General features: G+C 39.4%; 1 protein-coding gene across 2 annotated transcripts; it reads right to left on the bottom strand.

The window, feature by feature from the left end:
- Positions 1-15720: 15720 nt before the first annotated feature.
- lhx1a (LIM homeobox 1a) lies at positions 15721-23983 on the bottom strand. 2 transcript variants are annotated; one of them, XM_079824628.1, is made up of 5 exons: positions 23088-23983; positions 21597-21820; positions 20522-20799; positions 18594-18759; positions 15721-17541 (listed from the first exon to the last, which is right to left on the bottom strand). In XM_079824628.1, the coding sequence occupies exons 1-5, from the start codon at positions 23255-23257 to the stop codon at positions 17162-17164; spliced, it is 1218 nt and encodes a 405-aa protein (XP_079680754.1). In that variant the 5' UTR covers positions 23258-23983; the 3' UTR covers positions 15721-17161. The 2 variants fall into 2 exon arrangements, with proteins under 2 accessions (XP_079680754.1, XP_079680755.1); XM_079824629.1 differs by having other exon boundaries at positions 16173-17541; positions 20522-20766; positions 23088-23977.
- Between the last annotated feature and the right edge of the window lie 48106 nt (positions 23984-72089).

Genomic DNA, 72089 nt, shown 5'->3' with positions numbered 1-72089 from the left:
TACTTCCATTCTAAAACGCATCGGCAGCTTATACGCCGAGCTGATACATTTAGCGGGAACAAATTATAGTTGGGATTAGGATTGGAACGAATAACCCAGTGTTTTATCAGCGGGCCCATGTTCCAGTGCCGAGCTGCTTATATTTCAGGTAAACATAATCCAGATGCTGTGCAGCAGGGATAGATTCAATTAAGATACCGGACAACTTTGTTAATACAGCCATATCTTAATACCCCTGCTGCAAGTGGTAATGAATCTGGCTCAGAGAGCAGACTGAAACAGGACCCGGGACAGCAGCCACAGCTTGCTGAACAGTGAGGCTGCTCTGTCTCAGGTGTGCCTCGGTTGAGAGGCATGCTAACTGGCCACTTGCTTACTGGCTAGCGGCTGATTCTCCATGTAATGTGTCACCTGTGCCTGCTCTGTGTGTTTTGCATTATCACTGATGCTTTTATTTGTCCTACACTGCCTGTGTGTATTTTTTTATACGTTTTGGGCACCATTCCAGCTAGTTGTCTCTGGGGAAAATATATATGTGTTAACTTCCATTTATCCATAATCCCTAGCCCCATAATCAGTATCAGCATCAAAACCATCATCTAAATGGGTGCATTGTATAGCCTTTTTGAGCAATGCGATTTCTCAATGGTGAAGGAAAATTATGATTGGTTCTTATTCTGATTTGAGTCAATTATGATTTGTTTTTAAATTGGACTAAATCAAACTCTCGAGTTTTTGGGTCAAATTTAATCTGAATCAGTTCAACCAGTTAAATAACTCTGGCCAATGACATGGAGTTAATCATTGGCTGAATCAAGGTAATCATTTTATTCATGTACTTCTTGAAAAAAAAACCAAAAAAAAAAAACATTTCCTGTTTTTTAAGCAAGCATATCAAAAGATTGTGAATTAAAATAGTACATAATCATAGTAGGAAATCATTAAATACAAATAATGCACTCGGGCTGGGTGTACACGCGGCGCGTGTAACACTGATATAAATGAACTGAAAACATTATGATAAATATAAAAATTTGCTCTTTTGGTCCCACTTTATATCTACTATGTACACTAAACAAAATTATAAATGCAACACTTTTGTTTTTGCCCCATTTTTCATGAGCTGAACACAAAGATCTAAGACTTTTTCTATGTACACAAAAGGCCTATTTCCCACAAATCTGTCTAAATCGGTGTTAGTGAGCACTTCTCCTTTGCCGAGGTAATCCATCCACCTCACAGGTGTGGCATATCAAGATGCTTATTAGACAGCATGATTATTGCACAGGTGTGGCCACAATAAAAGGCCACTCTAAAATGTGCCGTTTTAATTTTGTTCAGTGTACTTACATCAAAAAAAATAAGTACAATGTACTTATTCTGTTCATATTGTATTGCAAAACACTTTTGCTGATATTGAGGTGGGATATGGTTAGAGTTAGGGAGTGGTGGGATGGGTAAGTTTAAGGGTAGGGTTAGGTGTAAGGGAAGTGTAATTATAAATGTAATTATAGAAATTAATTACAGATGTAATTACATGCAGGTATTTTTTTAAATATAAGTACAATGTAAAAACATGTATGCACACAATAAGTGCATTGTATCAAATGATTAATTTACATGTTAGTAAGTAGTAGTTAAGGCCACCTAATATAAAGTGGAACCGAACTTTTTAATTAAAAAGGTAGAAATGTAAAATGTTTCTAGCAACAACAAACAAGTCTAGTAACATTTTTCAGTGACTCTTCACTCGTTTTCTGACTATTTGAAACAAACAATTTGCAAGAACTGATTTAGCAAAATGAGCCAGACTTTCCAATGCTACAAACAATGCTGTATTTTTGCATTGTATTGTTTCTAATGATGGCATTTTAATGTTGTCAGCTATTTGCATGTCTAAATGCAGAGAATGTTGCTGTCACTGCCACAAAATGACATTGCCATGCCACTGCCTTTTCCCATAGTCACAGCGAGAAAGGAGCTCAATGGATGTGGCTGCAGGACTGGATGTACTTGATTCCAATATTAATATTTATTGACAAAAGTAGCCTGGTGTTAAAACAGGCCTCAGGGGCATTTGGCTGGACTTAAGCCCCAGGAGGGCATGCTGACTCAAAGTCTTATTCAGATGATGTGCAGTAGATGCTTGTCCTTGAAGAAAAGGCATTAAAGCTCGCTGGAGTCAAAGAGCGAGAAAGTGAGAGGCAGAAAAGCGAGTGAAAGAGAGCAGCAGAGGGAGGAAAGAGAGTGACTAAAAAGAGGCAAAGCCTGGGATTCTTCATAGGGTGAATGATGTAAAGCACACTGACTCACACAAAAGTGTTTCCACACAGTAGAGCAGACAATCCCCTCTTCAGGAAACGGAGATCAAAGCAGAATTAAGTAGTCAGAGATGTTCCATGCAAATTTGCACTGGCCTCCAGCCGTATATCTTGCCGTGTTGATTTGGGCGTCAAGCAGCGGGGTGTCAAATGCTTGGGCAGTGGAGTTCCACAGCGTTGCTTGGCGGAGAAGAAAATGGGTATATTTTGTCTAAGACTGGAGCCCATTGTGGCTTTTTTAATCCAGAAGGAGTCTAGGTGTTTTTGATGTTTTTGATGTTGGAATCAGAGCCTACGCATAAAGCAACATAGATTCCAAAATTATCCCAAGGAAAAATGAACTGTGCAAATTCCTCCGAGGGTTTTTCTTTCTTTCTTTTTTCTCCAGTAGTCCTTCTAATAATAAAGGTGTGGTCACACGGGGGATTGGAGCATGTGAAATAAACCCACAAAGAATATTGTACACAGGATATGATGTCATACTTTTATGCGGTTTTAAATGCATAATACATAAATTACTTTTAATAATGTTCAAAATATGATTTATAAAAATTTTTTGAAAGGGGTCCTATTATGCCCTTTTACAAAGTCTTGATTTTGTTTTTGGGATGTCCTGCATGTTAATTTCACATCTTTTTTTACAGCACCTCTCTCCCCAGTCTGAATCAAACGTGCCATGTATAGTTCCTGTTTTGATGAAACCGGAAATACGAACGGCTGTGATTGGTTAGCTGGCCCAGTGTGTTGTGATTAGCACCACTTAGCACATGTTCAGGAAATGTCACTCCCTTTACCATAACTGCTCAGGTGTAAATATTAAGGATGGCATAAATTGCAAACCAATTCAAGCCTGATTTAGACTTAAGAATGTTAACAAACAAGTGGATCATGCAAAAAGGATTTTATGTGAAATCGGTATGTTTTTTGTTGTTGTTGTTGTAATTTTCTCATACATTTTTGATTCAATGTTATACACCATTTAATCAAGATATTTGTCTGAAAGCTATGGTAATACAAACAATAACTTTCCTAAGGGACTGTGAACAATCTTACAAAAGCGAGAGTTTACAGTAAACACTATATCAACACTGATGTATAGCAGACTAGCGGAGGCAAAGCTTTGTCCTTTGTTTACATCATAGCAACAACATAAAACTTATAATTGGAACTGTTCATAGAAAATACAACTGCAAATAAGACATATTTACAAGTTGTGATCACAAAATAACAGATATCCCGACAAAGTGGGAACTGCACCATTTCAGGAGAACTTCATTGTACTAGTTTCTGGAAGCTTTTCTCCGTAAAATGTGCAGCAGACAGATAAACGTTGGGATTATAATGTTCAGGAACAGTGTTAAAATAAATTTAACCACTCTAAGTTCATCAGTTTTGGAAAAGGGGTGGAAAAAATAGCAGCAGCTCAACCGGGCCTCGTTTCCATTTTTTGCGTATTGCGTGGGTGGGGATTATTTAAATGGTTAAAATTGTGACTTCATAAATCCTGGAAAAAATGCGTTGTAGTCCAAACGAGTCGTATGTTGTAGTTCTTAAAAAGTGGATTCTTTCAAATAAAATATCTCCCTTTGGAGTAGACTTTGAGCTTTGTAACCTTTCAGATCTTTTTATGCTCATACTGCAACATTACACACTAACTAAAGTTGAAAAAGTGAATGTCATGCCGTATGACATGGTTAACATAACATAATTAAAAAATTAAAAAAAAATAGAAATGAATAAAATAGTTTATTATTTATATAATTTTTTAAAATTATTTTTCATGTTAATATCATATTAATCTTGAATTAATATTAAGTTAATATTATTTCATATTTATCATATCAAATCGTCTCATATCAATCATATTATATCATATCGTATTATATCAATCATATCAAATCATATCATTCATGTTTCATATCTATCAATCAAATCAAATTATATCATATCTATCGGATCATGAATCATATAGTATCGTATCATATCGTATTATATCAATCATATCATATAATATCATATGATATCATACATGTATTATATCAATCAACAAATTAAATTAAATTAAAATCAAATCTATCATGTCAATCATATTGTATCATATCGTTTTGTATTATATCTATCATATATCATATCATATCAGACATGCATCATATCAATCATATCATATCATCTTATATCAATCAATCAATCAATCAATCAAATATCATATATCAAATCATATATCATATAATATATCATTATACAGTTTTCACCAGTTTCCTGCAACACTGCAAAATAATTTTTTTTAAATCTGTTTTTTTTTTTTTTTGTATTGAGTGAAGAGTTCAATCTTTCATGTTGACATCCATCTTTTTCTATACAAATTTGTAGATATATGCAGCATGTGCGCTTGTGTTTCCTTAAAGTCTAGTGTGACTGCACTTTAATATGCTGTTTGGGATTCAGTAGATCCATTTCTTGTTACTAATGTGTGAACAAAAACCCAGTGTTGGGCTCGAAGAAAATGAGAATTTGGTAACAGCACATTCTAATGAATGATTCAACCACAAACAGCAAGATAGGCCACTATTCCCACATACGCATCTCTCAGGCTTGTGCCTAATTCATTTTGGCCATACAGTGACAGACCAGGACAGCAGTTAGGGAAAGGGAGGAGGGATGGGGCAGGGCAGGCTTGCAGCACAGATAGCGGCAGACAGCGACAGAGACTACAGCAAACTGACAGTGTGCAGATAGAGAGGCACAGTATGGGGAGAGAGATAGAGAGATACTTAGATGGATGGAGAAAGCAAGGAGGCAACAAACAGAAATGGAGTGCAGATATGCACAGGCGCATCTGAAGGGAAGGGGGTGAAGAGTCCGCTGTAACAATAATTCATTATTTGTCTTGTTTTACAAATGCTGCTCCTCGAGACATTCAATTTATTGTGGCGCGGAGGATTGTCGTCTATGTGTGAGGAGGTGTCAGCACCATGGAGTGCTTCGCCTTCTCCCTGCGTGACAGCACTCCAGATGCTGAGAGGGGGCCGACAGTGGGGGGCACTCAAACAGATGCAGGCGGACACATGTGTGAGCACACTCACACATATACGCATGTGATGGGGGGGTTGTGGAAGGATGGGGAGCCAACCTGTGTCCAACCGGGGCCCCCTTACCTCTCAAACTCCACCCCCTCTAGTTAAGCTAGGAAAGGAATTCATTAAAATATAAGTCCTTCTGAACTGCACCCATAATCCGACAGATTAATGGCAGAGCATGAAATCTGCAGTTTACGTTGACAAAAGTTACAAGTTGGGGGAGGGGCGGCAGGGCCCTGCAGTGGATTACGGCGAGCGGGTCTTAATGCGGGAATAATTTGATGTAGCTGCCAATTTGCTGCGCACGCACTCACCGGCACAAATCCGACTTTGCTGCACACTTCTGAGGAAGTTTTATGGGTGAAGAGAGCTCCTCCAGCACGTGGCCAGCAGACCTGATTCTCTGAACACACACAATAGACTTCATCAAGTTTCCACACAAATGTGACGTACGAGTCGTTTGGGGGAAAACGCTGATTACAGGCAAAAAAAAAAAAACGGACTGTTTTGTGTTTTATGTGTTATTATTAAGCGATCATAGTCCAAATTAAGAAAGAATGTTGTTTTGGTGTTCTTTTAAGTGGTGTGACAGATAGCTATAGTCGCCTCAGTAAATCTAGCGGCACATGAACTGATCATCTGTTCTGCTTTACTACTGTTTATAAGGAATAATTGACAATGGGCCATCGAATTATTAGAAAAATAATGCTCCTCGAGTGTGCATTATTTTTCAATAATTCAATGGCCCGGCGTCAATTATTCCTTATAAACAGTAGTAAAACGGTTACCACACCTCAAAACATTGATATATTTCAAACATTTCAAATATTTTCTTACACATCTAATCCCAAACCTCTGTTGCTAATTTCAAAACGTCATTTTAGAGCTAGTAATGGAGGCTTCAGTCACTGATAGCAGACTAATGCAGTTAATAATGACAAAGAGAGAGAGATTAAGCGTATGTGAATTACTTGAGTGAGTCTGTGCTTCTCTCAGTGTTCAGCAGCAGCAGCATCTCTACTAATAGCGAAACTGTAAGTTTATCTGCTCCAATTACCTCGCCAGTGAGAAATGCCATGTAGCTTTTAAGATGTTAAACTATTCTACCGATAAAATTGTCAGAGCAATGCTGATAACACGTTTCTGTGTGTGTCTGTGTTTGTACTGTGTGTGTGCGTTTGAGTGGGAGAAAGAGAGTATTTGCTTTCCGTACATAATAAAACGTAATTTTGTGGCAAAAAAAAAAACTATGTCTAACTCTGCCTGGAAAGAGGCTACCTTTTCTGTGCGTTTCTCTGAAAATAATTGCACACCTTAGAACGTTCGTCAACCAATCAGATTCAAGGATTCAACTTCCCCGTAGTATAAAGCATAAAATAAACACGAATGAACATCAGAAGGGATGTTGAAAGATTGGTTAGTTTGCTAGAAATAAGTACTTTGGAGAAGGAAACTTCAATGTATTGTTATTTAGAGGCCATTTTCAATTTACAGGCTGTGATTTATCTTGACAATGGAGTTGAAGCATAATGATTGATCATTAGAAAGAAGAGATGAGACTTTCATTCATTGCAGAAAACTCTAAATGTATTTGTGAGTCAAAACGACCCAAAATGACGGAGCAGGTCACAAATTATCATATCCAAAGAAACCTTTTACAACAGCCCTGGATGTATGAATTCATTTAGATATAGTGGTCCAATTAGAATAGTAAGGGTCTGTTTTACCTCTAGTTACCATTCACCTCCACACAAACAGAACTATATGAATAGGATGGAGATGAGAAGGGGGTGGTGCGACGAAGGGGTTTAGCTCTTTAGCTACAATCATAGGACATTTCCAAATTATCACTCAAAATGACACGAGGAAATCGGCGCAGGTGACCCCAGAAACAATCAACCTCATTCAAGCCCAACACAGAGCCCACCATCTTCCGCCTCCACCCACAATTAATCCCGGCAAACATGTTTGATTGAATCTTTTCAAGCAAATCCTTTGCTTGGGCTTTTGTTAGTTCACTTCTTGTCAACATCCATTAAAATATGCTTTTAATTCTTACGCCCGCCATCTCCGAAGATATGAAGAAACGCGAGGGGAAACAAAAAGGAAGGGAAAAAAAGTAGCGGCAAGCGATCCCACCGTCTTCAACTTTAATCAACTGTACGCTGGCATTCCCCCCCTCCCCATAATAATATGCTGTTTGGGATTCAGTAGGCAGGCTCCACATCAATCATTCCCCCGGAATTTTTTTCCGCGCTGCAATAAATATGCAAATGAGGAGAAGCCAGTCACTGGTAATTTCAAGCTCAGCTCACTAGTGTTAAAAAAGGACACAAATTTATTAATTGCCATCGGCCAAAGGAATCCTATTTCTGTGGGCATTGATTACAAAGAGGCATGAGTGATTATCGGGAATGCTGCGGGCTCCGTGCCGCACCACAAGGGGGACGCTTTGGAGAAAAAAGAGCAGATTATCACATCCACCGCCACAATAGAAATCCTGACATTACGCTCCTCGGCATGAGACGAAAGGCCCGCGTGAATGCTACGGTTAGGGTAGAGATTTAATTGTAAACTAGTCTTGTGATAAATGACATAAAGATGTGGAAATGTGGGTATACATGCGCTATGCCCATTGACTCTTTTGCCCATTGCCTGACTGTCATTCAAAGTTACGGGCTCAGTGAATCCACAACTGGCTCAACTAATGTAAGATTACGCCATCTGGAAATGAAATATTTCCTATTGATGCCTACCATTGCGGAATATTGCTAAATGTGATAAAAAATTTAATAAAAAAGTGTGAAGTTTACATATGACACACAAAGTTAATGTGCTTCAAACGGATTTTGGATTTTGATAAAAGAAATAGGTGGGAAATGAAACAGCATGTAGAGCAGAGTGAAATTCTCTCACATTATTCAATGCGAGTCCAGCTGAACGGGCTGCCGCTTGTGTGTTTACAGCATACGGCATTGTGTCAGTATTTTAAGTCACCGTGCAGCAGTAATCACTGAGTCACTTTTATGGACACACCAGCATGAACCTGTCAGGGAAAACCTACAGCTGACAAAATCTAAATTGATGTTGTGAGACAAAAGTTTAAAAACAACCACAACGCAGGGGGAGGGGGGAAATAGAGGGCCAGAGAGAGGCTTCTGTCCAAGACATTTCATCTCCCATAAATAATGGCCGTAAACTTTTCCGGCAGCACCAGCTAATTAATTCCTGTGCTATACACAAAAGGAAATGCTGGGTGACAAATGGGAGCAGGGCTTGAAAGCTGCCAGGTCTGCAAAACAGTTTCTTCTTCAATTTACAAGCAATTTTGCTGTAAATCATCAACCAGAACTGGCTGCTTTAGGACACAGCCTCTGCTGCCACAACATACTAAAACAGTGTTTTATTAATGCAAACGTGAGAGAGAGACTATATGGTAAAATCTGCTAGAATCCAGATCCTAATCAATCATGATTTATCTTATAGAAGAGGCGAAAGAGACCCTGTGCTGTCCATAGACATGTCCTATGTAAAGGTGTATTGCATTTACTTCCACTTTTACTTTTACTTCTATACACTGTAAAATCCAACTTTTTAGTAAACTTTAATTAATGTCCAATCATTTGTTGAATTTACTTAAAACAATTTAGTTATCTGAACTATTTTCATGCTATGCCTTCATTACTTAGAAAACCCAAGAAAACATTGCTTGACTGGTTTGAGAACCATTTTGGCAAAGAAAAAAAAAAACAGGCAGGCAAAAGGTTTTTGGGGTGGGGTAATTTTTTATTTGAACTTTTCACTCATTTCTTCCACTTCCGGTCGCCATTATGGAGATCAGTGTTTCCTTTGGTTCGGCACTTGGAACTTCATTCATATTATTATGATTATCTTCCTGCAGCGATGCAACAAGAAATCCCAGTTACCTGATTTCAAAGGAAGGGAAGTAATACATATATATTTATGATATATGGCATAACTATATTTCATGTCAAATAATGATCATTTAACATTTTTTGCTAACACTTATGACATAAACTTTTAATTGGGTTGATATAATCCCTCTATATTTGTGACAATATCTTGCAATTGACCAATGACCATGCTTGAGTCACACACAGACTTCAACATTCAGCATCAAAACACAACAATGGTAACAAGGTTTTTTCTTATTATTTATTTTATTTATTTTTATTAATAATACCTTTACAATTTTATTTGCTGTCGTTATTGGGGTTATATTGACAAAAGAAAAATGGTAAAATAAAGCCAAAACTATAAAACAAAGCAAATAATTGATTCATGCCGCAATGCACGCTGGGAGTACACTTCCTCAGATCACAGATAGAATTAAGTTGACAAAAGTTAAACTAAAACAACTTGAGGCAACGAGTTTGCACAATTGAATGAAGTAAACTGAACAAATTTGTTTTTACGGTGTACTTTTAAAAATTACATTGTGATAGCCTTTTTTTTGTTTGTTTACAAAATGCTTTTTTGTATACACTCAACATATAAGGAACCATTCATGATATATATTTTACCACAACTAATGCTACCTCAAATCTTGACCCTGACCCCTAACTAATTATCTGTCCATTTTTAATGTATAGTTAGTATAGAACAGAAACTCATATAAGGAAAAGTGTAAGGAAATGTTTTTGAAATAATTATCGTATACTCACCAAGGCTACATTTATTTGATCAAAATACAATAAAACAATAATGTTGTGAAAATGTATTGCACTTTTTAATTTTTTTTACAATGTAATTTATTCCTGTGTTGTCAAAGCTGAATTTTCAGCATCATTACTCCAGTCTTCAGTGTCACATGATCCTTCAGAAATCATTCTAATGTGCTGATTTGCAGCTCAAGAAACATTTCTTATTATTATCAATGTTGAAAACAGTTGTGCTTCTTAGAATGGGTTGGCTTCTTAATATTTCTGTGGAATGCATTTTTATTTTCATGATCTTTGAAGAATGGCAAGTTCAAAAGAACAGCATTTATTTGAAATACAAATCTTTTGTCTCCTGCCTTTACTGCCACTTTCGATCAATTGAATGCATCCATGTATAAAAGTATTAATTTCTTTCACATAAATGAATATGCGCCTTTCTATAACAAGGTTGATGACAAACCGTTGAGCTGCACTTTGATTAATGCTTTGTTCAGTTTAAAATAAAGCGCTTTGTTGCTCCACACCAAAAACATCTTGTATAAATATTACATTACATTAGACAATACACAAATTACAGTCCCCACACTCATTGCCATAAAAGCCCATTACTGTTATCATAGTTACCGTTCAAATGTGTTTGTCAGATGTGTTTGTATCAGTCTTCGCTGTGGTTTCTGAGCTCGCCATTTGCTTTGCATGACAGTTCATTTTTCCTCTATTTGCCATATTGATTAAGTAAAGACATGAAGAATGTCTGACTGAGGACTATAATGCAACAAAAGTAGCATTTAAACCACTAACGCAATGTTGCTCTCGTGTCAAGGTCTGGATCTAACACAAGGCAAAAAATGAATGGCTGTGTGATGGCACCACATCATGTTTGTTTGTGACAAAGAGGTGAAAAGGCGGTAAAATGAAAGCCTGCCTGACATTATCCTTTTAAACGCAGCCCTTTCCCCTGCTCGACACACAAATCAAGAACATGTTGTCCCCCTACAGACCAATAGAAGCATCCAAGTGCTTCTCACAGAGCTCTCCTCGGCCACTTGGAGCTAATCAGAGCACAAATAACGGCACATGAGTCTATATGATGGCAGGCTGGAGTGGCCCATCTCTCGCCTAATGTCTGTAATTGAAATAAACAAACACAGGTATTCAAAACAACACTATTTTAGTGCAAACTAAGGGGGATATTTGATATTATATTATCACAAATACAGTAGAAAACATGTTGCAGTTTTACTCCATCTTTCCTAGATTCAGTCGCTGAGATTTGAAAGTGTTCTTTATGTTTACAAGCAGTGTATTGTTCTCCGAACAGAGGTGTGGACAGTGCCATTGTGTGGTGACCTTGGGTAGCACACGCAGACAGAAGAGCTTGTGGCATGAATAGCTCAGCAATGGCTGCCGAATCTTTTGCTTTGGGAGTTTTCCTTCTCGGTAGCTCTGCAAAAAAACAGGGATCGTTTGAGTAAAACTTCTGCAGCCTCAGTGTTCATAAATTACATTTCATAGATCTCTCTTATCCAGTCATCCTCATAATAAGGTCTATAAAGAAGAGGGGATTCCAAGCTGATTAATTGTTTCCAGCTTTTGTTTTTAATTAATTGCATGGCTACTCAGTCTACTGGAAGTTCAGTCAGAGCCGTGGTGAAGCGCGTGGATGGCTTTTTAGTCTGTACGTTGCGACATATCCTGTGCTTGGACATGCATCTAAATATTTTCACTGTGCTTTAATTCCTTCAGCATTGTTAAATATCTGTGTTTTACTTCTTTCAATAAACTAAATGTCAATAAACGTGTTCTACCTTCACATATAATATATTAACAGCCACTTGTCTATGAGGCGCAATAGGACTGGTCTGAGCGGATGTTGATGTGCATGCATGCACATTTCCTAGCACACACAGGTAAAATACAACAACAAAGACGCACACGTTCAGCGTACACCACTCAATTTCCTCTGTAATCTGTCATCTTGCCTGTAGTTTTAATTCCTGTTAACTGCATGGTTGCATGCCACTGCTTCATTCATTTTAATGGAATTGAATAACAGCGCCGCATGGCTGCACTCGCACAAGGCCGCTTTAATTGGAATGAATGTTTAAAAATGTGAAAAATATTCATGCTGGTGGTTTTCCAAGGAAAAGGCCACATTTGTTTTGGGTGACTTCTGCCCATTTCTAAGACCCTTTCAAGAACTTTTGCACACATCTGACTAATTCTTCTTAAAGAAATTTAGAAATGCAGCACTCGGGCATGTCCCTTGAATTTGGCGCGTTATTGTGATCATCCATCAAACAAGTAATCATTAACATTTATCAAACTATCAATTTGCTGATCAACAATTAGCTGAGCAATTTCTCATTATCGAGAATAGAACTCATCATGTTTGACGAGTAATACAAATACAGTTCAAAATAATAGAAAAATACAGCAACTCTGTCATTGTTGAGTAAGGTTTGGCGATTCTGTCTTTCCATATCATCAGGATTAGAGTTTATAATATATTAGACCCAATGGGTTGCACACTGAAATCAAAATATTTATTTTGAAACTTGATTTATAGCTAGATTTAATGAAATCTCGATTGTAAGGCCCGACCAATTACGCTGTAAATGTGACGGTTTGCTTTATTCAATGTACAAACTTTCCTCATGAAAAAAGATTTTGGATTATATAGAAAATATCATTAATTATGTGTGCAGTTTAACTTAACAGGACCAGCCTAACAAATATGATTTGCCACACTACGACACACTGAAATTATAAAATCTTTGTAATCTCATTAGTGTTTATCTTTCCTCACTCATTTGATGTGGAAAAATCATATCGCAAAAGGGCACAAAGATGCCTGATTTATTCTGCATTTTGATTATTATCTTTTAAAATCTGTCTTGTTTTTGTCTGATAAGCAATTATAAACTCTTTAAATGAATCAGTTTACACATTGTCATTATGTTTGTTTGATTTTAGAATAATGACATCTGCATTCTTTCTAATTTCTTTGTTGTGCTCTTGCAAACTCATATATCCATATAACGTTTAAAATATTCACAAATTATTACTTAATAACAAAAGTTCTTAAACTGACCAGATTTGGAAATCTAGCATTTGAATTCTGGACATATTACATATTTCTTTATCCTGTCCTCAATAACATGATCTTTCTGATACAAAGGCCAGTCATTAAATCAATCAATATATTGAAAGTATATCCATATATCTAAAAATGGACTCACCCAAAGAAACCCCCAAACATACCTTTACTCTCTTGAATCGATTCACTGTACTGAGAAGTTATTTGACAATCTGCACTGTAATTTTTGTGAAAAGGAATAAAAAGGGTTGGTTCTTTACTGTCATTAGTGTTCATTTCAAATTGAAACTGCTGTGAATTGCATGTAAAGGTACGCTTTTGCAAAAAAAAAATTAAATGAGCATATGTTGGTAAAAGAAAAGATCCTGGATATACTGTAGATGAATGGTCACACTATACTTGATTCTGTTGTTTCTCCAGATGCCTTTTTCAGAACTGTTCATTGTATGATGATTGATAGTGAGAGCTGAATGATTGAAATAGTTGTTTTTTTTAAACATCTCACCTTTTTACAAGACATACTTAAAATGCAATGTATGTGTTGATAAGCTTTGGAATCAATAACAACAACAGAGAGAGAAATCCCTCAGTTAATAAACTATGCATGAAATACACATCCTGTGTGTATTAAGTTACATAAACCCCACCACATCAAAACTTTGACATAAGTGGGATGCATGTCTGTATTCAAATCCTGCTCTCTAGATAAAAAAAAAAAGCATTTAAAAACGCTCCAAACATTTATATTTAATGTGTCGACAAGGTCAGGCCGAACCAATAGTCGATGTTCAATCAATATAAGATTTGAATTTAAAGAGCTTTGGCCTCCCGGGTGACAGAGCATGGAGTCAGCGGTGTGGTTAAGCCCCGGGCTCAGGAGGGCCCGCAGGCCTGTTTAACTCTCAGGACCATGATTAATTCATAGTGGATTATGTGCTGGGTGCAGCAGGGGCACCGCTGGGCTCCTTCACACTAAAACCACACACTGCAATGAGATAAAGGCTTTTCCCCCAGATAGCAAGCTCAATTTGATGCCGTCTTCCTGGCCTCCGTACCTGTGAAGGATTCCTCCCACATACGCTCCCCACAGAGAGTCAAATCAACTGAATCTCATCTGACTCTTTTGTTTTCCACTATCTATGAACTGAGATATGAAATGAGATGAGTTCAGTGATGAGGTTGTCTCTTCTGAACTTGTTTCTCCATATATCTATTGTCTCGGATGCCAAGGTGTTGCTATGCATGTCTGATGCCATCTTTTACTATTTTCACAACGCTTTAGAAGAGAAAGAGTGACTCCGAGGCGCTTCTAATGCGCTGTGAAAGGACTGTTCTTGAAAAGTTATGATTCTTTGTCATCTGGTCCTCATTGAATATGGTCACGCTTTAGATTATGGTACAATTCTCACTATTATCTAACTACAACTTTTGCCTCAAATTCCTAATTACTGCTTATTAACAGTTAAAAAGTAAGGTTTGTTAAGTTTACACTGTAAAAAAAATTGTTGTTTCAACTTAAAAAAGTAAGTGTTCGTGCTGCCTTAAAATGTTAAGCTTAGGTAACTCAAATATCCAAGTTGTCACTTTGTACAACTTTAAGTTGACTAAACTTAAAATGTTAAGGCAGTATGAACACACTATTTTTTAATTTTTAATTTTTTTATTTTCTATGTTTTTTTTTTCTTTACAGTTTGGTATAGGATTTAGGGATGTAGAATATGGTCATACAGAATAAGGCATTAATATGTGCTTTATAAGTAATGAACATCCAATATCCGTAATATGCATGCTGTAATAAGCAACTAGTTAACAGTGAGAATTGGACCCTAAACTAAAGTGTTACCCATAATATGTTTAAAATATGGAAACAAACTTGTCAGGTACTCTGGCACAGCCAAGATCAAAATTAAAGAAATTGTGAATTATTTTATATATTGTATAAAAATTTCAGTTGTATGGCATTAAAATATGGTCAAAGTGTGAATTAGGTACAACACAGTTTTGGCTTAAATTATTAAAAAATAAAAGTTTTAAAATAATTAAATATAAATATTGGTAATTTAAAAAAATACTGGAGTAAATGTTCTCATCATCCTTTAACCTTGCTTGCGATAAAAGAAAACCTCACTCTCACCTGCAGGGACGTGGCAAATGCTTTTCCATTCACAGTATAGCTCAAAGTGAAAAAGGTGAGAACACCCATAATCACAGGACATCATTTTAAAACATTTGATTTAGCTGATTTGATCGCTGAGTAAATTCTGCTTTGTTAATATAGTGAAATGCTGTATCACGAAAGGACATCTTTACAAGAGTATTTCACATATGGCAGGCAAGTCAACCTTGTGAGGGTTATGTGATGTCCTCCACCATGTCATGTTCATCCTGAGATGCTAATGTCTTACAGTTCTATTCTCAGCTAGACTGGCACACTGGGGAATATTCTTCAGAAGCCATATTTCTCAGAAACCAGAAAGTGCCTGCATTTAGATGCCTGTAGTCTCAGCTAGTCGAAGGAAAAGCACCTATCATCCGAATTTCATATTTTCTAATTTTATTAAAAACTCACAAATTTGTTCAACATGTCGTATTTATACAGTGAATGGTCTAATATGCACTGGAGGTCACGTAAGCTTAGGTTTATTAGAACAATAAAAGACATACCATGAGAATTTGATATTTAAAGAAAGTAGCAGCTGCTTGCTGCACATTTGACCATCAATTTCAATAGTTTGGATTTTCCTTTAAAGACACAAAAATAAAACTTGTAGGTCTAAGTATGTAATATTAACAATTTATGAATGTTTTTTTCAGCAGACTAAAAAAATTAAGAAGTCAATACTTCTTATTGTTTTTTAAACACTTACACTTTGTTTCAACACGTTCTGCAGATAATGGTGCAAAGCACTTTTACAGTATTTGTGCTATGTTTTTATTTGGCAACTGTCTACTTGGTTTTTTTTTTCAGGTTTTTTTTTGTGGTTTTTTTTTTGTAAACAACATTTTGTACAAACTAGCACAGTGAACCACAACCCCAGCAAACTTTCATCATACAATATAAATAAAATCAATACAAAAGTTTGGTTGGTTGCTTGGAACATTTTTTTCTGGATCAAGAGGTTCTAAATCATGGTTGATACTTTTAACTCCTGAATTAAATATATTACGTAAACAGTTGACTGTTCTATGTCCCTTTCAGACCCTTGTTAAAATAATTTTAGAAGGTAGACTTCATTTATCAACATTTCAAGTTCTCTTCCATTAAATAAAGGGTTCACCATCCATACACATTTGAACATTTTGCCTTTTGAAGGCTAACTTCTTCAGATTTGGTGGAATTCTTGGGGGGGGGAAAACAGGATATGCCCAGAAAGAGAAAAAAAAGCTTTTTCTCCCTGGCCTTCAGAAATATATTTAGTGTCGAAAAGGTTGTTTAAGTGTCAGTATGGCAGAGCCTTGAAAGGCAAGGAGGTCTGAGGAGTTTTCAAATAAATAAATTAGTCTGACGGCTTAGATCTTTCCTGGAGTCAACATTGCAGGTTAGTGTTAGATCAGCCGCCTTGGGTGTTTCTCTGTAAAGCTGACAAGTCTTTGACTGTAGCTGACGCTGTTAATGTGTTGCTATCGCTGTTTTAGAGCGCCGATTTAACTGGTGGTACATATTGAGCTTCTGGAGGGACGCTGCTGTGCTGGGCCTCGCAGGGAAGTTCATACAGTGACCGGGCCAACGGTAGCCATTCTTCCTCTTCTTGAGTTCGGACTTGGGATGAAGAAAGAAGGAAACGGAACATCAACACAATGAGTTCAAGAAGGTAAATGTCAATGCCCATGCTGCCCTCTGCTGCTCTCTCTGTGAGCTGTCCCACTACATTTATGACATGGAAAAAGGGGGGGAAAGACAAAAATGATAACCAGAATGTGCGGCCAGTGTCCCTGTTCCCTCCCCTTCTCTCTGTTGAAATGTCCGTTCGTTCACAGAAGCTACCAGACCGTGCCCTCGTTCATTTCTGATGTAGGGTGGGAGAGGTGGTTGCTGTATCCGCTGCCGTTGAGGGAGAGGGAGGTAAAGGACGGACTGGGTCCAAAAACATCTGAGGACATACTGTGCAGAGGCCCAGGTATCCCTGGTTCTGGACTGGGCGAGTCTCCTGGGTGGTGAGACATGATATCTGAAAAGCGCTGTACTTCACTGGACGGATGGTGCCCGGGGATAGGATGGTCCATGCCCCCTAGAGGGGTACCGGTGGGTCCTGACGATGGAACAAAGGGGAGGTCTACAGGAGTCTGGGCCTGCGAAGATGGAGGACCTTGGGGAAAGAAGTCGTAATTCCCTCCCGGACCGTAGTACTCGCTCTGATAATCTGTAGATACACAAAGAATGAAATAAGTTGGGTTTAGATTTGGAAACAAAGAGCAGGAGAAAACCCCTTGTTTAAAAAATTCTGAGAATATGTAGTGTGTCGTTCTTTGGAACAAATCTCAATACGCCACATTAGTCACAGAACATGTTGCACTGAAATCACAAATGTAGCTGGGTGGGGAGAACAAAGCTTTGCTAATTACAGCGAGGAAGGCTTCGCCTTTCTGAACAGCTGAAACGTATAAAACAAGCTGTTGTTGATATGATAGAGTATATATAACAATAACTGCCTTGTTGTATAAATAAATTATAAAAAATATAGGAGGAAACTGGGACTAGTTACCACAGTTTCTACTTCAGTTCACATTTCTCAAGTTTATTTCTGACAGTCATTTTCTTTATGTATCTGTCATTGAGTATGTGCCTTTAAAGAAACTGGCTGTCATAAATTTTGGTTTTATTTGTTTACCCAACAGCTACAGCAGAAATGATATTAGGATTTTAGTTGGAATAACACAATTCACAATTGAATTGTATCCTTATTTTAAACTAAAAAAACAGCATTCAAAATCATTGATAGTGAAAATACAGATTTGTGTAATATAACTATAAATATAGCCAAATATAAAATGAAATAAAAAAACTAGACTGAATAAAAACGACACACATATACTGTTGGTGCATTAAAAAAATTAAGTAAATCAACGAAACGATAAGCAGTAAAAGGTGCTTAAAAGAGCAACACAACAAATATCAAACAATTGTTTTCACAATATCAAAGCATTTAAGTATCAAACTTTTAAAAATTAGCCAGTAGCTACTTTCATTTCCCATGTTCAGGAAGCCCAGTATAATTACAAAACTCACACATCTATGTTTTCAGACCATTTAAAACTGAAAACACAAACTAATAGACATTAAAAACGTCATTGCTGGGCAGCTCTTCACTTTTCACTTCTGAGGTGTAACAAATGAAACCAGCGCGAGAAAGAAATACATATTTCAGACAAAGGTTTGATATAGATAAATCTATAATAAGCCATTATATCTTACCTCCATAGTATGAAAACGGGCCGTTTGGAATTAATTCTCCAGGCTCGAGTCTGTCCACGAGCGTTCGCATTCTTCTCGGACTCCGGAAGAACGCGTGTCTCCGCGCGCCGAGCGCGCTCAGCTGTTTCATGCGCCGCTCTTTGGATCGCCGGTTCTGAAACCATACCTAGTGAACAAGGGAAAACAGCAATAGAAATCTTTTTAAAATGTTGAGCTAAAATCGGTCAATTGCAGTGGTAAAAACAACAGTGTGCATTGTGTGTGCAGCTTCACAAAATAATAACAGACGTATTATGGTTGTGCATTACGTTCAGTACGCCTAGTTATATAAATGCACAGTCACATTGGCAAACGTAAATTATGAAGAAAAAACAAATTTCACATCAACTATTAAAATAAAAACATTATAGGTTAAGCATACTAACAAATTTGCGTACATTTTGTTACTGATACGTTTTATGATCTGCTCTGTTTAAATTCTGTCAGCATTATAACAACATTTTTTTGCCATTTCTTCTTCATTTTTACGTTTTTTCAGAGAGTCAGTTCGATTTTATTTATTAGTAATGTATTAATAAGTAATTCTAAGTGGTCCTGCAGGCTGAACATTTGGCATCGTTTTGACAAACATTTTAAAAATATGTAACTTGCATTTGTATTATTATTTTGTATTATTACTGTGAGTGCAATGCAAACTAAGAGTGGTGCATTAAAATAAGAGACCCTACTAGATGTGCAAACCTAACAGTCTGACACTATGGCCTAATGTTTACATGTCACGTTTGGTATTTTTATTGCTTCAGAGCAGCGTCTTCACAGTCCACCGAGATAGGCCTGTGAAGTGACGGAATACATTCGTATTGTAATGACAAGATTACTCGTAATTATCGTCACCGTTAGAGAGTCGGATCTAACCTCACTTTAATGATCTTTTAACCCTCCATTTACTCCGACTGAGGGGGCAGCAGCGGGGACTTCAAATCTCTAATTAATACTTAATAGGAGGGTGGTTACCGATATATTAACCGGCTCTATGCAGTTATTATTTCGTAATCTATATATCCACCCTTGAATTCCTTTTGCTAATTATAGTTTACTCTGACGGTCTTAAATATCCAACCTCGCCACTCTATTAATCTCAACCCCTTCCCTGCACTTGATCTTACGTCCAGTCTCATTTTAAGGCATTATCCCCGCAGCACCAATCTATTACGGGGCTTTTAACGATGATGATGATGATGATGCTTTTTCTGTGTTCTCATCGGATCTCTCACGCTGAACAAAATAACCAAGATGAGGATCTTTAAAACGATGCTGACAAATCCTATATAGCGTGCGTAAATGAGGGCGTACATTCGCCAATGTACTGCGCGCCTCGGCTGGACTCTTATTGTTCCGCCGTTCACTCGACAAAAAAAAAAAGCAAGGATCGATTCTCAATTTCTCACAGAAAACCACCTAGTATGAGGTACTTTGACAGACACAGGGACAGATTTCTGCGTTTCCACTTGACTGAGAACCGTCACAGCATGTCTAAATGTGGTCGCAAAACGTGATGGCGCTGCATTGCCAAGACTCCCATCGTTCTCACCAGTCTGATGCCAGCTGGCGTGCCTCTCTATCTCTCGAGTCAAGTATAAAAAGGCTAACCATATAAATGTTACTTCCAAATATTTACAGGTGCCAGCAAAAAGTGTCCTCATTTAAATTCAAATGGTTTTGCCTCAAGGATTGGAAAGGATGCACAGTGAAGGCTCGCATGTGCTTTTCTCTGTTTCATCCAGGAAGAGAAATTTGTACCACAAGATGCCCAAGAATCACACACTATATATATATTCTCGTCAAAAATCAGTAGCAAAATCGTAGCAATTATATGCTGCCAGTAAATACAGTTTGTTAGTGTATGGTTTATATATGTTAAAGTTTACCTGAATAACTCGCATGTTGAGCCCCGTCTCCTGCGCCAGTTGCTCCCTGATGTGTCTGGTTGGTTTGGGGGTCGCCGCGAATGCCGCTTTCAGTGTCTCCAATTGCTTTGCTTTAATAGTGGTACGCGGTCCTCTCCGTTTGCCTCCGAGGTTCTGGTCATCGTTTTCATTGTTACCCGTTTCTTTGTCCGATAAGTTTGCGATTTCCGCATCCTTGACATCGTCCTGTAGCTGGTCTTGCGAATCTGGCGATAAACTAGGATCACTGCAAGCTGTAACTGAATGTGGAAAAAAGGGCCGTCGGAGATAAGGAGTCGAAATAAAAACCTCAGAATTAGACATGGGGCCCAGAGAAGTGTTCGACACTAAACAATGGAATGTAAAATAAAAAATAAACAAATAAACACAAAGGATAAAAATAAAAATAAACGCAAAATTCAATAAACCAAAAGAGGAAACGAATAAACAAAGAAAGAACAAAGAAATACTGACATTTAGAGCTGACAGAAGTGTCACAATGCACTAGTTTACAGTAAAATATTATTAGAAAATAAACTGGCCAGCAGTTCCTCTGCAATATAGGCCACAAAATTAATGCAGCAAAATCTCTACTTCATTTCGCATGGAAATTAAGAATAAAATGAGATGCTTTTAAAAATGACACCGTCTGAAGATTTATTTTACTATTTAAGAATAGATAAAAAACTACTATAATTCGCTTTTGCGAGACATTGAACGAACTTCAAGACAAGAGATCTCAGTCTATATGTGTTAACAATGACCATGTGTTCATCAAAAGATACATTATTAATTTAAATGTTTTAGCATTATTGATATAGAGAGATAATATGAGACAAAAACATGGGCCCGTACAGTGTTCTATCTATCTATCTATCTATCTATCTATCTATCTATCTATCTATCTATCTATCTATCTATCTATCTATCTATCTATCTATCTATCTATCTATCTATCTATCTATCTATCTATCTATCTATCTATCTATCTATCTATCTATCTATCTATCTATCTATCCATTCCCAGTTATAAATTCTCTTTAATAATTGTACTCACCTGAAAGGAGACTGCCGTCTTTTCCGTTCGTGTTGTTTAAATAATCTTCTTTACAGACAAATTTATTTTCGTCTATGATATACAATTCCTCCCCCGTGGATAGCTGCTTGTTACACATCATGCACGTGAAGCAGTTCAGATGAAACACTTTGCTCCGTGCCCTCCGGACCAAGTCATTCGGCGAGATCCCCTGAGCACAACCCGCGCATTTTGTTCCAAAGCGCCTGCAATTGGACAGAGCAAGAAAAAAGGTCACTATACCACGATAAAATAGCAGATAAATATGAAATTATACCATGTTATTATAAGCTCAGAGCAAGGTAATACATTTGAGTGCGTATACAATTTGTGTTCGTAAATGTTGAATATTATCATCACTGTTATTTTGGGAATAATATAAATTTCACAATTATTATTGTTCAGTTGTTATTGTTTATGCAATGCCAACGCAAATAAAATAAATTGATATATGCATTAGTACACCTACAAAATATACTTTGGATTTAGATGAATTATGCATGTGTTTTAAAGTGCATTAAAGCATAATTAATAATCACCCTCAACAAAGGGCATGTGCATTCTACCAACACAAACACCATTGCAGTAAATACTCACCACTTCATTGTGACCAATAATGTGTATTGTGGTTCTCTGTACAGATTGTTGATTCTGAGTCTGTGATTACATTGTCTGAGGGTTTCCATCTCAAAGTCGTTTATTATTCAAATCCACTTATCACATCTTAACTCGAACCACTGCAACCACACGCGGGGCTGTGCAGACAGCCTGCCACTGGGCCGCGTTACACTTTCAACTACCCTGGCAAAGCATTGATCCCTGCGGCTTCCCTGGCTGCCATTCGTTGTAAACAAAGTGTGATTTCCTTAAAACCCTTGCTGCGGACGAGTACACAGACTATTAGTGTATCTGCTCGCCATTTTGCATAACAATTCAAATTAACAAGCATTTAATTAATGGGCGTCCTAATCAAAGAATCAAACAAGTCGGGCTTGTTGACAGTACTTAGGGTCACACTTCATGTTAGTGTGAATGTAAGTCCTAAATTCTAACGAAATCAGGCCAAATGTATAGATGCACGCACAATGCAAAGCTTTAACAGCATTTTGAATTTAAGTTAAATACAGAGCGCCGAATTGAAGTGCACTGTAAATGTTTGGGTGATTGAGAAATGTTGATATTTTAAGATAATTCCCAAATATGTGCGATCTCTTTTTTCATTGTCATTTTAAAATTATATTTTTGGTTTTCTTTTGGCTTCATATATGTAGGCTATAACCCATGAATGGTCTGGAAATAAATAAAATGATTGCAAACCAACCGTTCTGCATGTTGGTGTTAAACAATATCACCAACTTATTTTGTTTTTGCTCACAGTATTAAATAAACTATTATATTTCCATGTATCACAGACAGATCCACAGCAGGGGGAAAAAAGATGTTGATGAGGTCGAACTCAGGCAAGGAACTTACCTAAAGAAGTCGTTTTTGCAATAGAGTTTTCCTTCTCGTGAGAAGCATTTCTCTGTTAGGTTACATTTGCACTCGCAGCATTGTACGCACTTGATGTGCCATGCTCTGTCCAGAACATTAAGGAGAAACCTGTCCAATATAGGCCTCTCGCAGCCCGCACAGTGGACCATCGTCTTTGGATGTGCTCCCACAGTTACTGCCGTGGTGTCCACAACCTGAACCAAGTCTGCTCCGGTTTTCTCTCTTTCAAAAGAGAGCAGGGAAAGGGTTGCCACGCGGAAGGATGCTCCAAATCAGTCTAGGCGAACAGGTTTGAAAGGAAAAGATCAAGAAGTTTTAAATATTCACCACTTTTGTGTGTGTGGATGGACCTGTAGCGGTCCAAAATCAAGATGATGAAAGAAGATCTTCTCATGAGGTAGCGCTTCAGTTGTCAGTCATTATTTCTCATCCTCTTCCTTCCCAAATTCTGAGATGCATAAATGAAGCCAGCATAGAGAAATCTTTCAAAACACCAACTGTTCGTTGGCTACAAAGACATGGACATCATTGCGGGAAAAAAAGCAAGTCGCCGTTGTCAACAAGATGAAGCATCGGTGTTGATGCTGTTCATTAAAGTCTTTCATAAGCAAGCATCTAATGCAACCGAACTAGCACACGAGACATGCGAGCCCAGAGACACTAGAGTGCACTTTACCATGTCCACGTATCCACTGTGTACGTCCCTCTGAAAGATGCAATGACCAAACGCGTTTGAAAAGTGCGTCTCCCTTTGTAACGTGTGCTGTTTCCTCGGTAAGACAGAAGAGGTGAAAGATGCTAGTGGGAACAGAATGCGCGTGACATCTCGTTGCAGGACTGATGACGATCCTCGAACAGCCTCCGGTGTTCTGCATGTTCCTGAAAGCACACGAGCCAGCCTTATTCACAGCCTCCTGACGTCACTCCGGGCCGAGGCCAATCAGCGGCTTGCCGTTCAAGTAACCATTAGCTATCCCCTCACCGCTTTACCGGCACACTCTGCGCTATTTATAGGGAACAGAAGACACCAATTGTCAAAAATCCCAGAAACTGTCATATCTTAGTTAATGTGGGGAGTCAGAAAACAGACCTAGCTATTTGAAAGTCTTTTTATTTACACTTTTTTCTCGTCTTTTTCCAATAATCGTCCATTCCGGTGGAGCCGAGGGACAAGAGAAGCATTTGATGAGGTACACATCTGATCATTTACGCAATGTTTATGTATAGCTATGTAGATGTGGCAGTACTTTAAGATATTAGACATGTTATGTCATGCTGCGAAAACAGTCGTGTAACTGAATGTGACTGCGTTGTTTATTTATTAAAAACAAATGTCGCGCAAGGATGCTTATTCTGGAATATGCATTGCTTTTTTTCTTCTTTATTCATTTTGCGCAAGCATGAAATGATTTATATGGATTTTTAAATGCATCCGTTATGTAAATATTGAGACGACAGAATGTTTCCTAAAACCTTCATGAAGTAGGTATGCCATAAAATAGTTAGCCTACGAAAAGCACACATTTGTAGCCTGTGTCTTGGGCGAGAACTTAATGTGAAAATGTCAAAAATAGTTATTTTCCCCATTCGCTGACACTAAATCTAATTTATAACCATACAATATTCTAAAATAATTTTAGACAGCTTTAAAAACAGTTTTCCTTATGCTCCGTTTAAGGAATTTTACGCAGACAATTTGACAACGTCATTCAATCAACGAAAAGACACTTAATCCTCCTTTGGTCCTTTGTTAAAAGAGAGAAAGTGAAAGACATGAGGGCTCTAAACTTTACAGGATGTTAGATCACCTTAGCAGCCTCTAATGGCCCAAACACCTTATGGTGTTTTGTCAGATCTGTTAAGTCCGTTCTTCTGATTTTAAGCAATATACACCGTGTTCTTCAAGTAGCCTACTATATGTAGCTAATAGTTAGATTTAATTGCAAATAAAAAAATAGGGGAGGGCTTATGAACTTAGAACCATGTATGGGTTCCAGCTTGTTTCCTTGTATGGATGGACAATAATTTTCTCGATAACCCTTGAATCTTATTTTAAATGTTTTATAATAATTAAAATATGCTCAGTGTGTAATTTATTTTCTGTACAAGTGTTATTTTCTAAAATGAAATGTTTTTGCTGTATGCACATTCACTTTACCTGAAATTTTCACAGCAAATATTTGTATCAATGTAATAATAATTCAAGACCATTAAAGCACACGTTCCGAATCCTAATCTTATTTCGAACCTCTGGTATCTTTGCCTTCATGTGTGACACTGACACCATTCACCACCATATACAGACTCTGCCATTCCAGCTTACGCACACACACACATCACGCCCCTCAGCCTCACAATCTCAGCTATTTACATTCTCTCAGCGTATATTGTGCAAACGTTCCAGTCTGGAATCTGGAACCAGGAACCAATGCCACGCAACTTTGTGCATATGGGCCATTTCTCATGTAAAACGGCAAAGTGGGGCTGGTCCACGCAATGGCAGCAAAAGGCCTTACACAACACACAAAAACAGCTGCCGATGAGCGTCTAGGGAGTGCTCCTCTTTGACTGTGGGACCCTTGGATGACATGTGTTGTTTCACGAAGAATAACAGATAAAAGATGAACACACTCCATCTTTTGCAGTCGCCTATGCGGCCACCACTCCTCCCCTTTCTCTCATTTGAACTAGTATTTTCTCACTGTTTGGAAGTCATTCAAATCCACTGGATAGGCTATTTCGTCTGCAATAATAGCGAGAATGGAATATAGAAAGAAACGGAATAAAACAGTCTATAATAATCTTTTACTATGTTTGCAACAACATTTAAACTATGTCGTGTAGTGCTATATTATTTTTTACACTGTCACATTTCTGTTTATTTTGGCCATATTTTAGTGTGTAATACATTATCACACTATAGGCTAAATTGTTATTAGGCCTACTGCATTAATAATACTAAAAATAATGATAATAATAATAATACTTTTCTCGCACTGATTATCATTATAACATACATGTTAATTGTTAATAATTTGACTTCTGAACCTGAATTCGTATAGGCCTGATTTAAAATAAACTAAACATTTACACTCATTCGTTTTGACCTAGCTAATTGTACCCGTTCATCGAGAGGAATTTGGAAAAATCTTATATTCAGATTATATGAGCAAAATCTGGTTTCCACTTTGAGTAGAACTTCGGAAACATTTATATTTCATTTCTATCCTACAAGTGAAGTTTCGTCAATAATAAGAGAAAAAAACCCTCATGATTACAAACGTATCCATTTCGATAGCAGACTGATAATTGGACATGCTGACTCATGATGGGAATAAAGCTTTCAATTAGTGGCATCGTCAGGTGGACTACTGACCGAACTGAAAAAAACGGCCAGTCTGGAGATGGGGCAGTGCTAGAGGGAGCTATCGATCGAAAAATTCTCACCGCTGAGAGACCAATGCCTGTCAAACCACACTGGCTGCTTTACGCATGCTCTTAGCGCGGAGTCTTTTTCGAATAAGCTAAACGTAAAAAGCAAGAGAGTGAATCAACCCGTTCGTGCTACCTTAGTGGTTTGTAGATACTGTAGAAATTCTCCGAAATGTATTATCACATAAACTGCAACCTATTAAATCTCAGCCAAGTGCATATAGAGATTTACGCATATGTAATTTGTTTTAAGGCAAAGATTCCTGTTGTTCACGTTATGATCAGTGCATTTTGCTCAAGCGCAGAGTTCAAGTTCATAGCATGAGATTCACGTGATATGTAGGCTAAATAAATATATAAATTAATAAATAAAGTATTTTTTTAATCTTGAACGAGCCGCAACAATTATAGAATCCAAACGTTTGGAATATATCTAAATTAAATATTATTTTACATATATTATTATTTTTTTCAGTTGTTATGTATTGGCATATAAAGGTTCCAAGTCATTAAATAATTCGTTTAAAAAAAAAAAAATTCCGCGCATAGAACAAAACGTAAATGCAATTCTTAAATCAAATGCCATTATTTTTTAAGAGAGTGGGTATTTTAGCTTTTTAGTGTATTTTTTCCCCGCATGTGTAGTCATCCTATATAGCTACGATACATTAACTGAGCCAATGTGGGTAGAGCAGTGTGTGATCGCTGGCCTTACAGACACGCTGTGACTCCGGTAATAAAGTGAGAAATATTACCCCTTGCTCGGGCTTTGATCAGCTGGTGCACCGGGAGCGCCAGGAGCCCGAGCAAAGGGGGGCTCTGTGCCTCGGGCCCCTCTCCATATCGCTCTGCACCGCTGCCTGTTTGTTTACGCGTTTTATTCATGATATGTGGAATGACTGCTAGTAACATGCTCTGTAGCAAGAAAAAAAAAAGCTGGCAGAGTAGGTTTACATAGGATAGCGACATATATTATGTTATAGATTATCTGTTGTAGATTTATGTAGCATCTTTTTATTTCCAATCCAATGAACATGTTTTTTTTCCCCCCGAAAATAAAATGTAGTTTATTGTTAATTTCTTCTAAAGTCTTCACTAGGCTACTTTTAGAATTACTCTTAGAATGGCTTCATTAAAGTTAGCCTAAATCAGTTTTTTAAAAAGACCAATCAGCAAAAGAACAGATCAAAAGGCCCGACATGGCTGCAAACTACCCTACTGAGCACTCAGGACAGTACCTTTGCCCCCACCAAGCGGTATGCGCACGCGTGAGGGGGGCGCGCGCGTGTGTGTGTTTGGGGTGGGGGTGCAATTTAAATATGACTGCAATGAAGCATGTGTCTTGCTTTACTTTCAAGAGAATGTCTTTATTTTCGCAGTGTGGACAATAGGCGTGTGGCGCTCCAGGACCGCGTTGTGTCAATCTTTTCGGCTCTGCGGTGCAGTGAGGAGATGTGCAGCGACCAAACCCGGACCCACAGCATGTCCAAACCGATTAGGGGGCAGGGACGACTGAAGCAAGACCTCTGCAATTATATTCCTTACAGCAGTCTTCAACCCAAAATATGAACTCTAAATCCCAGACTAACTCAACGAATCTAAAACTGATGACTTGTGGGTAAATAAAGTGTTCAGGAATAATTATCAGTCCATCAGTGAAACCGTGACCACGTCAAATGAGATGCTTACGTGAGCATAAAAAAGCAAACATAATCCAACAGCTTCAGTATTGACCAGTAACTAAACATTTTTCCTGACTTTCCAACTCGGCCAAAGACTGGCAAGAGAAATTCGATTTGGGTTATAGATCTCGTAGTCACTGGAACAGCTGTTATTTCTCCCCTAAACCCGATAATCAAACACAGACACGACGACCGCTTAGGCCTTGCATCCTAGACAAGGATTATCAGTCTTTTATATTCACATGTTAACTAGTATGCCAGACGACTAAATAGGCTACGAATAATCACATGCAATTATAAAATAGCTTCCAAAAATGTATATATTTTGACACAATAAATCTTAATATTTTGTTAGTATTCGAGATGGATGAAAAATCATTGAGCAACGAAGGCTCAGCGTGAGAAGGAAATCAACGTGATGATGACTCACCACCACGAGGCAATTTATTTCTCCCCAATGGAAAGCGATATGCTTATTAGGAGCAACATCAAACGTATATAATGTCTTAAATAAAATGTAACAGTCGTTCTTGGTGCACCTAAACATCAACAAAAACTATAAGAAAATCTACGTCATTATCTCATTAGAGACAGACAACCAGAGAGCAGTGACAAGAAATTATTATATTATTCCCCGCTGGGCACGAATAGAAACGAGCAGTCTTTGAGAGTGGTCGCTCTAGTTTAGATTAATGGTTCCCAGCGCTTATTCTGCAGTGCGGGTGAAAGGGCCAGGATCACTAATGATTATAATATAATGTGTGGTGATAACCACTCCCTTTGAGATATTATCGCGCAGTGGGCAATGCTCGGGGGACGGGCTGCGGGGCTGAAAATCAGCAGATAGCTACTAAACAGGAGCACATTTCTGCACTGAAGCTCCAACAGCCTGCACGAGCACAGTCCTGTCTGCTGCTGATATCAACAAGGGCTGAATTAAAGAACTATTTTTATTTTTAAGAAACTAGAATGATTTGGTTTTGGTATTTTTTTTGTGTGTAAAAATATCCCATGACTAATCTGTGTATAGGCCTGCCATCTGAAATACTGATCAACTTGGAAGTACAGTTTTTTCCCTTGTGGTGATGATGATTTAAGATTTACGTTACTTTGGGATGTCCTTTTTCACACCAGAGAGCTCGTGCTAGTAGAACCAGTGCATCATTACTGGAGCTGTCAGACACAAGGTGCTGAAAGCGAAATAAGAGATTCAAAACATGAAAATTGCACGCCATCTTTGAGCCACTGAAAGTTATTTTTAAACATTTTTCAATTGAATAAAACGTGTATGACTTGGATAAGACAAAAAAATTGCAATCAAAGATCTTAAATTAGGCCTATGGATGTGTAAGTGGCGCTAGTTAATCTGCGAACGTTTATCAAGAACGTTAATCGAGAACTTAGCCTCAGCATGTTATAACGTTCTAGAGCTTCGGGAAACCCAGCCAACAACTAGACTAGGCTAGTTTTTTTTAAAAGTAAGTAACTAAATAATAACCTGAACATTTCACGAACCACATAAAACACAAGGAATAGGTGGCCTTCAAATTGACAAAAATGTAAACGGGTCCAAGTTTAGAAACAGAAAATATGAACAGGCCGGACACATCCCTTCTCATGGCAATCGACTTCCTCGGATCAATAACAAAGCTGCCTGACTAACTTCTCCGAGAGTCTGGAGTGAACGCAGGAAAAGGGGGGTGATCCTAAAGGACCACGGGAGACAAGGCCCCGGCAATCCCTCCTCATTCATCTTCATTGCCTTTGTGTGCACAAAAAGCAAGCCCTGCATAAGGTAAAGCCACCATCAAAGCCATGGCTTTATTTTATATCCTATAGATCAGGAGGGAGACAAAGCTTTATTTTCGCCAGGAGAGAGATATTTTACCTCCGCCGTACGGTTTTATGTTGGAGAGGTGTCAGACAGACGAAATGAATGGCTAATGCATAGGCAAAACGCACTCACCCCAGCATGCCTCACGTCAGCAAGCGCTGTCGGGATTTAGGGCCGGTGAGAGCAGAGCGCGCGACTGAGCACGAGCATATAAATACGTGATGTTCTCGACTGGTCCAGATACATGTGTGCATACAGTGCCATTTTTAAACCCACACGCCCAGCGATAGTTATGGTAATCGTTAAGGAGATTTATAAAGGGATTCCTTGCGACACCCCAAATTTCCTCACTCTTAGTCATTACCACCACAGCAACGCTGTTTTAAATAGAAATATAAGCTAGCAATTTATGGTCGGACTTGCTTATAAATAATTTGTTTAAAATATTTGTTTAGGATGCTTGGTCTTGTTGTGAATAAATTATAATGCACTGCCAATAATCTTATTTTGCACTAGTCTTTTATCCTACTTGGGATCCCCTCCAAATTATGCATTTCCAAACAAGCGTTTCAATCCGTTATATGGGCAACATTTTACTTTAACGGGACAGTATATTCCAGGGAGTGGCTTATCAGCATTGGCTGTGGCTATATCAGTCACAAACATTGAGCTCATAGTGTTTTCTGTGTCCATTCATTCGTGTTCTGTCAGTCCAGTACAAATATTTTTAATGTTGATCTCAACAAGGCACAGCCAGGATTATAGCCATGCTTGGCTCATCTCAGCTCTGATACTGTATAAAGCAAACTACTGTGGCTGCTCTACTCGCGATAAAGAGAAACTGATTGTTAGATGATGACATGAGTCCTACCCAAGACTCCCAAAACCATTCCCGTTTGAAATGGACAAAAGTTGAACTATAAGGAAGACAACTGCTCACACAGAGGGGGAAAACACTGCATGATTCACTCATTTTCAGCAGACAAAAGCCAAGAAACTGGTTAGAATGCCAAATGCCAGACAAACTCATTTTTGCTGTTGGCCCTCCTGTTGTTCCAGGGCCATTAGCTGAATGAGGTGCTGTTCCACTGTACTCCAGCGGTTCCTCACTGCACGTGTGTCGAGGTATCTCGGCTGCTTTACTCACAGACTACAGACTTTCATATTCCCCCTGCTGCGTCTCGAGAGCTGAAACAGAGGGTGGGCATGCAAATAGTTTTCTCTGTACGGTGGGCTCAGATGAGACCGTTACCTTGTTCGGAGCCGTTTTGCTCTTGTGTGTTTGTGCCTGAGTGGGCCATCAGGTAGGCATGGCGGGAGGTATAGGGCTGTGTGACTTGGAGTGATGGGTTGAAAAGGTGAAGAGGTCATGACCTCTGTGTGTTTTATGAGAGACGGAGACTGATTTGTCTTCAGTGGTGCATGTTGTTGGCATCTTCACACCCTTGAGTTGCTGGCTGGCAAGGGATAAGGGGGGGGGGGGGGTTCTGGCTGTAAATTAGCACACTGGCATAGTGACAGGCAGTCAGGGCCATGGGAATGGCACCCACCTTGACCTGTTTGCGGGTCTGCCGGGTCCAGATGGCAGAGACCGCTGGAGCAGACCTTAGTTTGAAAATACCAACTAAAAGAGCACATACCCTTAAGGCATCCTAATCACAGTGTGTCTGAACAGACTGTAATGCAAGTCTCCCCACTGATGAAGTTGTATCTAAATTTCATCTATAGCCTACGTAACATGATAAATTAGATTACACATAAAATTACAGTCCTCTGGAAACAAATAGTTATATACAAAGGGAAGCATTATATATATATATATATATATATATGGACAAAAGTTATATATATGCTTCTCATTTTTTATTTGTGCCTCCTCGTTTCCTTTCCTCGCATCTCAGCACCACCCTGTAGGATGTGAGGGAAGGCTGCGACGAAATAAATTGATGATGGAGGAATTGAAGGAAAGATTCTTTGTATATTGGAATATTCTTGGGGATCACTCAAGTGTCACTTCAAAGCATCATTAGCTGCGCTCAGGGGATCCTCCCTTATGTTGCTGAAGTTTGGTTATTTAAGAAATGAACAAATGATAATTATAAAGCAAGATGCCCTGTTGAAATATGTGAGATATATGGTTTATTTAAACTGCAAATGTAAAGCATAAACTAAAATGATGGTGACAGATGTGAAGGGGGAGGAGAATTTATACGTGCGCCAGGTTTCTCAACAAGAAAGACTTCTGCATAGGATACACCTGTGCATCCTCGCTCATAGCTCCTCTGGAAGCTTCCTCATTCCTCGTTCCTCACAGTGCAGTTACAGAATTGAGATGTCCTCCAAGATGGCTAACTTTGATTGGTTTCCAGGTCACAGGCTGGAGGCGGGAGGACGGAGGATCGAGGAAACAAGGAAGCATCAATTTGAGTATTGAGAAAGCACCCAGAGAGTTTATTAATATACTGGTTTTGAAAGAAGTCTCTTCTGCTCACCAAGGCTGCATTTATTTGATGATTGGATGAGTCTGGGTATGGTAGTTGCCTGGAGAACGGTTCTTGTCTGACTGGATTGTGCCAAGTTTGATGGAGGGGGATTATGGTGTGGGGGTTGTTTTTCAGGGGTTAGTCTTGGCCCCTTTATTTCAGTGAAAGGAACACTTAATGGGTCATACCAAGACATTTTGGAAAATTTCATGCTCCCAACTTTGTGGGAACAGTTAGGGAATGGTCCCTTCCTGTTCCAACATGACTGCGCACCAGTTAACAAAGCAAGGTCCATAAAGACATGGATGAGCGAGTTTGGTGTGGAGGAACTTGACTGGCCTGCACAGAGTCCTGACCTCAAACCGATAGAACACCTTTGGGATGAATTAGAGCGGAGACTGCGAGGCAGGCCTTTTCATTCAACATCAGTGCCTGACCTCACAAATGCGCTTCTAGAAGAATGGTCAAAAATTCCCATAAACACACTCCTAAACCTTGTGGAAAGCCTTCCCAGAAGAGTTGAAGCTGTCATAGCTGTAAGGGGGGGCCAACTCCGTATTAAACCCTACAGATTAAGAATGGGATGTCATTAACGTTATAAATACACTAAAAAAAAATGGTGCTATATAGCACTAAAAGTGGTTCTTTGGCTCGTAATCATAGGGGAACCACTTTAAGTGCTGTATAGCACCAAATCTTGGTGCTTCATTTGTTCTTCAGTGGTTCTTTAAATGACTGAGGTGCTAGAGCACCTCTACTATATACAGAACCTGTTAAGATATGGCAATTTTTTTTACTCGAAAGTCTCGAAAGTCAAACAGGTCGAAAGTCAAACTTTCAGTCTTTCAGGAAAAATCTAAAATACTTTATTATTACACTTTTGAATAGGGGAAAATAATATCTGCCTATCTCAGCATTTCCCCATTCGCCTTCTAGAGATCTATGCATCACTTCATCACAGTATATGGTGTCTTATTGACTGCTCTTGTGGTGTGAAAGATCCCAGCTCTTTAATATGTATTCCCTGCTTTCTCCTCGGGGTGTGGGTGGGAATTAATACTCAAATGCTGCTGGAAGCTAGCCCTGTTACAAATCAAGTAACTCCTGTTACTGGAAGACAAACATGCCCTAGATCTTATCAGGCCTGCAGGAATCCCCTATAAGAGCATCACAGGTTCACCGTCTCTCCCGCTTCCCGACCAGCCTCACGAAATGACGATTAGGCCGACCAGCAAGTGCATGCATTAGTCTGAACATAAATCTCACACTCCATTTCTAGATAACTATATATCTGTTAAAGATAGGTAGACAGACGATGGCAGAGTTTTAAGGATGTTGCAACAAAAGGAAGAGGCTCAATTAATCAAGCTCTATCCAATACACAGGGGCACATATCAGTAACATATATGGATACTTTATTGTACAACATACATGCATTGCATGCATAAAAATGCATTTGTGTTGAATGAATATTACCCGTTTAATCAACTGCGGCTCAGTATATTAAAGGATTAGTTCACTTTAAAATGAAAATTACGACACGATTTACTCTCAAGCCACCCTAGGTGTATATGACTTTCTTCTTTCTGATGAACACAATAGGAGTTATTTTAGTAAATATCCTGGCTCTTCCAAGCTTTATAATGGCAGTGAATGGGGCCCACGAGTTTGAAGCTCAAAAAAGTGCATCCATCCATTATAAAAGTAGTCCACACGGCTCTGGGGGGTTGATAACAGCCTTCTGAAGCAAATCGATGGGATTATGTGAGAAAAATATCCATATTTAAAACTTTATAAAGTAAAATATCTTGCTTCCGGCAGACCGCCTTCCGTATTCAACTTACGAAGAAAGTGCAACGCCTCTCGCAGTTCAAAGCGATTATGCTACCACCTATTTGTTTTGCTATCTAAGTGAGGACATTCCAGGCATAATGGTTTTTACACTGTACAAATTGTACATTCTATCCCCCTACACTACCCCTACCCCTAAACCTACCCATCACAGGAAACATTCTTTACATTTTTAATGAATGTTTTGTATGTTTTTAAAGCTATTTTAAATATGAGGATATATGAAATATCCTCATATTTAATGTTTACATCGTAATACCAGTGTAATACCTGTGTCATTATACCAATTTGTGTCCTCATAAATCACAAAAACACACACACGCACACGCACACACACACACACACACACACACACACACACACACACACACACACACACACACACGTTTCACCTTTAACATTTTAAAATTTAGATTTTTAATCTGATTTCAAGAACATGTAGCTTTCCTATATTAGCAGCAGTTCAGTGTTCTACTCTTGTCCATGAACAGAAACAGATAGAGGATTGGGTGTGGCATTCTGCACTGTCAGAGATTTCAGACCCGAGAAAGAACATCAAGATACACACTGAAAGATTGATTGATTGATTGCCAACAGAATGCCCTGGAACTTCCTTTAGCACAAGATAATGTAATTGAGCTAGCTTCACTGCGAGGAGAGAGCCAGACAAATACCGCTCTCCTGTAGCATCGCACAGACAAAAGCCCGCTTGATAGGATATTTCTTTTCATTGGTCATGTTCACAATGGGATGAAGTGGTCTTCCCGAGTCCCACAGGTGTGCTGTATGGTCCTGTCTGTTTGTCAGCCTACAGAGAAGTCCCATGCTATTCACCTGAGCCCAATCCTCTGTGTAAAAGCTGATTGTGGTGGTGTTATCGACTTCTTCTTGTAATTCTCTACTGAAAAAAAGGGAAGTGGAAAGTTTTATCTCTGTGCAGCAGCAGTGGGGAGGGGTGAGAGTTCACTCTCTGTAAGCTTGAGACACTGAAAATATTAATGCCGGGACGGCTTTGCACACACAGAAAAGCCCCCGTAGACCTTCGCTGTTCTGAGTAAGAGATGGAGAGCAGAATTAACGTAGCACAAAAAAACATGCGAGCATCAATCTGATTTTGTACAGTGTTTCCAAGATTTTCCTCATTTAAACAGCTTATATATACTTCTCTTTGGATCTTGCGTGGATCAGTGACAGAAATGGATTTGACTGTAAATAAACAGTGTGAGCGGATTGACTTGGCATGGTTTTAATGATTATCAGAGAGCTGCATGGTGAAACATTATGGCAGAATTGAACAATATAAAGAGAGAACTATATATGGATGTATGGTTCTGTGTGCCCAGGTGCTGTAACAAAGTAAAAACTGATGGCAAAAACTGATTACATTTCAATTTTAATTTTGAGCCTGAAAATTTCAATAAATGTAAAATTTTCACAAATAATTGATTTAAGTGTGTTTTTTGTCCAATGTTGTGAGAACTCTCACTCATAGGTGGTTGTTTAAAAAAAAGTAATTAATACAATTTTGCGTGTCTAAAGAAAATGTATATTCTAAATATTTTATGAATTCCTATGCAAACTGAGTTCTATCAAGCCACACCAGACAGTCCTGTGTGTGAACGCTGCCTATAGAACAGAGAATGAAGGTCAAGAGGACAGTGTAAAGGTATGGTTAAACCCCTAGGCTGTTTCATTTGCATGTACATAAATTGAGAATTACATTGGGACATTTTCCCCTCTTATCCTTTGATTCTTGCTTTACCCCTTTGGTTTGTTTGCCCGTCTTTCAACAAGACACACCCCCTGATCCCCCCACCCTTGATGCCCTTCCACCCTTTGTGCTCCTCTTCAAATACAGCACATCCCCAAAATAAGAAACAGCAAATCTGCTCCCTCTTAGCCATAGATGTGTTTACCATCCCATAATACTGCTCCCAGATTTGTTCAGCCCTTTGGATTGCCTTTTCTGCTCACATTTCCCCTCTGCTCTTATCATCGAACAAAGCGGCTTCTTCCCCCCATCGCAAAGCTCAGAAACCCCCGATTGTTACAATGGTAAGTATCGGAGGCGTTCTCCATTTCCACTGTAAAACCTGGAGACTAATGCAACGCAACCACACCGCGCTGGGGGAGATTGCTGTCAACACTCTCCAAAAACTGCAAACTCAGATTAGACTCTGCTCTCGACGTCGATTTCAAAAGGCTCGCGCGCTTATTCAAGCCCAACGTGAAATAATCTGCATCTATTCAGATATAGAGAGGGTGTATGGAAGTTATTGATGTCAACTTTGCATGCTGATTGCTACCTTGGTTCTGCTGCTGGTATAATTGAACTGAAAAGGGGTATGAAAAATGGCTTCCCTTGAGTCTTAATACCCAGGTAAAGAATTCAGTGTTTGGTTTTTGAAAATATGTAATTTTCTAAAGTAAATGGTATTGCTGGCTAAAAGAGCCCAGTCTGGAATACGCACGGCACATTTATTTTACCATAACAGAAGTTTTTTTTTATGTAGAAGAGGTGGGATATTTTCACAATACATAGCTACACAACTGCTGCTCAGTATTATGTTCACTTGACTATTGCTGCCTGTTTACACAGCATTAAAATACTAATATATTTCACACACTATTTTCTCTTGTTCAGTCAATAGCTGGTTAAAAATAACCTTTTTTTACACAATAATTTCTTATAATAACAAAAGCTTTGGAAACAGTTCTTCTAACCCTTATTGATGGAGTGTGTAGCTTTTCATTTCTTAACAGCCGTCTTGGAAAAAAATTGATGCACCTCCTGATGGAAATAACATCACAACATTTGGTCAAGAGGTTCATCAATGTTTTATCAAGTTCTTGTATTTACAATGCACGAATCGAGGACTCTGCAAAGTCTACTCCAGCACATCCCAAAGGCTTTAAATGAATTTAAGGTCTGGACTCAGAGGTGTCATGTGAAAATGATTCTTCATGCTTCCTCCCAACCATTCTTTCACAATTTGAGCCTGATGATTCTTGTCATCCTGGAATATGGCCATGATGTGTCTTCCTACATGGTTGTTTTAAGAAATGAAAAGCTACACACTCCATCAATAAGGGTTAGAAGAACTGTTGCCAAACATATAACATGCTAGAAACTAGGGCTGTCAAAATTAACGCGTTAATAACGCATTAACGCAAATTCATTTTATTGGCACCAATTTTATTAACGCGCGTTTAACGCAGTGCACATTTTCTGTTTGATCTGTGGCCTAGCCCGTAGTTGGAAACAGAAATAGGGAAAGAAAGGGGCTAACATTAACATTACTATTCTGAAACAAGTGACGTTATATAGCCTACATAAGCTACCCTTTTTTCTGTTTAACTTTTCTCCAGGTCGAAATAAAAGAAAAGGGCGTTTTTACACTGAGCACGTTTGCTGCAGTCCAAGTCCGAGCATGATAGTTCCCGGTTTCCGCCGCAGCATTGGTCAACTTGATTCTATTGAGTGCATTTGCGTGCCTCTTACATGGTCACAAACATCCACAGGGCATGACAGAAAACAGAACGAGGGTCAATATATTGGATGAAGGGGGCTTTCTGTTGCATGCTTGCAAAGGGACTCTGAGGAGATTGCATGCGCGATGCGCGAATACACTGCAAGCTGGCTCTCGCTCATATCCGAGGTAAATCATTAACCCCATCACCACTTATGTGTTTTATTGAACTATACATTACAATCGGTGCAACCGAACTCAGAGCACCTCCTCCAGCCCAGGTAGTCTCAGGTGTGGTACCCTGGTGCGCTCCGCATGACAGCTTTCACATTACCGATTTTTCATGCGAACCGTGCCCCGTTCTGAACTAAACTCATTTCTTCTATTTTTAAAATGAGAGAAATCACTGCTTATTCTGAATTTTTAAGCTTAGGCTTAAGAGACATGAACAAGTTCTTTGAAACACATCTATGACCTTTGATGCATGTCTAGTCTTCATGCTCTGTTGAGTATGGTTTCAATAATAATAAACAGACATTTGCATAAAGCATGCATATTTGTCCATACCCATGTTGATTAGAGTATTAAAAACTTGAAAAATATTAATTTATGGTACATTTAGAACTAATAAAAATGTGCGATTAAGTTGTGATTAATCGCGAGTCAACTCATGACAATCATGCGATTAATCGTAATTAAATATTTTAATCGATTGACAGCCCTACTAGAAACATAATAATCACTGAAATAATTATCCAATCATAGACTCTTAAGCATTTGCCTATTTAAATCCAATCAGCAATTTTTTTTGGCCGGGCAGTTTACTGTATATATGTGTATATAAAGAACCTTAGAAGCACTATAGCAAGTAAAACATAGGTCAAACATAGCAGATAGCAGCAGCTATGTCAAATAACAGCACCTCACATAACATGCATATAAATGCAGTCAGCTTAGAAGTGTCAGATGGCTAAGCTTGGAATTCTGGCCATGGACCTGCCAAATTGCCCAACAGAGCTTGTATATGTATGTGTTCAACAGAGTTTGTGTGTGTGAGTCTGTGATGAGAGACACACACACAGCTCAGGTTAAACTGCATGGGAATCGCACAGGCTACACACTGTTTGTTTTGGACTCAATAGCATCTCATTTACACGTGTTAATTGCAGCTAATTGGTTCTAATTGGATGAACAGGAAACCCTCTGGGACCATTCATACCTTTAATTTGAGGTAAATATCATTAATTAACATATGTTAATTGGAGCCAATTAACATTGATTAAGAGATGCCAGCCACAAGAAAAAGTACAACTATCAAAATTCGATTGAGTCAGATACGTGCTTGCAGGACGAGACGCGCGTGGATGAAGCAGCATCTGGACCGACGCTGTTTGGGTGGCTTTGGGTGACGAATTGGGACGTTCAGCCTGGCACGGCTGCGTTTTGTCTTGTGCTGCCCCTGCCCCATGGCACACCTGCGCAGGAAGTGCTCCCATGGACAGAGGGCATCTGTAGGCCCATGAGGAGCCAGCGTGTGCTGCACCGCCGGAGCGCGAGAGATTAGAAGAGCTGCTGCTGAGTCCGGCAGATAGGGAGGGGACAGAGACAGAAAGAGCGAGAGCGAGAGAGAGAGAGTTAGAGATGGAGCTGCAAGCTACAATAAGTATGGACGGTGAGGCTTCCATTGGATATAAGATGTTGAGAGAGGAAATAAGGACAGTGTATCCTGAGTGCAATAGCATTTTTGGGAAGGCCACAATATACTCACTTTAAAATATATATTTTAGATTTTTAGATTTTTCTTCGCTTAGGGGTAAAAAGAAATTTGAAATACCTGAAATGTCCTGACGTCACCCTTGCTGCTCAGAACGGCGTTTAGATAAATATGTGCTGCCTGCTTTTTTCTCAATAACAAAACAAACACAACAAAAATGCAGCGGTGAGAAAACAGCAGTTAAGAAAGCATCTGATCATAGCAATGTGGATATGCTTGCACCAGCTCTGCAATTTGGCACACCAGTCAAGTCGAATGAACCAGAGATTTCCCTGTCAAACAAGGCTGCGCCTCAGGGCACACTTACCTATTACGTAATCACCACGGACCAATGGTAGTTTGAAGGCGTTTACCGGCCGGAGCAAAATTTTCCATAAAATTCGCTTTGATAAACTCTTTCAAACTCCCAAAACGAACTCCCCATGAATTCATTTTTGCCTGATTATCAAGTTGAATCTTCGTCATACAAGTTTAATCTTCGTTTTCGCATGAAGTTTATAGGGTCCTTGAGAGGGCAATGTGTGTCGATACAAAAGTAATTATCAGACATTTGCGATCCTGCAAATAGCTAAATGATGCCCGAAGTAGCTTATTCTGGGGCATTCAAACTGAATATTTGAGTTAATATGGGCATATGGACAGGCAGACTGTTGGAGGTTTTTAATACGTCAGTGATTTGGCTGGCAAGGGCAGGTGATTCCCAGTCGGGCGAGAGATCGAGCGAGAAGAGGCGCTTGTCCTGCTGGGCCAGTAACCTGTGTCAGAGACCTGGAGTCCTGAGCTGACATTGACACAAACACATGAAAACAGGCGCCTGGCAGGAGTCTGGGCACACACTGGCATCAGCAACACTCTCCATTCCTTTCTCCTTCAGTGTCTAAAGTGTAGGGCACATGACAAACAACCACAAGCGATGCACAGTGTCATCTTCTGAATAACTTTGCCTTTTGACAAGCACACGTGAAAGTACTTGCTTCAAGTAGACAGCGACGCAGTGTACGTGCTCACACAGCGGCATGTGCGCTAGTAGCCTCGAGCGCTGAGGGATGGTGGCAGAGGCCGACGGTGCCCAGTAGGGAAAGGTGTGAATGTGTGTCAGATGGTACAGTGGGCAGGCTGGCACTGAATAGGGTAGTAAGGCTGGCACAGCTTTAGCGGTCCACTCAGGCAAAGAGAGCTGGGGCTTAGCCCGCCTGACATGCTGCGCCACCCAGGTAACTCCAAGACAGTCAGCCAGCCACCCACCTGCCCCCTCAGCCTCCCCGCATGCCCTGGGGCAGCATCTTACATACCAGCCTGCCTGAATCACTGAGCCTGCTAATCATCTTAGCCCCAGACACACACATAGCCTTCTGTGTGGAACTAGCCTGTGTGGAACTAGCCGGGCCTGTAATGGGAAATAATACGCTTATAACTCCTTGACCCATATGAATTTTTTTTTGTGAAAATATAAAAAAAATGTCTTGAAAAGGTGTGTGTGTTTGTATAAACATGCATTTAAACTTAATTATGCAAAAATATTATGAATACCAAAAATGGTGGACGGACGGATGGATGGATAGGGCATTTAATATGGACATACACATTATTGCTGTATCCAAAACTGTTTTAAACAATTAACAATAAACAATAAACATTCTAAATATTATAAATATCCTTGTTTAACCTTCTGGTGCTTTAGGTTTTTTTTTTGTTAGAATTTTTTACTTCATCTGAATGGTACGAAACTTGCTATGTAAACACACATAAAAATCATAGTCATACTTGTACTCCTTGTGCATTGGAAATTAATGGGAGACGAATTTCATCTAGTGGAAACTTTTGGCACTGCGCCTAAACAAAATCTTACTGAAAGCAAATTTTTTGAGAGATCAAGCTAAAATTTCGAACACAACTTGTTTAGATATATAGCTTTGATTATTTATTTATTTATTTTTTGCAGTTTTACAGTTAAACGTGTTTTTGAAAATATGTCTCATATAAAAATTGAAAATAGTATTAACAAACGTAAAATTCTGTAAGTTCACTTTTTAAAATAATTTTTCACTTCAGCAATAACTTGTTAAGTGTCATCTTTAAAAAGAGACCAAACTTCAGTCAGTGCTCCAAAGCATTCAAAATGTACGACAGGTTAAAGGGTTAGTTCACCCAACAATGAAAATTCTGTCATTAATTACTTACCCTCATGTCGTTTGACACCCGTCAGACCTCCGTTCATCTTCGGAACAGAAATGAAGATATTTTAGTTGAAATCTTATGGCTCTGAAAGGCCTCCATTGGCACAATGGCACTTTACACTCTCAAGACCCTTAAAAGGTAATAAAGACGTCGTTACAAAGTCCATCTCACTACAGTGGTTCAAAAATACTTTATGAATCGGCGAGAATAGTTTTTGTGCGCAAAAAAACCCTAAATAACGACTTACATAGTGATGACGATTTCAAAACAAGGCATCATGAAGCTTCGAAGCGTTATGAATCAGCGAGTCGAATCAGCGGTTTGAATCGCCATATTTCAGCAGTTTGGCGGTTTGACACGCGATCCGAATCATGATTAGGCTCACTGATTCATAACGTTTCGAAGCTTCATGATGCCTTGTTTTGAAATCGTCATCACTGTATCACAAAAACTATTGTCGCCGATTCATAAAGTTATTTTAGAACCACTGTAGTGAGATGGACTTTGTAACGACGTCTTTAGTACCTTTTAAGGGTCTTGAGAGTGTAAAGTGCCATTATGCCAATGGAGGCCTTTCAGAGCCATCAGATTTCAACTAAAATATCTTCATTTCTGTTCCGAAGATGAACGGAGGTCTTACGGGTGTCGAACGACATGAGGGTAAGTAATTAATGACAGAATTTTAATTTTTGGGTGAACTAACCCTTTAAGTTGGAGGTCCTTAAAGGGTTAGTTCAACCAAAAATGAAAATTCTGTCATTAATTACTCACCCTCATGTCGTTGGACACCCGTCAGACCTCCGTTCATATTCGGAACACAAATGAAGATATTTTAGTTGAAAGCTGATGGCTGAGAAAGGCTTCAGATAGGCCTCCAATGGCATTCAGTACATTGACACTTCCAAGATCCATGAAAGGCACTTAAAACGTCGTTACAAAGTCTATCTCACCACAGTGGCTCTACAATAAGTTTACGATGCGACGACAATAGTTTTTGTGCGCAAAAAAAAATCAAAATAACACCTATAACCAACTTGTTCTCGACTTCCGTGTGTGCCTCCACGACGCATGCGCGAGAATATGATGTAGCGCCGGCGTTCGGGAATCCATGAAATACACACTTTAACCCCATTTTGAGAACTACACTGAGACCTAAAGCACGATCAATGTAGAATTCAACAGCTTAGATACGCTTCCTCTGCTCGTAAACAAATCGCTTCTGGGTCATGTGTCCGAACGCCGGATCTGCGTCATATTCTCGCGCATGCGTCGTGGAGGCACACACGGAAGTCGAGAACAAGTTGGTTAAAGGTGTTATTTTGATTTTTTTTGCGCAAAAAAACTATTGTCGTCGCATCGTAAACTTATTGTAGAGCCACTGTGTTGAGATAGACTTTGTAACGACGTTTTAAGTGCCTTTCATGGATCTTGGAAGTGTCAATGTACTGAATGCCAATGGAGGCCTGTCTGAAGCCTTTCTCAGCCATCAGCTTTACACTAAAATATCTTCATTTGTGTTCCGAATATGAACGGAGGTCTTACGGGTGTCCAACGACATGAGGGTGAGTAATTAATGACAGAATTTTCATTTTTGGGTGAACTAACCCTTTAAGGAGCAGGTCCATTCTCAAAAAGTGAATAAATGGATTATAACTACAGCATAAATCAAATTTAGTAGCATAAAATCCCCTAAAAATACAAAATATTAAATAAGTAACATTATCAAACTAAAATATAGTACATTAATTTCATTGAAATAAAAAATATTCTGTCATTTTTGACCGACACGCGAAGAGCACCAGAGGGTTAAGCCAGAATAGCATAACTATACCATCTTCGCACTTAGTCAGTTACACTGTGTTCCTGTGGCACTATAAGTAATTTATGGAGGTGTTATGGTAAGTGTAAACTTAATGTGTGTGTGAACAGAGTTCATCACATAACTCTGTGCTCCCTTCGCTGACTTTAAAGACAACTGGTGAGGTCTAATAAATCCATCAAAAGCTGTCCGCCTGTCATCTCTGCACTGCTTTTACTTTAAAGGCTGGACAGGAGGGCAGAAGTCCCAAAACAAAGGCTCAGGGAGACAGAGGGGGGCGGGAGGGACGTGAGGGGGTGCAAACCCGCCTGTAGTCACACATCATGAATATTTAACAGAACTTGTTGGAGTGAGCAGAAAATGCTAGGGTGGGTGAGCTTAGGGATTGTGTCTGCGTGCGTTTGGCGTTGGCTGCGTTCAGCGCACCCTTGTTCGGAGTGTGCGGCGGGGTTTGTTTGTGAGATTGGGGTTGGGTGGGCAGCATCAAAGGATCACCAAGGGACAGCAATTCCCATGGCAACAGTTCGTCAGGTAGGGGGCCTGGGGTTCAGCTGCCCCTGCAGGTCCCTCGAGATGGAGAGAGAGAAACGGAGAGAGCGAGGAGAGCGGGAAGCATTTTGTCTCAGCACACTTGACAAAACAAAGACAACTCACTCCTCTGGTTTCATGCCACATTTTTTATTCATAAACAAGCTGCTGGCTGTAAAGACATGATAAAGCGGTGCGGGGCCTCTGCTGAGATGGCCACCCATTTGAATGCAAAGCCTCAGCTGCACAAAATCCTCCCGAGCCCCATTATTCTCTGGATTTCGCCGCTATTTTCGTCAGCCGCTAAGCTGGCCATGGATCGAGACTGGAGATATGTCATCAAAATGGTCTCATTCAGCTACCAATGGCCATTAACATAAAAATTAAAGAATTATAAAACAAGCTTGAATGAATGAGGGATGAATAAAATGAATAAAAATCTCCACCCGCATTGACTCCAATCATTTTCGCCTCCTTTCTCATCCCACAAAGTGGGGGATGGCTACATTCTTCCATTATTGGATTAATTGCCTTTATTTGCTGTAAACATGTGTTTACTGTTAACGTGTGCCGACATAGAAGAGAGGCATTGGACTGTATGTGGCACTTGAGACTAATATTTTTAGATTTTAAGATTCCGAAGTGTGATTTCTGCACTACTTAAATGGAATTGACAAAAATAATTACATAAATAATATCAAAATAATAATAAAAGAAAAAAAAAAAGTTTACTAAACACTATCTTCCATTGGTCAGCCTAACAGATGGTCCCACACTAAATACACACTATTGGTTGAGCCAGAATTGCTGTGTCACGTTGGCGGGGAACAAATAGAATGTTTTAATAGCTACAGAGTCACAAACTACAAAATATTTACTTATAGTCGTACCAATAGTGTGTATTTAGTGTGGGACTATCTGTTAGGCTGACCAATGGAAGATAGTGTTTAGTAAACTTTTTTTTTCTTCATTTGTTATTATTTTGATATTATTTATGTGATTATGTTTGTCAATTCCATATAAGTAGTGCAGAAAGGACACTTCTGAATCTTAAAATCTAAAAATATTGATAATTTTTAAAATAGAACGTTTTAATAAAGCCACAGAGTCAGAAACGACAAAATATTTACTTATAGTCATCTGTGCGTATTAGGTTGAGACAAGAAGAAGAAAAAAAAAACATTGAAAATCCCACTTCTCATTGAAAGAAATTGGTTAAAATTTAATTAATTTGTCTGTCCTGTATTCAGCTTAATTTTAAGCAGGTCACCCAAACTGCTAGCCTGGTCCTACCAGACTCTCATACATTCAATTTATACAGAGAGTCTGGCCACTCTCCATTGACAAGCGTTAACTTCCTTGAAGGAGGGGAATCTGTTGAAGTTTAAAACTATTGGATCTGCCCAGAGCCACTCTGGATCTGCCATAACCAATCGCTAACGTTTGGTCGTGACGTATGTCATCTCAGACTAGCGCAGGACATCAACGTCATCGTTCTCAGCCACTCCCTCTGTTCGCTGATTGGACCGGTTAAAATTTGACCGGAGAAAACCAGAGAATATACCGCAATCCCAGACGGAGTACTGAAGAAAAATGAAAATTGAGCGGAAGTATGTTGGAGGTCAGAGCCAGGCTACCAAACCTCTCCCCTTACCAGTGCAAATGCATGTTAACAGAAAGGATTTCAAATGGGTATACGGGGAATTGCACAAAAGATTTGAGAGAATTCTTGGACAAAACTTTTTTAGGTCTAATAAAGTTAAATTAAAGTTTTAATAATTTTGTTTTATTTAAATATATATTTTTCTAATTTTATGAATTAAAAAAGTTAAGCATTTTTTTATACGGTGCACACTCTAAAATCATGTAGAAAAAAATATACAAATTTAATAATTAAATTGCCAGATAATATAAATTAAATATAAATTATTTGCTTCCGTACAATTAAAAAATATACACAATTATTTTAGAGGGGAAAAAAAATTAGAAATGCGATCCCTCGCAAGAGGATCAAAAATGATGCAGTACTTATAGACTCTTATTAAGTTTTATTTTATATTGTCGATTCATGATGTATGGTGCATGCTATCTGTCTGTCTTCTGAATAGTCTTTCTCCACCCCATTTTTCTTCCCCATTCTCAGCATCACACGTATGATTTATTTAGTCTGTTGTTTGTGTCAGACTGTTGTCTTGTTTTGCCTCTATTTGAAAGGTGTTTATTTTGTCAATGACTTGAGTGTTTGCCCAGCTGGCGCCGGCGTGCCAAGGTTGTGCCAGCACAGTGCCTGGGGTACGGGCTTTAGGGTTTGGCTGGGGGAGAGGAGATGTGGAGGGCGGAGGAGGAAGGGGGGGGGGGTGTTCTGGGTGACGTGGCAGCGTGCCCAATCCTCCACGCCCCCTGTCCGGCAGACTGTGGGCTTGCAGACCTGTGAGAGCCTATCAATGCCAGTCCAAACGCCGGCAAAGAAGAGAGGCTTAGCTGTAATCCGTATTGACTGCTTTGTGCTTTGTCTGCCAATTTATATCATGGATTTGTCCCACTCAATGATGTGCTTCTGTCAAGTTCTCCCACATTAATCCATAACATTATTAGTTTTCAGTACAGCCCTAATTATTCCAGCTCTGACCTAAATGGTAACGGGATGAATGAAAAGATTTCAAACAAACAAACATTTATAGCCAAACACGATGTGGTAACAATGGGGTTAATTCTAAATATGTAATTGTCAAATCATTGGCTTTGTCTTCGCAAAACAAGTGTGAAATGAAACATCAGACACACAGGGCTGTAGTATGCAGGGAAGAAGAAGAGGTCCTATTCAACTCAGGACGGCATTGGCAGAGGAACGTGTGGCACCCTGCTGCTAAATCTGTAGATTACAGTGAACTTCCCCCTGGCAGGTCTCTGGGAGTCTACCTGATCCAGAACCTGAGGGGAGACAAGCAGGGACTAATTTAAAGATGCGACGCAGCTCCAGGGGGACTTTATCAGCCTAGTTTGTCAGGACAGGACAGGGGGCAGTTCAGCTTAGCCCCGGCCCAGCGTGAGTACCCCTGCTCAGTGTGGTAATACCACTCAGAGGCAACCTGTCATGACTTTAGACAGTTCTGCAAGCCCAAGAAAATCGAGGTGAACAGATATTGTGCTCTCAGTGCCCCTTTCACCCATGTAGCTTAAAGGGTTAGTTCACCCAAAATGTAAATCACTCTTGTGTTGTTGTCCATACAATGAAAGACATTGGGGTATACAAGACAATATTTGACCGCACTGAATTCAAGTGAGTAAATATATATATATATATATATATTTTTTTTTTTTCCTCTTTCTTTTTGTTGTTGTTTTGTTTTAATAAAAGTTTCCACAGACAACTTTTGATATTCAGCTTTAGGAATATTACAATATGTTGTGAAAATGAAATATATGTTTACATTTAGGTGATTTTTTTCAATCTGACTGATAAATAAACAACAATAATAATAAGAATATGACTATTATATTACTTTTTTTTTGTTGATTTCTTGTTCTTGTTTTATTAAAAGTCACAACCAAAAACTTTAGATTTCAGAAATATTCAATATGTTGTGAAAATGTTTACTTTAAGATAAAAAAAAATATTATCTGAGCGATTCTTTTGCAGATAAGTGTAAACAACCGTCATTTTACACCATCATAAGTAGACAACAATGTAATATATTTATAGACAAGCCTGCAGACAATCTACTGAGAATTTTTTTTATTCCTGTGATTAAGTCTCACACCTGTACTGAAATCATGATGCAGCTTGGTGCAATAGTCAAGCATGCATGCAAGCTCTCTCTCTCTCTCTCTCTCTCTCTCTCTCTCTCTCTCTCTCTCTCTCGCTCTCTCTCTCTCTCCCAGTCACTCACTCACTCCCACATCCACACCAATTTGTTGTGCTGTGTGTTGTTTTTCCCCCCTTTGCCCGCGTCCCCTCTCCTGGGCCAACGCTCACATCAACGGCGAGTTGATAACGCCACTGGAGGAACCCTGTTTGGAATTTAGATTAATGTGTGACTAGCAGCCAGATGGAACGATAAGAATAAAGGAAAATAAGCTAGGAGAGTACTTGAACGGGAACAAAACAACAGAAAAAATAGAGCCACAAAACAACCCTAGATTCTCTCTCTCTTTCAGGTTGCACCATGGACCGAGCGAGACGGGTTTGAGGTCATAAGTGAGCACCTGAATGAGGGACTAGAGGTGTGTATTTGTGTGTGTAGGTGATCACACCCCTCACAGCTGATCAGATAACAGTGCACCTTTAATCGGCCAGTGTGTAAGAGAGAGACGGCAAACAACCACTTTTGTCTTATCTGCTATTGTTAGCGGGGAAAGCTAACAGACATCCCAGCGGTTCTAGTTGTACCACGGCCCAGTTCAGCTCCGCTTCAGAACCAGGCCCCCCTGATCCATAATAACCTCTTCCGCCCAAACAGCCCAAATCCCATTTCAGCATCACCGGAGGCTCTTCTGGCTCTCCCACTGCCATTATCACTGTGCAGCACGCCTCCCAGGTGAGTGGCAGCACTGGGACTAGCGGGAGGAAGAAGAGACAGGAACGAAGAGAGAAACAGAAACAGAGAAAAAAAAGCAAAATGATTGGAAACTGCCAGCATGTAACAAGCATACAAAGAAAGTAGAGCAATCAATTAATAACAAGAGTGAGAGGATAACAAGATACAAGTTACAGATATACTGAGATATATATGCACTTTTTTGAAGGTTTTTTCATCTTAAATGATTGGCACACCTTTATTAGAACCAGCTCACGTTTTCACTGACTTGATAGCCGAAAAATTACGCAACGGACTATATGCATAACAATGTATCACAGTCTATTTTTACACTGCAAAAATTGTTGTCTTAGTGGGTTTTCGATCAGTCTAAACTCTAAAAATACTTCAAATTAAAAAGATTTACTTGAGAAGCAACACTACATAAGATATGCTTTTATAAATTGCACATATTCACTTGCTTTTAACTTATTTTGCTTAAAACGCGATATGTTATGGACTGTTGCTTCTCAAGGAAATGTATCTGGTTTTAAGAATCTTTTTTAGATATTTTAACTGGAAAATAAGAAAAATACTAGCTAAGAATAGAATTTTGTGCAGTGTAATACTGAAACTTTAATTTGGTGTCTATTTATCCTTCTTGTATTCAATTATGTATTGTATTCAAGCTATCTTTAATTTAACATAAAGTCATAATTATCAACTGACAAATAAAGATGTACAGGGGAGATAAAGTGGCTGTAGCAGCGAGACAAAAATACTAATGCATTTGTCAACTCGATGTGTATCACGAAGACACATTCACTGCATATTAAGGGAGAAATCTAGTCTTGTATTTTGATGGGGTGTTGTTTTGAAAACTGGCCTCTTACGTTATAAAAGAACAACCTAATCCCACCCATAAAGTCCAACCTCCTACCCAACCCTTAAACTGAACACGTTTGTACACTTCCATACAATATCATATGATTTCGCCATCTTATACGAATTCTTATAAAGGTCCAGACCCACTTTTACTTGATTGGGCATCGGCTCCAGAACCATTTTGGTGGAAGAGGGGTATTTCTGAGTTATGGGCCGCTACAGACTGGGTCTCCTCCCTCCACCTGTGTCCCAGCCCTCCCCTTTCTCTCTCCCCCAGGGCAAGAGGGTGCTGTTAGGGGCATGTGCTTGATGGGGGCGGAGGGAATGGGGGGGTTGTTGTCAGGGAGGCTGATCAGTGGGAGTCAAGGTGCAGCGGAGCAGATAGCTGAGGTCTATGCATACTAAACGGCCTGGCAAGGGGGGCCTGCTGCTCTCGGCTCGCCCTTATCACACCTCTCGGCTCACTTTATCAGATTAGAGCCCCCGGCAGTCGAGACGAGAAGAGAGAGAGAGAGAGAGAGAGAGAGAGAGAGAGAGAGAGAGAGAGAGAGAGAGAGAGAGAGAAGTGGGTTTGGAGGGTGATGGGGGGGCTGGAGGAAAGTCAAAGAGAGAAACAAGGAGAAGAAGAGACAGGGACAGAGAAAGAACGAGTGAGAGAGACACACTCTGTTCCATGTCAAGCGTAAGTACAGTTGAGATGTGTTACATGACCGGCAACACACTTCACTGCTCTCATTGTCTAGCAATCAGACGTTCACCTCATGCTGTTACTGAATTACTGTTACCAGTCAAAACGAAGGAGGAGTCATCCGTGCCACCGCATTTCCATTTGTCTCTTCTTCCCAAAATAGGGTTTGGAATTTGTCTGCGAATCATTTACATTATTCTGTCCTCAGATACAAGAACATATGGGTATATGTTTGCTAATCAGAGTTTCAAAATAATCTACACAGATTTAGTCTCATAACCTAATTAGGCAGCATATCAGTTCTACACTTGTGCCAAGTTCCTTCCACGTTTAGCTCACTTATTGAAAGATGTTACATCCCATTTTTGCGTATAATCTAATACTAAACCCTCGCTTTAGAGCTGCCGACTGGTGCCGCCGTATGTTGTGTACGGACGCCTACAGATTCATCATGGATCATTTGATGTACTTAAAGAGATTTACATCCTTGGCTCTTCACCGACCCATTTTCATTTGTGTTTGTTTTGGTGTCAAACGGAGACTCTTGTATAATCGTTTTTTTGCTTATGGGGTGGCAAAGGGAACAACACAATAACTGTGGATTGTTTCTCATTTATACTTGTCTCATTTTGTGAAATGTGTGTGAACGCTGCGACGGATCTTGTCAGAGTACGTGTGTCTTTGTGATCTTGGCTATGTCTGCTAACAGAAGTGTATACTCGCCAGTGTCCTAGATCAGTCATGCCCTGAGGCGTGTGCCCTCTGCCACTCCATCTGCCCTTTGAGAGCAGCACGGTGCTTCGTGTCACCCGGACACCCAGAGGCCACAGCGAGGTTGCACTGCACTGACTCTAAATTATATAACATTAAGTAAAAGTACAGGTAAGCCTTATGTTGTTTCACCCATATAATGTTGTTTTTGCTTATGGAATACACAAGTAGTCATCGTCACTGCCATTCTTACTAGCAGTAAAAATATTAAAATAAACATAAATAATATATAAATATACATCAAATCAAATAATTACAATATATGTGAAGAAGTGGTAACTAGCCCACGTCCAGACATAAACATAGCATCATTTTTGAGTTTTGAACATGGGCTAGACTTGGGCATTGGGTGACAAGAGTATCAGTGAATAATGATTCAAAATATATTTTGGCCTAAATTGGTTTAAGAAGGTCTTCCAGGCTGGCCACACAGGTCTGCATATAGTCTAGTTGGTCTCCCAGGCTCACCAGCACTACCCAAAACACCTCTAAAACCAACCTGACTAGTTTGGGGAAACCAGCACACCACTTTAGGCTGGTCTAAGCAGTTTATTTTTCAGCAGGGGAGCTTTAAGTTTTACTTTTATTATACTTTTGTGGGTTTTTTATGAGCTTGACAGACGTAGTACTTATAAGTACTGGTACTAACACAAAAATACACAATAAATGAATAAACAAACAACAGCATACAGACATTAGGCTGAGTAAATAAATCAATTCTCATATTTAGGTATGAATATTAACAGATTTGACCTTTTGGGCAGTTTGTACTTTGTTTACCTCAACCTTGACATTTCCAGTCATGAATGAGGGAGTGAAACAATCTGACAAGGTGTCTGCTGGATGCAGATGTTCTACAGGGGAAGTCATCTCTCATGTCCTGCATTCTGGATGATCACACTCACTCTGTTACACATGCAGGAGCTGAATCCACCACGGTACAACACAGAGCGGCGCTGTGGGCAGCCGAGGCCACGGAGCAGGAGAGAGAAAGAGAGGGAGTGCATGTTGCAAGCTCCAGGCTGCAGAAGGAGAGCAGACCCGAGGGAGCAGCCCCGCGCCTGCAGCCCCATGATGATGATTGATGCAGGCAGGACACACACGCCCCAGCCGCTCAGCAAAATTAAAAGCCTATTTTGTAAAGTTGTAAAGGAGCAGAATGGCACAGGGCTAAGGCAGCCCCCAACCCCTCCTCCCTCCTCCCTCCTCTCACCGCCGGGGTCCCGTTTAGTGTCTTTAGTATCATCTACTCCTCAGGGAGCAGGCAGAGGGACTGTTACACGCCTTTCACTCAAGCACATGAATGCGCACAAACAGACACACGCACTCAACCTCCTGTATACGCCCTCAAGACTGGAGCGTGTCTGCTTGATGAATGTTTCCATGTGTGTGCATGTGTCTCCGGCTGCCTCAAAGATCATAGAGATACAGCATCACATGAAAATACAGAAAATTCTAACATTTTATCTGCACTGGCTGGCGGATTTGGTCACGTTTTACTCATTTCTATTTGTTTTTTTTTTTTTATGTATAACCGAATTACAAATATAAATGAATGCATGATACATATGTTGCATTTGTTTAGACCTGATGTTACAACTCAATATACAGAGACAACTATAAGTGAGCAACTAAAATAATAATAATAGTATTTAGGCTTACAATAATATAAATCATATATTATATACGATGACTTGCTATGATTAGTATTTAGTTATAATTAGTATTAAAATGAATATATACTATTAATATTAATCATAGCAGGTATATAGTAAGACCCAATATAGTAACCTCTGCCTCTATATATGGTGTGGGATTGGAGCAGGACTTCCTGTTTATCCAAACAATGGAGGACTGGGCTGCTTTTAGCATCACTGAGAGTCTGGTTTATCAGTGCCATGTAGAGGTAAGTGTCTATCTATAGTGCATTCGCAGATGAGCCCTGCTTTGCACTTGTTAATAGGCAGAGAAAAGAGCTCTCGAAGACACTCACTTGTTTGTATATCATTTGCAAATCATTTATCCACAATGTGAATTTAATTGACCGGGCAACCCCAGAGGCTCCTCAAAAGTCCGCCGCCCCTGCAAGTTCCCATCTATCCCCACTTCCTCACCCAGACCTGGCAGTCTGTGTCCCGCCCCTGCCCCACCCCCTTAGCTGGCGAAGCCAGGGCGGGCTGTGGGAGTGACAGGCAGCCAGAGAGGGCCCAGTCGGGCCAGAGAGGCACACACTGGAGAGGTCAGGCCCATGTCAAGTGGGGTGTGGAGGCCAGCTGAGGAGCCCTGCCTGCACATTGTGCTAATTTGTGCAGCCAGTGTAGACAGGGAGGGCAGGCCAGGAGGAGAAGGAGGGGTAGGAGGGCAGCAGGGACCAGCATATGGGGCCCGGCTGAGGAAAAGACTGTAGAGGGTCATTCGGATTCACTCTAGCACACTTTCACTACTTCGTACGTAGATACTCAGACACACACATACATGAGCACACACCCACAATCACATCACCCCTGCTTGAGTGGGGCCGTGACAGCCACCCATCCCCTCCATCTGCAAGGCAGACCATGCCAGTGCTTCTCAACAGGAAAGCATCATACTAACCTTTTCCAACCTTTCCACACATCCCTCGATGAACTTGGCAGTAAGCTGTGACTAACTACCAGCAGTCTGTGGTAAGAGCTTTTTGCCTTGAGGGAATGTGTAAACACGAGAACGAGACTTGCCAGCGTAAACATCCCACTGACTGATGTTCAGATCTACTGTGCTCAGTACTCTAAACCATGTACATATACACTCTACGCTGAATTTATGCTGCCAGACAGATGAGAAGTGTGTTTTTAAACCAGTATGATGCACAAATTAACTCACATTTGTTCAACTTTACAATAGGGTTAAATTCATTAACATTATGTATCATGAACAAACAATATATATAGAGTATATTCAATTCAGCCACCATTACTCCAGTCTTCATGTGACACTGAAGTCTGAAGTAACAGCTGCTGAAAATTCAGCTTTGCCAACACAGAAATATATTACATTATTTAATATAAATGTACATTAATATTTGACAATATTGCTGCTTTTACTGTGTTTTTGATTAAATAGATACAGGCTTGGTGAGAATGAGACTTCTTTAAAAAACATTACAAAATCTTACACTGTCAAAACTTTTGAACTGTAGGTTAAAAATTTTTTTTATTAATACCTTTTTTTTTCATTGTTAATTCATATTTGCTTGCAATACATTAACTTGAGATCATTAATATAAGTAGAAAATAATTTTAACCCACAAATACAAATTGAACCTGTATAATATTACAATATGTATTTCTTTTTCTTGTCATCTACTTGACTCATATAAACTTAACAAATAAACCAATTTCCACCAACTAAACGCCACTGCCAAAGTTTAAAAATGTCAAATACACTACTGAAAGTCACATTAGTATGAAAAAAGTGTCTGTATCCATATGGGAGTGTGTGTCGACAGCCTGTAACACCATTTGTTTGGGTTGTGGCTGTGCTCTTCCAGTCTTACGCTCCGAGCACCATGATCAGCTACACCTGCTGAGCCAGGACAGGCTCTCTCTGCGGGAGGCACTGCTCAGCGCTACTTCATGGAAAAAATGGCTAATGTCCTCAGCATCCCAGTGCAAGAGAGAGTTGGTATCCTCCATTGCTGATCAGTCTAGTTCCCATCAAAATCAGGTATCTACAGTGCACCCTTCTGGCCTAAGCATTCAGCCTCGTTTACAGCGGGGTCGTGACCCTGGCTGAGTGATGGGAGAGTCAAATTGGAGCCAACCTAAACGGCACCCCCTCCTTCAAGCCCCATCCTTTTCCTCCCACACAGGCGGGGCAGGGGGCAACACCACTGTCACAATCAATTGCAACTGAAGGGACAAATAAAGCAGCCCTCCCCAACTGGCCTGTAATAGCAGTCACTGCAATATCACAGACCCAATGAGCTGCCATGTGAAAATATTACGCAGGGAGCCAGCAGAGGGGAACTAAAATATACAAATTCTACAAAAGAGATTCTGGGTGTCTGGCAGGCTGTATGCCTTGTGAGAAATATATAAAGAGCGTTTGGGGAAGGTGGAGGAACTAGCACCTACTCTGAGCCATCAAGGAGGGTGTCTGTGTGTGTGTGCTTTTTTTTTTTTTTTTGGTCTTGGCTGCACCCTCTGGGTCCCAACTGGGCCTTGTGTCACAAACAGATGGGCGCCACACAAAGGACCCCCTCACCTCACCAAGCTGGTCCCCGGCATGCCTGATTAAACCCTAATACCAAAGTTAGAATTGATACAGTGACTCGGTGGTGATTCAATTAGGGCAGTGGGCATGAGTGAAGCTGTACAAAAGAGATGGGGCAGTTACAAACTCATTTTAGTTTGATTATTATGGCATCCTGCACGTGGAAGCAGAAAATTACGGACTCGTGTGTCGGAGACTTGATATCCTCTGGGGCCGTATCAGAGCTCGCATTCGAGCTGAATGTCACAGCTGACAAAATTACATACCCTCCATAGATTTGAGCATTGCCAAGTAACTCCTTAATGGCGGAAGAGTTCACAAGGCCTAATAGAAGCCGTATATTAAGGAAAACTCTAGGTAAAAACATCTTCAAAACGTCAAAATAAGACTTCTTTGTGTGACAATGAACAAAATGCAATCCTGACTTGGTAAAAACGACTCTGTTAGCTCCTGTAATGTTTTATATAAGCGTTTATATGATGCACACCATCAGAACCGTCTGAATTCTTTTCAAGTTAATTATTAAACACTAGAAATTGAAGTGAAAAATATTGGAATAGCATAAAGAATAATAAATGCAAAAATCTAGTGCAATAAAAGAATATTTTCACACACAGAGTCGGACCACCTGCGAGCATATAAGTGTTGCAAACATCTCTCCTCTGATATTAGTCTATGTGATTTAAGATTCCTGTGATGATGATAATCAATACAGCAATTGCAATTGGCAATGATGTATGCACTAACCAGAAGTGCATTAGTCAGGACGACACCACACTGTGGGTATTGACAGCAGGGAGCCAATACGACACGCTAGAGGACAGATAGACGTATTACTATACACAGAAGAACATGGAGATACAGAGATCTCAGATGCCCAGCACAGACAGTCAGCACTTTATCTACAAGTTCCTTTGAATGACAGAGAGCCTAACTGCACTGCAGTTTTTATACTGCAAAAAGAGAGACACCTTCTCTGTAGCACTGCATGTTTAGCATCTAGCTAGTTCATTACAGGGCAAAACTTTGGCCAAATAAAATAAAATTATAAATAAAAAATTTATAAAATAATAGACTGGTAATATATATGCACATATTCTTGAGAAGGTCAGGAAACATGTTGTCGGCACTACCCCCCAAGGGCTCTTGATCTACATTTAAGGGATTTCGTGGGTGTGTGTGTGTTTGACTGTGTATCCATGTGGAAGAACTGGGGAAGCCTCTTATCTCGCAATGTTCCCCTTTCATTTCTCACTCACTACCTCTCTATCTTTGTCTGGTCTTGCTGATATGCTAATCGGTGTGTAAGTATATCCTGTCAAATAATTATGCCATATTAATACTATCCTCATCTCTGCATAATTTGCCCATATGCATAATCGTATTTAGCTTTTTCCTCAGAATGTGAGAACTAGAAAAGATAGTCTTACCTTAGGCAATTTAATCTGCATTGATTGAATATCAGACTCTTTTGAATGTGATAAAGTCTTATGCGGCACAAACGTTTTCAGATCGGCTTTGACGGCTTGTCATGGGACTCCTTGGTCAGAAGATACTGCACAAATAAAATAAAGACATCTTTGTTTTTTTCTATATAGCATATTAACATATTTTAACTTCACATTTTGTGTTCGAAATAAAAAATTAATCACTAATCACCAAAGTTTCCATCCATACCAACGAGGTTTCAGAACAAAATCACTGAAAAAATATATGCAAAAATATGTATAAAGTCATTATTTAATGAATTATGCTGCAATGAGACTTAAAAATGTTAAAAAGGGTGTTACTACACTCACCTAAAGGATTATTAGGAACACCATACTAATACTGTGTTTGACCCCCTTTCGCCTTCAGAACTGCCTTAATTCTATGTGGCATTGATTCAACAAGGTGCTGAAAGCATTCTTTAGAAATGTTGGCCCATATTGATAGGATACCATCTTGCAGTTGATGGAGATTTGTGGGATGCACATCCAGGGCACGAAACACCCGTTCCACCACATCCCAAAGATGCTCTATTAGGTTGAGATCTGGTGACTGTGGGGGCCATTTTAGTACAGTGAACTCATTGTCATGTTCAAGAAACCAATTTGAAATGATTCAAGCTTTGTGACATGGTGCATTATCCTGCTGGAAGTAGCCATCAGAGGATGGGTACATGGTGGTCATAAAGGGATGGACATGGTCAGAAACAATGCTCAGGTAGGCTGTGGCATTTAAACGATGCCCAATTGGCACTACGGGGCCTAAAGTGTGCCAAGAAAACATCCCCCACACCATTACAACACCACCATCAGCCATCACCAGCCAATTTTGGTGAGCTTGTGCAAATTGCATCTGAATCAGTCGGCCCATTCTCCTCTGACCTCTAGCATCAACAAGGCATTTTCGCCCACAGGACTGCCGCATACTGGATGTTTTTCCCTTTTCACACCATTCTTTGTAAACCCTAGAAATGGTTGTGCGTGAAAATCCCAGTAACTGAGCAGATTGTGAAATACTCAGACCGGCCCGTCTGGCACCAACAACCATGCCATGCTCAAAATTGCTTAAAACACCTCTCTTTCCCATTCTGACATTCAGTTTGGAGTTCAGGAGATTGTCTTGACCAGGACCACACCCCTAAATGCATTGAAGCAACTGCCATGTGATTGGTTGATTTGATAATTGCATTAATGAGAAATCTAGGTGTATATATAATAATCCTTTAGGTGAGTGTATATTGGCAACTTTTTATAACAGTGAATGTAAAACCATGAAAATTAACAACAGGATGACCAAACGAATGCAGATTTTCCTATATGTCGATTGGTGTGGGTGTTATAAATATTATACAAGGTTTAAAGGAAACATAAAGGATTACTAACACTTAAAAGATGGAGAAGGATCCATTTTGATGCTTAAATTAAAAGTGAATATGGATGTTTTACATACTTGATTAACTAAGGACGCCTGCAAAACCAAGTCTGTTTCTATTGCAGAAAGTAGTTCATAGATGTGGACATTATGCAGAAAGAGAAAAGGCAGACCTGACTCAGTGCAGGTCATGTTAGGATGAGCCACTCAAGGAAATGACAAGTGTGGAAGATAATGGCGCGAGCGGCTCACCAAATAGGCATTCATCTTTGTTGCTTTTGTAAGGCAGGGCAAGCCAAGGTCAGCAGCTGAGTGAAGCATCTTTGTGAGTAGGCGGACTTAGAGAACAGCAGACTGGACAGGAGGCCACGTGTCGCTGGCAGGATTAACAATGGTCATTTCACAGAGGAACAGCCCTTTCTCTCCTCCGTTTGTTTCTAACCCCCACAACACCCTCTAGCCACTTAGGGCCTGCCCTCTCCTTGACATTTGACCCCTGACTGCTCACAGGTGCTGGCCCCACACACACGTACGACGCACACATATTCAGGTCTCATCCGTGCTGACACGAGAAAGAATGAGGTGCAAAAACCTTCCACCGGTGCCCCAAACACCCTCAAGTCTCTACCCATGACCTACCTCTTTCACCTTCTCGAAGGCTAGGAGAAAAATGAGAGCAGCTCATGTTAGGAAACACTTTCAATTTGTCTCTGGGTAATATGCGAGGTATTGCATTAAAGACAAATAGCATCCCCCTCTGTTTCCTTTATCACTGTCAAGGCAATTAATAGGCCAAGGACCCTTTTACTGGGTTAGCAGACAGAGGGCAAGACGAGAATCTCTCATACACGAGCCAACACGTCCCATCATCACCACTATCAGAATACAGGTTAGCACAATCATTTTAAAGATAATAATCTATCCGTCGTCAGCTGGTGTTTTAATGTACAGATGGTTGGTTATGAGTTCATACTGTACTAAGTGAGAGGTATAAGCAGGTCAAGGCAGCATCTGTGAACACTTCACATTTTGGAAGAATGCGAATTTCTGTGGAATGAATTCACATGTGTAAATAAGTGCATGCATTTTCTGGGAATCGAACCCTTGACTTTGGTGATGCCTAATAAGTTGAGCTGCTGGAATAGCATTTAAACAGATCAAAAAATGTTAAACAGATCATACTGTACTCTCATTAGTAGCTACAAGCATCATCAAATCTGTTTATTTATTAAATGTTTAATAAATGAACACAGCAATTCTTTAGATATCTGTGGAGCTTTCTGCAGATTTCTGCAAGCCCAGGTTCTGTTATAAGTGACACGTTTTCCAAAATGATACACAATATGATATGTATCCCATCTCACACCTTGTTTTCAGACTCTTATATGAAGAAAACAACTGTAGTGTCAAAGTGGACACAATAAAAACATGTTTAAAAAGGTGCCATGCCACTTTAACAATGTGTTTTATCCATAATGTCAGCCGTGAATTGAACATCACCTATTTTTCATTGACATAGTTAGTAAAACACACTATCAAATCTGCATTCATTTCTCTGTATCACTGGTCATAAGGTATTATTATACAATGACAAAAACAAAACAAAACAAAAGCAGTGCCACACTTAATGCGGTTCAGTGTTTTGTAAGTGTTTATGTGGTGGGTGGTCGGGGGGGTGTGGGGATGGGTATGAATAGTTGTCAGCACCTTCCTCCTTTTTTGCACAAATTTGATTTCGAGGAAGTGGACGTTTGCGTGTAAGTGTGTGTAACAAAACGATAAGAAAGGCAGGATCTGATACAGGATGATAAAACACTTTTGCTGATGTCTGGGTGGATTTTTGCATTTCACAGGGGAGGAATTGGATGTTATCTGTGTCAGGGGAACATTTTTCCCCCGGAGGCTGCCCTGGGGCCATAGCCTTTCCCTGCTCACCAACAGACACGAAGCTAATCTCTCTGTGCATTACTCAACAACACGCAGCCATGATTTGGGAAAAACAAATGAATGGCATATAAGCAGATTTAAGTTCATTGTATACACACAACAGACACCTTGGGAAAAATATGTTCATTCGGATTATTAAAGTCAGTTCATGTAAAAAAGTAAAATATTTACACTTATTAACATTTATGCATTTAATGTGCTATAGCATATATAGAACATATAATAATAATTGTATTATTATTTAGTATATTTGTGAAAAACACATGAATGGCATTTAAGAAGCTTGCCGTATCATACCGTTCTCCACCTACGATTCGGCACGCACTTGCACTGCGCTTCATTTTAAATCTGACGATGCATACACATCTATAATAACTAAGTGTAAAACAGACATACAGAGTTCGGTTAAAGTATATTTCTGTCGATGGATACGCATTCTGGCTTCCCAATACATTACAACAACAGTGATGATCAAAAAAACGCGCTTGAACGGATAAATTCACACAAAAATTGTCAACATGTCCATCTTGGCGAGTTTCCTAGCAGACATAGTAGGTTACATCTTAAGTGAACGTAAACAGTTGAGAAAGACAACGCATGTGTATCAGTATCAGTGTACTGGATCAGTGCATTATTTCCTATAGTGACAGCAGCCTAATATTCCTGCTGCCTGTGTTTTTAATGTTAATCAAACAAGAAAAGACAAGGGAATCACTCCCTGTTCTTGATTGAATAGCTTTTGTAACTTTATTAAGGATTAATCTTCTATTTATACAGTCAGCTATGCAATGTTATTTTACATTTGATTACTTTATTCAATTTCTGTACCTGAAAACTAATGTTAGACCTACCAGAAAAACCTGAAAAGCACTATTTTTTTTTATCTTTGCGCTATTGTATTTATTTGTCCTGTTGCTTGTAGTTAGATTATTTGTTCTTTTTTTCTTAATATTCATTTGACATTAGTCCTTTTTTCCCTGAACATAGCAAATACAGAACCGTACCGTGCTGTGATACAAACTGAACCGTGAGTAACTTGAACTGTTACACCCCTAATATATGTGTGTGTGTCTATCCAAGCTTCGCCACCACTCCAAATTCATTTAAAGTTGAGAATATCAACGGCTGCTCAAAGCAGTTAGGATGGGGCAAAGGGCAGGTGAGGTCTGTGCCTGTGTGCGTGCGTGAGGTAGAGTGAGAGAGAGAGAGAGAGAGAGAGAGAGAGAGAGAGAGAGACACTCAGGTCTCCTTGGCTGTACGCCTTTCAGCTAGTCCAAGCCTGATCTCCGACGGCTGCCCAGCTACTTTACATGTCTCATTTGAATATATTGATTGGGCCATCTGTAAGCCATTTATCTCTTTCAAAGAACCGTTAGAACAAGCCACCCCTCCTTCCTTCCCGCCCACCCGTGTCTCCTCTCACATTTACACACATACACGCACGAATGCTTGCACACACATATACGCACACACAAGCACGCACGCACGCCTCCCCCACCTTTAGATATATCCAAATGAACACATATGTGCATCTAAACAAAGCCACCACTCCGACATGCTAATGTACAGATGACGATAATAGAGACGCAGTATGCAAAAAATAAATCAATATATAATAACTGACAGCAGTTTTATATAATCAAAACTGTCATTCAACTGTCTCTGTGTGGAGTTTTCTCTGGGAACAGACTGATTTAGGACCATGGACAGCGCCGTTAATGCCTGATTCACCTCAGCAACATGTCCTTTCAAGGATGTCAGTTCACTTGGCAGCCATCTTGGTAATTCTTTCAAGGCAGTTATGTTTTCTATTATATAAGCAGTGTTGTAATTGATAACTAAGAGTACAATTATTTTAAAAATAGTTCCTCTGTAATTGAAGTAAAGCTGAAATAAAAAAAAAACATAAGTATTAGAATAAAAAAATATAAGATTACTGGGTAACACTTAACAATAAGGTTTCATTAGTAAACATTAGTCAACTACATTAGTTAACATGAATTAAGAATGAACTGCACTTCTACAGCATTTATTAATCTAAATTAATGTTAATTTCAACATTTACTAATACATTATTAAAATCAAATGTTGTATTTGTTAACATTAATTCACTGTGAATAAACAATAAATGACAAAATTTTTATTAAAGGGTTAGTTCACCCAAAAATGAAAATTCTGTCATTAATTACTTACCCTCATGTCGTTCGACACCCGTCAGACCTCCGTTCATCTTCGGAACAGAAATGAAGATATTTTAGTTGAAATCTGATGGCTCTGAAAGGCCTCCGTTGACACAATGGCACGGTTCACTCTCAAGACCCTTAAAAGGTACTAAAGACGTCGTTACAAAGTCCATCTCACTACAGTGGTTCTAAAATAACTTTATGAATCGGCGGCAATAGTTTTTGTGCGCAAAAAAACCCTAAATAACAACTTACATAGTGATGACGATTTCAAAACAAGGCATCATGAAGCTTCGAAGCGTTACTAATCAGCGAGTCGATTCAGCGGTTTGAATCGCCAAATTGACACGCGATCCGAATCATCATTCGGCTCACTGATTCATAACGCTTCGAAGCTTCATGATGCCTTGTTTTGAAATCGTCATCTCTATGTAAGTCGTTATTTAGGGTTTTTTTCAAAACAAGGCATCATGAAGCTTCGAAGCGTTATGAATCAGTGAGCCGAATGATGATTCGGATCGCGTGTCAAACCGCCAAACTGCTGAAATTTGCCGATTCAAACCGCTGAATCGACTCGCTGATTCATAACGCTTCGAAGCTTCATGATGCCTTGTTTTGAAATCGTCATCACTATGTAAGTCGTTATTTAGGGTTTTTTTGCGCACAAAAACTATTGTCGACGATTCATAAAGTTATTTTAGAACCACTGTAGTGAGATGGACTTTGTAACGACGTCTTTAGTACCTTTTAAGGGTCTTGAGAGTGAACCGTGCCATTGTGTCAATGGAGGCCTTTCAGAGCCATCAGATTTCAACTAAAATATCTTCATTTCTGTTCCGAAGATGACGGGTGTCGAACGACATGAGGGTAAGTAATTAATGACAGAATTTTCATTTTTGGGTGAACTAACCCTTTAACTAACATTAACAAAGATTAATGTTAACTAATGAAACCTTGTTGTAAAGTGTTACCGATTGCTAAAACTAAAACTGAAAGAAAATAAATCTAAATAGATATAAAATCACAAAAACTAATAAAAATGACAAATGCACACAAAATTAAAATGAAAACTGAAATATTAAAATATTATTATTTAAATGTGAATAAATACTACTATAAATAACACTGGATACAAGTATATCTCTTATTTGCTTAAATGGGGAAAGACTGAAATCTGTGTTGTTTGTCAAAATTACTTTTTAAAACAGTCCCAATCTGACAACAATTGCATGTTTTTTCATTTTTCATATTAATGTTTAGGATAGTTCATACTACGAAAGAGTATTTCCACTTCAGAGTATAAAAAATGTGATCATGAGCTGAAGTTATTAATAAGAAATAAAGTCACTCTGAAATAAAGTTAAATGCACCTTTGTATTTTTATTTTAAAGAGATAATATTTGTATTTCAAAGAGGGAAAGGGCTCACATAGAATGCACATTCTGCCTTAAAGGTGCAGTGTGTAATATTTATGATGATCTATTGACAGAAATGTTTTCAGTGGTGTTACATAACCTTACATAATAAACCGTTATGTTTTTATCACTATAGAATGAGCCATTTCTCAACAGTGAAGTCGCCATGTTTCTTCAGTAGCCAGACAAACTGCTCTACAGAGCGCTAGCTACTCTCTGCTGTATCAGACGATGACATATTTGTCCTGTGTCGGCCACCGTAGCTTCTCTATGTGCTTCGAAAGGGAGGGGTGAGCAATTGCAATTTGGAACCTCACCGCTAGATGGCGCTAATATTTACACAGTGCACCTTTAAGCAAACAATATCAATAAGGCAATTGTCCATTTAACTGGAATTCCAGTAGTCGCCACATTGGTAAATGGTAAATGGACTGCATTTATATAGTGCTTTTAACAGACCTACGGCCATCCAAAGCGCTTTACATTTTGCCTCACATTCACCCATTCACACACCGACGGCGGTGTCAGCCATGAAGGGCGCCATCCAGCTCGTCGGGAGCAGCTGGGGTTAGGTGTCTTGCTCATGGACACCTCGACACTTGGTCAGGTGGAACCAGGGATCGAACCACCAACCTTCCGGTTTGTAGACAACCTACATGAACCACTGAGCCACTGCCGCCCGCACATTGAGCATCTTTCTGACGTAGGCACAGAAAATACATAATATACAAAGTAGGGCTGTCAAAAGATTAATCGCGATTAATCGCATCCAAAATAAAAGTTTGTGTTTACATAATATGTGTGTGTACTCTGTTAATTATTATGTATATATAAATACACACACAAGCATGTATATGTTTAAGAAAAAAATATTATTTTTATATATAAAACATTTATATTTATATATATTATAGATTATACAAATGTAAATGCAGTATATACATGCAAATATTTCTTAAATATATACATGAATGTGTGTGTGTATTTATATATAAATTATAATTAAGTACACACACATATATTATGTAAACACAAACTTTTATTTTGGATGCGATTAATCGCGATTAATCTTTTGACAGCCCTAATACAAAGGCATATTATGCAAAAAATATATTAAAGATAAAATAAAAGTATGTTTTTTGTTTTGTTTTTTAATAGAAAGAGAAGAAAAAAAGCAAATGAATGCATTGGTAGGGTGAAGGCAGCTGTGGTAATCTTCTCATATCACAACCGTCATAGCATTAGCGTATTGTTAGAGTGAAGGCAAGGTTGAACCATCTCATTGTACCGAGACGCAGGGACCCATCTGCAAGCAGCTGATATTATTTTGAGATACGCAAGCTCTGTGAATAAAGCAATTGTGCCACTTTGCCTGTCTGAGCTGTGTGAAAACCTCTTGTTACAGTGGACCAGACACCAGACGTCCTGTTCTGGCCTCGTCTCAGCTTCTTTTGGCTTGTCTGTGCTTCTACATCATCAGTGGAATCAGCTGATACAGCACTAACCTGATTGGCCGGATGCCATTTCCTTGCCTGGTTTTGCACACACATTGAGAGGATCTGGTCTCATCAGGTGATGTTGGTGATGGCAACAATCATGGTGGTTTCTCACAGTGTCATTTGAATTTTTACGAGTCAAGCAGAGCTGACGGTGACCTTTCTGTGGTGCGTAAGTGCAGGCCCAGCAGATGGTGGAAAATTGGACGGACTGTCTGGGCCATACGGAGCATATGCAGTGAGTTTGTGGAGCCTCGCCGTAGAGCGGCGGAGCCCGGGACGTGGACAGCCGCCCGGTGAGACTGGCACAGCTTGCTGACATTGGCACGGTGCAAAGGTACAGCACGCCACCCTCCGAGCGCCTCTTTCCCTTCTTATCCCTCATTCAAACAAAAACCCACTGGACCCAACGAAACGAAGAGGTACTTAACCCTGTGCTAATCACATTTAGAGAGACAATGAGAGCTTGCTCATAGCTCTAGGTTAACCTGAGGACTGGAAATCACAGAGGTTTGTAACAAACCCAGACCTGTATGGTAAGGGATGGAAATCCAACCAATAAGTGACACGCGTTATCATTTTTAGTTGTAAGCTGCAAATGCATAAGGGTATTCTTAATGCGTTATAATACAACCCTATACTATGTTGTATCCTCTGATAAATAATCATAACAACAGTTAATACATTATAATGCTTCCTATTTGTGGTTATGACTTTTAAGAGTAAAATGCATTATAACACCAGATGAAGCCTGCATTTATAATGCATCATACAGGTATTCTTAATGCATTATAATGCACCTATAATGCTTTGTTATCAGATGATAAAACATATTATAAGGTTGTTTGTAAGGCATTTTGCAGAATACCTTTAAAATGCATTGGCTTCATAGAAAGTGTTACAATGTAACTCTTTTCTATTTTAAAACATTTTAAAATGTAATTTATTCCTGATGGCAAAGCTGAATTTGGTGCTCAGATAACATTTCTTATTATTATCAATGTTGAAAATGGTTCTGCTGCATATATATTTTTTGCAAACTGTATTTTTCCATGATTCTTTTATGTATAGAAAGAGAAATTTGAAATACACTATAAAGGTCTTTTCTTTAACTTAGCATAGTTTTTTATATATATATATTTTTTTTTTAAATGATATGAATGATAGTGGCGTTTGTTAAAATCTCTGAATTGCATTCACAAATGTCTGACATTTTTTTGGCCATTTTCTCAAAAACAACCAACATTTAAATGATTATATCTCGAGAATGGTTTAGATTAGAAACATTCATTGATGGAGCAGGTCACAAGGTTCTCATTTCCAAAATTCGCCAATTTATAATCTATTACAGTAGAAGTCAAGCAATGGCATTTCTATTGTACGCTCTACGTTAACGGAGGTAGCAGTGTCCCTTTCTTTTCACAGCGACTGTTTGAGTGGCACCTGCTCTTACTGTTGTGTTCATACGGCCAACTTTAGATCTGCAAGCATCTTATTGTACTGTGTCCTTCTTCCCCATCACTCTGCATCAGCAGTGTTCTGTCTTACTCCCAGATAGCATTCCTTTTTTTCTTTCTTTCCGCCTCTCCCCCCTTCAGATGTCAGCATCTGTACACAATTCCTGCGCTGCAAATCCTTCAACTGGATGGATGAACGTCCGCAGCCCATTCATCATCGCTCTTATCCCCTGCCCTCGCCGCTGTTTTTACATCATCCTGTAGTCAACTTGACAAGTGATGTCCCAGTCTCTCTTTCTCTCTTTTTTCTCTCCTCGCCTTCTCCACACCCTCTGCCCATATCTTTGTCCGTTCCTTTCCCTTCTCCAGCCTGCACCACTGGGACCAGTGCCGCACTGTCCGCTCTAGCTGTAAAAGGCCTATAAAAAGCTAACACGGCGAAGAAAGGGTAATGATGAAATTTAACTGCTTGCCTTGGCGCACCTGGGGTCTGGCGTGGCCCAGGGCCTTAAATCGCTTCCCCCTTCGTTGCCACCGGAGGGCCCAGTGCACTGAACCAGAACTGCCCCGTCGAGGTCAATGCCACTGCAGAGAGGGAGAGTTATTTCGTTTTAAAGATGTGATATAGATTTTGTGGGATCTCATTTGAGCCTGAATAAAAGAGCTGGCCAGAGGAAGTTTGAAATATGGTGGACGAGAGACTCTCCCAGTGAAGGACAGTAACTGCTGTTTAACCTGCAGCGGGCCAGATAACTGCTGGAATCAGCATCGCATGCTCGTCCTTAGACTTGGCCTGTGTTTATATCAGCATTGGGGAAGGTGGTTTGAAACTGGAGCTTCCCAGGCTACTCGTAATTTGAAGTTAAACTATATAGGCGACATTCTCAAAAAAGATTAGTATTATTAGATTTTTTTCCTGGAGAACATGTCAACAGAACATAAAAAATATTTTTAAAACATATTAATAATAATTATATTTAAAAATAAAAATTCTGTCATCTTTTACTCACCCTTATGTTGTTCCAAACCAAATTAGACTTTCCTTCATCTTTGGAACATAAATTAAGATATTTTAATATTCTCTCATAATTTTTGTTCACCCATTTTGTTCAACCACTTCAAAAAGTTCATGAAGAGATTATAAATGCAATCAATTTTAATTTTGAGATTTGAGAGTATGGTATCCAAGTCTTCTGAAGAGACACAATTCCTTTATATGATAAAAAGAATATTAAATAAAATATCTTAAAGGTGTCATGAAGTGGCTTTTTTTATACTGTTGTCTTAGGTCAACTTATGACGTTTGCGTGGTTTTTACATTCAAAAACATCATAATGAATAAGTAATAGGCTATTTTCTACCCTGGTTTTGAGGCTCTCTCAAGAAACACTCGGTTTGGATGGGCGTGCCGCACTGAAGACGGCTAGGATTGGATAACAGTTTTGCATATATAATGAGCTTCAGCTCGTGCACGAGGAATTGTTTTGAAAACGTGGGGAGAAACGGCAACCAAAATGAGTCGTCCCACAGGGCTTGCAAAATATCAAACAAACACAATGATTTATCTCTCATCCACCCGCGATTGATTGGAATGTTATTTTTTTATTACTTGGCCCGCCCGATCGGTGGATATAAGCGCGAACCGTGCATCACACACACACCAAGTACGTTGCAGACTGCATGATCAAAACTTCCGCGATTGTATTTTTCCTTCAAATATCAACACAACAAGCACATCAAGAAAGGAATGTTATTTCACTATGTAAGATAGCCGTCGGCAGGCCGGGCTTACGTTTTGGTAGCCCGTCTGAAAAACACATAGCCCCGGGACTTTGGGCTTTGCGAGCCCTAGCCCATACATGTCCGAGTTTGATCCCGAATCGCAATGAACCAACAAAACCACAAATGAAGGATTCTCCAGCCTTTGACCGTGCTAATGTTCAGTTAGACACATAGTCAATAGATATCAAACGATCTGTAACATTGCAATACTATCACATTTTTACTCATATAAGTGTGTTGCTTCATTCATTCATGTAATCTCATCCTGTCTGCAAATCCAGTCTCTTGTTTACAAACGAATCCGTGGTTAAATGAAGGAACAGACGCACAATGTCTTCCCCACGTGAGCTGGATATTCATTAAAAATAAAATGAATCCATGCATTCATAATATTGGAATACAAATGAAGCTTATGCGGTATATGTTTAGAAATTCTATCTGGTTTAACTCCATGTAGGCCTGTGTGATGTTAGGGGCACAGGTCGGTGGGCGGGGCTACAGAATCAGGCGTTGAAAATCTTCTGCTGTGGCAGTGTTTCACCACACTCTGACATCATAGCCTGGCACATTCTGAGATCGATCGTTTGCTGGGCCTGGTGTCAATAAAAACTTTTCTTTGACTAACAAGGAAGTTTTCAGCTCCGAAACTTACAGGATATTCTTATATTACCATGACCTTTTATGTATCAAAAGCTCAAGGGAAAGTTGATTTCTCAATTCATGAGCCCTTTAATTTGTTTTTCGGAGATGAATGAAAGTCATACAGGTTTGGAAAGACTTGAGGGTGAGTAAATTATGACTGATGCATTTTCTTCGTTGGGTGAACTATCCCTTTAAAGCGACACCGTAAAACTGCAATTCTTAATTCATTTTTTTGTTTTTCAGTTAAAATATTTTAAAATACTGTTTTACTGCTGTAAAAACATGGCAAATCTTTTTGAAAACAAGTTTTAATGTGTTTTGTTGACATGTTCCCCATTAAAAATAAATGTATTTACAACAAAATGTATTTGAGAAACAACACTGCAACTTCAAATAATGTCTCTTTGTATCTTTCAGATAATGTTACATTCTCTATATCTAGAATGTTTCTTTCAAAGAATGAATCTTTAATTTAAGTAGCCTATATTTTGTCTTATTGCATTGCAACAAGTGAAAAAAAAGCAAAATACAACAGTATAAAACCAAATCATAATATCTTACGCATTGTTGCTTTTCATTAGACGTTTATTTTAAGGTGTCCTTGTTACAGTGTAACTATACATTTAAGTACTGAGTACTTTTAATTAGCAATATGGACTTATTATATAATTAGGGTTTGGGTTTGGTTTAGGGTTAGTTGCATGTAATTATGCATCATTTTCTGTTATTACTACAGTAAGTACCTGTAACATATGTAACAAGGACACTGTAATATATATATATAGTTACTTTTTGTGGTGTATTTAAAGTGTTGCCTTATTTAAAGCAGTACTTTTCTATCAAAAAAAAAATCTCAAACTTGGGTGTATGTACACTAAACACAAGTGATAAAATCCAAAAACGAGATACAAATTTCTTTAAATGAGTAGGATACAGTCATACAAACAGCATTTAGCTAAATGCTAACAGCAACCAAATGCAGCAATTATGTGAAGCATTTTGTAAACCACTTGATTTATATGAACTGTCTGAATAAATAAGTTCACAAAAAAGAATAAATAGAGGGCACTTTCAGAGTGCATTTAATTACTCAGTTTGGCTACAAAGCTGTGTGTTCAAGCAATGTGACAATGTAATGCACCACACTGCTACTTGCTAGAAAAAAAACTTTAAAACATAGCTTGTTACCTAAAAAGCTGTTTTGAAAACAGTTTTACTACCATCACGCTACTAAAAATGTAGTGTCCACTCTCACGTGTATACAGTCCTGTATCTGTCCACCTCAGCATGCCTGGCGCTGTCAGGGTGTCAGGGCATGACTATTTTCAGTTCAGTGACTGACTGGCCCATGCCCAGAGCTCAGTCAACATCCCTGGAGTTGAGATCCTGGCAAGCTATTGTTCAGGGCTCCGCCTTCCACCTGTCCCTGGCTATGGCACAGGCCCTTCTCTCTCTTTTAGCTCAGAGCCTCCTGGCCCGCCGGCGTGGAAAATCACCCTTTGATGGGCCAGCAGGGCTGGCAAAGGAGGCAGCCATACTGCAGAGATATACATACATACAGAGAGAGAGAGAGAGAGAGAGAGAGAGAGAGAGAGAGAGAGAGAGAGAGAGAGAGAGAGAGAGAGAGAGAGAGAGAGAATCTAAGTGCAGGCTGCATTGTCTCCTGCTTATGGAATGTAGTAATCCTGGTAAACAGCTATTGTCATCCCCCATTAAATTTTACTGTTAATAAGCTATTTTAGAAAGTTTAAGTTGTTCTTGCATACTATTTTAGTAGTATAATCTGTAGCTAGTTTGCATCCAGTATAATATAAATTTAAGTCTTGGCTTGAAGGCCAAATATGTATTTAAGTTTATTTTGCAGACATGGCAATAAAAAATAAGTCTGAAATTCCATGTAAAAAACTTTTTGGTCCTGGATGTCGTTTGGTGAATACAGCGTTCTAGTTAATAATTTAACATTTGTATTACTAGTATATATACAGAGTATATACACCAATCAGGCATAACATTATGATGTGAAGAAGTGAAGATTATCTCTTCATCACGGCACCTGTTAGTGGGTGGGATATATTAGGCAGCAAGTGAACATTTTGTCCTCAAAGTTGATGTGTTAGAAGCAGGAAAAATAGGCAAGCGTAAGGATTTGAGCGAGTTTGACAAAGGCCAAATTGTAATGGCTAGACGACTGGGTCAGAGCATCTCCAAAACTGCTGCTCTTGTGGGGTGTTCCCGGTCTGCAGTGGTCAGAATCTATCAAAAGTGGTCCAAGGAAGGAACAGTGGTGAACCGGCGACAGGGTCATGGGCGGCCAAGGCTCATTGATGCACGTGGGGAGTGAAGGCTGGCCCGTGTGGTCCGATCAAACAGATGTGCTACTGTAGCTCAAATTGCTCAAGAAGTTAATGCTGGTTCTGAAAGAAAGGTGTCTGAATACACAGTGCATAGTTTTTTTGTGTATGGGGCTGCATAGCTGCAGACCAGTCAGGGTGCACATGCTTACAACAGTGGGCATGTGGAACAGTGGACATCAGAACTGGACAACGGAGCAATGGAAGAAGGTTGGATGGTCTGATGAATCACATTTTCTTTTACATCAAGTGGATTGCCGGGTGTGCGTGCGTCACTTACTTGGGGAACACATGGTGCCAGGATGCACTATGTAAAGAAGGCAAGCCGGCGGAGGCAGTGTGACACTTTGGGCAATGTTCTGCTGGGAAACCTTGGGTCCTGCCATCCATATGGATGTAACTTTGACATGTACCACCTACCTTAGCATTGTTGCAGACCATGTACACCCTTTCATAGCCTGGATGCCAGCCGAACTTAGCCCCGCCCACAACATTTGGAGGGGTGGGGGGGGGGGGGGGGGGGTGGTGGTGGTGGTGTAGTCCCTGGTGGCTGTGGCCTCTTTCAGCAGGATAATGCACCCTGCCACAAAGCAAAAATGGTTCAGGAATGGTTTGAGGAGCACAACAGCAAGTTTGAGGTTTTGACTTGGCCTCCAAATTCCCCAGATCTCAATCCAATCAAG

Source organism: Gobio gobio (genome assembly GCF_949357685.1).
Source record: "Gobio gobio genome assembly, chromosome: 8".
NCBI lineage: Eukaryota > Metazoa > Chordata > Actinopteri > Cypriniformes > Gobionidae > Gobio > Gobio gobio.
The sequence above is the reverse complement of the archived record's forward strand: the minus strand, read 5'-3'. Positions and strand labels throughout refer to the sequence as shown.

Excerpts from the sequence above, each read along its gene's own strand:
- lhx1a (XM_079824628.1), bottom strand. The coding sequence starts at position 23,257 with ATGGTCCACTGTGCGGGCTGCGAGAGGCCTATATTGGACAGGTTTCTC. Across the intron at positions 21,821-23,087 it reads TGCAAAAACGACTTCTTTAG|GCGCTTTGGAACAAAATGCG; the intron begins GTAAGTTCCTTG and ends GTCCAATTGCAG. Across the intron at positions 17,542-18,593 it reads CCCGTTTTCATACTATGGAG|ATTATCAGAGCGAGTACTAC; the intron begins GTAAGATATAAT and ends GTGTATCTACAG.